Here is a 72089-nt window from a genome sequence, read left to right as displayed (position 1 = left end):
AATTACTTCCCACCCTATTCCCCTATAAACCCACAACCCGCTACAGAAGTAAAACGCAAAATTAAATTAAAAATAATTAATAATTCCTAAAAATTATTATTTAATGTACTATAATTAAATTACTTCCCACCCTAATCCCCTATAAACCCACAACCCGCTACGGAATTATATTACACAAAAATTAAATAACATAAAATTCATTACTTTAAAAATATTCAAACATACATTCCAAAATGTATACATACTTTTAACACATATACTAACACTTAAAACACTATAAAAAAATTCAATATTTTTAACAACTATATTATGACTGTTGATATTACTTACTTCTATATTATTTAAATCGATATTTTATTTCTTACCTGATTTTCGATATTCTTCACCACTATATTTTGGCAATTCGATATTCTGTCCATTCTATATTAAAAACTCGATATTCTGTCCTGTCGATATTTTGAATTCGATATTATGTCTGTTTACCGTCTCTCCACACACCAACGTACCCATCTCCTCCAGGACGATCTATACCTCTTAATAGTCCCTGGGGCCCAAGCCTGCTCGATAAGGAATTCAGCTTCCTGCGAAAGTCTGCCGTCCTACCAGCGTCACCTGAAATCCTCCATGCCATGAGGTGAAGATAGCCTTGGAGAACCAGAGGATGTAGTTGGCCTAGAGGGTCCACCATGACCCGATCGTATGATGGAAGACGTACCGGGGTGTCCCAAGCTAGCTCTAGGAGAGAGGGGGACCACGTCTGTGATCGCCATATCGGAGTGACCAGGATGATCGATGCATTTTGGCGCTGGGCTTGAGCTGCCACCCGCTGGATGAAGAGAAAGGGAGAGAAGGCGTAGGCCAGAATTGTAGACCAATCCTGAAGGAAAGTGTCTACCGCTTCCACCCCTGGGTCCGGCCTCCAGCTGAAGTAACAGGGTAACTGAGCGTTCCATCTGGAGGCAAACAGGTCCACCTGGCAAGGACCCAAAGCGTTGTCATTGCTCGGAAAACTACTGGATCGAGTCTCCAGTGGCTGGCATCCTTGAAATGCCTGGAGTTCCAGTCTGCCACTGAGTTCTGGGCCCCGGGTAGGTACTCTGCTGTCACAGAAATCTGATGGTGGAGACAGTAGTGCCAGAAGTCTTTTGCCAGCTCTGCCAGAGCTCTGGTTCAGGTTCCACCCAGCCAGTTGATATACTGTACCGCTGTCGTGTTGTCCATCCGTAGGAGCACACAGCATGAAACTCTGTCCCCCGTCAGGGACGAATGGCAAAAGAGCCCGCCCGAAGCTCTAGGCAGTTGATATGGAGTGACAGTTCCTCCTCTGTCCATCTGCCTCCCATCGAGGTTGACCCACACCTGGCGCCCCAGCCCAGGTGACTGGCATCTGACCCTATCACTAGGTCCGGCTGTGAGCCAAAAATCACCCAACCGTTCCATTCTCCCATGTGGTCGATCCACCACTGGAGTTCCATTCTGGCTTCCTGTGTCAGAGCCACCACCTCGGAGTAGGTGAGACCCCTCCGGAGAGGGATGCCTTCAGTCTCGCCAATGCTCTGTAGTGCAACGGTCCTGGAAAGATGGCTTGTATTGATGATGATAACAAGCCAACAATCCTGGCCATCTGCCGTAGAGATATCCTGTCCCGGCTGAGGACCTTTCTCAGTTTCTTCTTGATCTTGACGAATTTCTGTTCTGGTAGATTCAGGGTCGCTGCCCTGGAGTCGATCCAGAAGCCTTGGAAAAGCATGCTCTGCTGCGGGACCATGTCTGATTTCTACTGGTTGATGATGAACCCCAAACTCTGAAGCAGAAATATGGTGGTATTCAGATGAGGAATCAGGCGGTTTCAGGACTGATCCATCAAAAGGATATCGTCCAAATAGATAATCAGTCTGATGCCCAGGGTACATAGATGCTCCACCACCAGCTTGTGGAGCTTGCTAAAGCACCAGGGTGCTGATGATAGGCTGAAAGGCTGGGTCCGGAACTCGAAAACCTGCCCCCTCCACACGATTTGGAGAAACCTGCAGTGGGGGAAAGATGGGGACAGATAGGTATGCACCATTGAGGTCGAGACGCGCCAACCAGTCGTCCTTCAGTAACAGATCTTGGAGGAGATGAATATCCTCCATCTTGAAGTGGCAGTAAATCAGCCACTCATTGAAAGACCTGAGATTGATGACTGGGCGGAAGCCCTTTTCCTTCTTCTCCACCAAGAACAGGTTGCTTAAAAAACCCCTGGGGTGCAGCTCTGAAAGGCAAACTGCCCCTTTTGTCAGAAAGTCCTGGACCTCCCGATCTATAAGGGATGTGTCTTGAGAGGAAAAGACCAGTGGACGGGGTTTGACTGTTTGCACCGGAGTTCCGTAAAACTCCACGTGAAACCCTTTTACCATCTCCAGGACCCAAGAGTCTGAGGAGATCTCTGCTAATTTGTGAGAAAACATGCTTATTCTCCCTCCCAAACGAAGAGGGAGTTAACAAACTGGTGCTTAGCATTATATCCGCTGGAGTTGTTGTGGGCCCTCTGCGGCCACAGTTGTTTTTGCCTGTGCCGCCGCGGGAGGGGTAGAATGTTTCTTGCTGGCCGTCCTGCCAGCCATTGTTTCTTCTTGCCTGGGCTCTGTTAGGGCCTTGGTAAGAATGGCGGCCGGAAGAGTGACCCCTGCCTCTTCCGGCCCTGCCAAAAACCTTTCCAGGGTACATTTATTTCATCGACACCTGGTCAAGAGCTGAGGACGTCAACATAAACTTTCCCAGCTCCTTGACGGAGGGATCGCTGAAGAGTGAGCCCTGGGTCACAGGACCTGTCTCTGAGGATGAGAGCGGCAACATTCTACTGAGACGGCCCAGTTTTTGTTGCCCAAAAGGCATATCGCCCTCTGCGCCCACCCCACCACGTCATCTGTGGAAAGGGGTTGACCTGACTCACTGGACCGCCATGAAAAATCTATGATTTTAGTTAGCGCTCCCACCACATCCAGGAGCTTGTCCTGGCAGGCCCTCCATGATCTATCGATCCCCTTCTTGGGATCCCTCATATACTTGCTAAAGAAGGTGCACAGCTTCAGTTCTATCTCTGGAGCAGCTGTGACCTTGTTGGCCAGAGACGGACGGGGACATTCTGACCTGAGGCGGGCCCTCACCTCCTTACTAAGTGGTTGTCTGATCTTATTGTCCACATAGTCAGCCACTTTCTTGTCCAGGACCCACTCTGCAGAGCGAGGCCTGAAAATACCTTCAGGGTCAAAGATGTCAGGAGGGACACCCTCCCCATCATCGTATCGGAGTAGGATGACTGTGGGCGTCAAAACCTGCCCGAATCCTGAGTCCCATCCGAGGAGCCCTCTTCCTCCTCAGAATCACCCTCCCCATTTCGGGGATTCCCTCTTTGTGGTCAAAATCGGTGGCGACCTCGTCGCTGGTACCCTGGGTAGCTCTACCTCCCGGTATGGTGCTTCTTCAAGCGTTTGCGCACTCATATGAAAGACTTCAGTCAGCCGACTGAAGCCTTCAAGGTGCCCCGCGTCACGCTTATTAGCCTTTCGTGGTTGAGACAGTGTCACCCCACTAGGCCCTGTCCCCCGTCTCCCAGAATCCCCGGGCCCTTGAAGACCTGGGTAGACAACTTATCAACGCTGTCCTGCAGGTGAGCCAAAGCCTGGGCAATAGTCTTTGAAAAGCCCTAAACTCCAACCCCCTGAAGTGAGGAAGAAGGCACGAAGGGACTTAACTGATGAGGCAGCAGTGAAGAAGGAGGAAGGACTATGTTATCAACTGTATTATATGGACTATCGTACTCTGATATGATTGGACTGTTGGTGACTGTGAGAAGGTGGCCTGATATATGCTGTCCACTAGTTCCAGTGGGCACCTTGTATCAGTCCAAACAACCCCTTATGGTGAATGGTTAAAGACAACCTTTATTGAAAGCTATCCTAGTGGTAGCGATGGAGAGCAGCCTTCAGGCTAAGTCTTGAAGGAATGTAAAGCAGCTTGTTTTACCAGTCTATAATCTCTTGAATGATCAAATGAAAAGACAACCACACCAAGTATATATTCAAAATATATGTATTTAGGTTAAAACACACCCTTCTAGTCTCTTTATGAGACTGGAGTTCGCAGTACTTTGTTTACAAGTTAGCAATTATCAGTAATAGCACAAATACACGTGTGGGCCCTAGGGGTGTACCAAACCATATACCAAAAAAGTGGTATAAGAACCACGACTTGAATAGACACAAGGCCTAGAGCCTGTAGAATCGCTGGGACCCCAAGGAACCACCCAAGGTAGTGACACAGGGGACCCACGGGGACTGTATGCAGTGTGTAACCACAACCGCGGGTTCCCGTTAGCTTCTGTGGGCAATGTCGCGGTTGGAAATTTAAAGATTAGGGACACTTCTAATCGAGTCAGGACCAAACCCTTTTGGACTTAAGAAGTTCTAGGGCTAGCACCCATGGGAGCACCGGAGTACTCGAGTTACCTCACCCAGGGAAGCCGGGTGCATAGGTGTCTTTTGGTGTCGGGTCACGTCGTCGATTTCAATGGAAGCCTGAAAAGAACTGCTGCTGCCGTGAAGAGGAGAAGTGTCCAAAGAGATCCAAGCCTGGATCTAGGAAGGAAGGAACCTGAAAGCAGAGGGGACAGAGTCTGTTTCACTAGCCAGTGACCAAGGGCAGGATGGACCAATGCCCACAGATGTCGGGTGCTTCAGGTGAGTTGATGGGTGTCTTGACTCTTCAGCCACGAGGTCCAGGAGGCGTCGACGAAGTCCATGAGCCGTATTCGAGCTGTCCCACGAAGTCTGTCGAGTGCTGCGGTCTCAGCAACCAGAATGGACCCAACAAGCCTTGGCAACGGCAAGTCACTGGAATTCAGAGAAAGGACTGCGGTGCAGACCAGCAAGGTATGAGGGACTCACCCAGCAACGGTAAGTCAGGGCACACTAGGAGCAACTAGGTAAACCCAATTAGAAAAGGAGTTACTTTCGTGGGGACCTGCTAGCCAACGGGCTAGTGATCACAAAGGACCCTCGAGCGGTCACACTTGAAGCTGGCCCACGGGTCACTCATAGGGTGGAGGCCAACAATCTTCAGTGCAGGAGGTGCTCAAGGCTGGGGCTACTCGGAGCCCAAAGCACAACTTCGAGGAGGACCACGAAGATAGTGTTGTTGCAAAAGTTCACAGTGTCCAGGGGTCACGGATCCACATCACCCACGATAGCCACGGGCCTCAGCTCTGCTGTGGACTCAGGGTAACCTCGGAGAAGTCTGGAAATCTACCTCTGGTGATGCAAAGACTTCAGCGTCCGGCGGGAGCTTCAGCGATGCAGACCGGACAGTTGCTTCATTGGTGCCTGCCAAGCAGGGGAGTCACTGCTTGACCCCAAGGGAGATTTCTCCAGTCTTCTAGTCAGGATAGTACGTCGAAGGTCCAGGATATATGTTGCAGAGTTTCGTCCAGGGTAATCTAAAGTCCTAGGGACTGGATTCCTATAATTATACTATGTTTAGGGGATGGACTAATTCTAAGGTCCCACCTATGGGAGGACCTGGGGTGGGGGTGGTTACACCCCTTCCCCTTTGTCCAGTTTCGCGCCAGAGCAGAGGCCGAGTGCCCCTGCAACCGGTTTGAACTGGGCTATGCCTGTGTGCCCCAGGCAGTGTCTCAAAAGCATTCTCTGAATGCACCCACCCTGCCCCAATACACATCTGCCTGTCTGGGGAGGTGGTTACACCTCCCTGTGACAGGAAATCTATTGTCCAGGCCTCCCTTGCCGGAGTTTCCCTCAGCAGCAGGAGGCCAGACCCGTGTCTGTGGCAGTGGCATCCATTTTGTGATGCCAGGGCTTTGGAAAGCTTTAATCGGGTAGACCAGTGTGAACATGTCTCTCCCTCTAGAAGGGTGGAATGCTACCCCCGCCGCCAGAATTGGCGGGAGGGGGGGCAGTATTCCAAAGCGTTTGACACCAAACACGACATGTTTTGATGCAGCCATTCCAAAGTTAGCATTTACCGCGAGGTTATAATGCACTTAAGAGTATATGGTATGGCTGTTTCACAGAACAGCCATAAGAAAGTATTTCCGAAAGCTGCAGAGGGGCTCAGCTCATGCTTGGGCACCCTCTCACATAAAACCAAGCACTCTGCCTTCAGGATTGTCAAGGCCTGCCATAGGAGTGGCTTATGGGTTTATATGTGTCTGTATATATATTTGGATATAGGTAGCCTATGCCACTGTAAGGGGTGCAAGCACACCCTTACCCAGGCTACAGTAGCAGACCTGTGGTGCCATTTTGGAGAGCTTCTCAGGGGTGGCATAATACATGCTACAGCCCCAAGTAGGCCTCTGAGGTGCCTATGCCCTAGGTACATAGTATACCATATACTAGGGGCTTATAAGACACTCCAGAATCCAATTAGATATATACCTAATGTACATGGAAACTATAGCAGGATCTCAGTCCAACTAAGTCATAAACCCGAAAAACGCCAGGAAAAAAGTGGGGGCAACCATGTAGTCAGATTCCACTTTCCTACAGTGACTATGGCTACTCCTGGTGGTCATGGGAGTTGTAGTTGGTTCACATATGTTTTTACATTATCTTTGAAAATGCTGTTAATAAAGAGTGAAGAAAGAAATGCATAATCCTTGCCTCTGGTCCTGACATAGAATCTTGACTGAAAGCATAAACATAATACATTCAATCCCACCTGGGAGGGGGTGGGGGCGGTACTAGGACTCGGAGTAATGTAGACTACCGATAAGTAAGCGGGGGAATTCCATATATGGTTGATGCTTTTTTTTTTTTATACCCCCCCCGGTGGTTTGTCTTGTCTTCAAGTTGGTGGCTGCAGGCAGGGGCTTCTGTTCTGCCGCCATGTTTGTTTCATTCATGCACACTCCCTGTAGACTTCCCATCGAACCTTTCGTGGCCCGAGGCAGACCCCAGCCTCCCACACCCCCCCCCTGCACATCTGTCAGAGCTCATGTCCACCTCACATGGACTGCTTTGGGCAGCAGATGAGCACAGCTGTTTTTTAAGTGTCAGCCCAAAGTTAGAACAGAATGACATTGGGGCTGGTGGAGCAGTGGGTGTGTTTAGTCACAAGAGCTCGCCTGCTGCTTTGAGTTACATTGTAAAGGTATTTGAGGCCTGACCTCAAATGCCCGCCCTTCACCTTCACATGGCCAACGCTTCTGTTGTGCTTGATCTGTGTCTGTTCAATTGAAATGGTGAGTTGTAGTTGTGCGGGCCGCGTTAGGGCCTTGTCAAACCCAGGTGTGCAACCGTACTCGCGGTTTGGCTCTGTGCTTTTTACTTTCATACAAAAGGTTCTTTTTAGGTTTTACAGTTTCTGGCGCACAGCACCATTCATTGCAAACATTGCATAGGTCTTTTCCCTGGCAAGCCGAACAGCTGATCCAGGATATTGCCAGGAAAACAAAGCAGTGGTATCATGCATGTGAAAGGGAACATGCATGTAAGAAGGAGAAAGGTGAATCTATCTCAGATGTGCGAACACTCGCAGGGCAGTAGGTCTGTGACAACAGCCTGTGGGCACCAGAGTCTTGTGCCATACGGGTGCCAGCAGAGCCGGGCACCCACTGGTGGAACCCAGTCATCCATGCCCCCAGCTGGAGGAGTACCCTTTGTGCCCACAATGGAACCCGCTACCAGGCACTGCCTCACCCATCTACCTGTAAATCCGTCTTGCCAACTTCTGCTGCCTCAGTTTCTGACCATGCCTCATCCTCTTCTCCTTCTGCCTCAGCTCTCTAGACATGCCTCATCCCTTTCTCCTCCTGCCTCAGTTTCTTCTCCTTCTGCCTTACCTCTCTGACCATGCCTCATCCTCTTCTCCACCTGCCTCAGCTCTCAGACCGTACCTCATCCTGTTCTCCTCCTGCCTCAGCTCACTGGCCTTGCCTCATCCTCTTCTCCTCCTGCCTCAGTTCTCTGACCATGCCTCATCCTCTTCTCCTCGTGCCTCTGCTCTCTTACTGTGCCTCATCCTCTCCCCCTCCTGACTCAGCTCTCTGACTGTGCCTCAACTTCTTCTCCTCCTGCCTCAGCTCTCTGGACATGCCTCATCCTCTTCTTCTCCTGACTCAGCTGTTTGGCCATGCCTCATCCTCTTCTCTCCCTGGCCCATCTCACTGAGCATGCCTCTCTTCTTCTGGATGCCTCATCTGTACTTCTCCGACCCCCACTATCCCTCTGCTGGATGCCTCATCTATACACTCCCACCCCCTCCATCCCTCCGCTGGATGCCTCACCTACGCTCCACCCACCCCCTCCATCTCTCCGTTGGATGCATCATCTACACTCCGCCCGCCCCATCTGACCCTCCGCTGAATGCCTCATCTATACTCACCCCTCCCCCTCTGTCTCTCTTCTGGATGCCTCATCTGTACTCCCCCATCCCCTCCGTCCCTCCGCTGGATGCCTCATCAATACCCCCCCCGTACCCTCCGTCCTTCTGCTGGATGCCTCATCTACACTCTGCCTGCCCCCCTCCATCCCTCTGCTGGATGCCTCATCTGTACTCCCCCCGCCCCCTCCGTCCCATCGCTGGATGCCTCATCTATTCTCCCCCACCCCCTCCGTCCCTCTACTGGGCGTTTCATTGTCTTTAGGTCCCGCCTGTGACCACCCATGTGCTGCCTGCACTCTCACTTGCAAGACGCTATTGTTTACAATAATGGGCTTGGAGCCTGCCCTTTGCTTACCATTCGTTGGCTTGAATATCACTCTTCTTTGCAGCCTCCTAATTGGCCAGCGCAGACTAAGCATCACTTCCGTTTATTTCCGTGGAGCATGGGCCAAGCATAGATTAATTCAATGTAATCACTGCCCATCTGCTCTGCTTGGCATGATTGAGGAACTATTTCTTCTTCCCCCTCCCACTGCCCCATCTCATGTTTGGTACTCTCTCCCCCGCATCTCCGTCGTTTTGTGTTCCCCATATACCCCTCCTCTACTGTCCGTTATTGCTACTCACTTCCCATCACCCATCGTGTTGCTCCCCCCACCTGCACTGTTTTTACACCTTGCACAGCAGCACGTGCTGTTTTGAAAAATGGCTTAAATGTTCAAATGTTCAAATGTCTAAAAACCATTGAACAAGGCAATAGATCTCGCATAAGCAAGACCTATTGGCTTTTCCAGTGCTTGTTAGTTGTGTACCCGAAGCTGTGGTAATGCATGCTGCCTTTATTTATTATTATTGGGGGAAGGGGGGTTAAATAGCAGGGCACGTGTTCTTTAACTAACCCCTCTTTGAGAGGCACACCCAAGGCATTGGCTTGGGGAGCTCATGTCCAGGGCTCCCAAGGACCCAGCGCTTTGAGGCGGGTTAACTCATATCAAAGGAACTACAGAAAGGTTCAGTTGTGATTATGCAGCCCTAACAAAAGGCGACAGATGTGCCACCCCCTCACCACCCCTCGCTGGTGTAAAACAATGCAGAATTGACCTATAGATCGATGCATTTCTCATCTTCAGCTAACACTCCTGTGTTATTTAGGCTTAAATGTGCTTTGCTGAATTATTAGATTTCCCCGAGGCTGGGAGAGTGTCATACTGCCATGAAGTACATCCGACATTACATTAAATAAAGTCTGCAGTCTCCGGAACGCGCCATATTAGGTGTAATCAGCAGAGATTGAAAGGCCTTTCAGCAGCAGCTTCTGAGCAGTAACTGAGGGCTGTGTGCACACTCCAGGACGCAGCCGGGCTCCTTGCTTCCCATCACTGTTGTCAGTCTCACAGTTAATTGCCCTTGTTAGGTTTTCCTTTTGCCAGTGTTTTTTTACTTGTAGAACTGAGAGCGCACTGTGTTAGGTCTAGTCGTGTTGTGCAGGGTTGGGTTGGGTTACATTAGAAATCTTTACAAGATATTATTTAATGGAGTATGGGGCATATTATCAAGCACGGATTTACAATTATCGCCGCTTTAGCGGCAGAAAACTGCCGCTAAAGCGGCGATAATAGGCTTGATAATATGCCGCAGAGAATTTCCATAGAAGCCCATGTCGACACCAGGACATGGCTTCTATGGGAAATCTCTGCGGCATATTATCAAGACCATTATCGCCGCTTTAGCTGCAGTTTTCTGCCGCTAAAGTGGTGATAATTGTAACTCCCTTTCTTGATAATATGCCCCTTAATCTGTTATTTTTTTATTGCAACAACATGGATTCATCCACCGGTGAGACACAACCAGTATCTGTACAACAACATATATTCATCCCCAGGTGTGACACAACAGGATCTTCCCCAGACGAGACATGAGATACAACCGGTATCTGTACAACATGGATTCATCCCCGGACGAGATACACCCGGTATCTGCACGACTACATGGTGTAATCCCTGGATGTCATACAACCAGTATCTGCACAACTACATGGTGTAATCCCTGGATGTCATACAACCAGTATCTGCACAACTACATGGTGTAATCCCTGGATGTCATACAACCAGTATTTGCACAACTACATGGTGCAATCCCTGGATGTCATACAACCAGTATTTGCACAACTACATGGTGTAATCCCTGGATGTCACACAACCAGTATTTGCACAACTACATGGTGCAATCCCTGGATGTCATACAACCAGTATCTGCACAACCTGGATTCATCCCCAGACGAGATATAACTGGTATCTGTACAACATGGATCCATCCCTGAAGAAAATACAATTGGTATCTGTATAGCAACATGGATTCATTCCCAGGCGACATACAATCGGTATCTGTACAACATGGATTCATCCCCAGACGTGATACAACCGGTATCTGTACAACATGGATTCATTCCCAGACGACATACAATTGATATCTATACAACATGGATTCTTTCCCAGGTGACATACAACCGGTATGTGTACAACATCATGGATTCATTCCCAGACGACATGCAACAGGTATCTATACAACATGGATTCATCCCCAGATGCCATACAACCGGTATCTGTACAACATCATGGATTCATCCCTGAACAAAATACAACTAGTATCTGTACAACAACATGGATTACTCACTGGATGTGATACAACCGGTATCTATACCACATGGATCTGTACAACAACCTGGATTCGTCCCTCAATGTCAAACAACCAGTATCTGTACAACCTGGATTCATCCCAGAGGAGATACAACAACATGAATTACTCACTGGATGTGATACAACTGGTATGTATACCACATGGATTCCTCCCCGATGAGATACAACAGGTATCTGTACAACAATATAGATTACTCCCTGGATGTGATACAACCGGTATCTGTACAATAACATGGAGTACTTGATGGAGCAGGTAAAGCAAAATGTTGTATACCTCCTCTATTTTGCATGAAAATACTAATTATATAACCTACTTATATTATAATTTGACTAACGGTTTGCTGTGTTATATTAGTCAACTATTTGCATTTTTTTATTAGACACCAATTACACGTGGGACTTATTGCTATTTGCATGGCAGAATAACTCTAATAACTAAAATATGTACGCATATTAATAGTAGTACATGTGGTAAAAGGATATCGCATGATTTATGTTGCTTTTGTGATGTTTGCGTTCACGTTTTGGATCGTAAGGGTGAGTTGTATTGCTTTAAATGTCGCTAAAAGCTAGGAAAATACTAAAACATAAAGGGATTAGTGAGGGTTTAACATTAGAATCTTCATTTCTTTGTATTAATTGCTCTTTTGTGTTTATTTCGCTAAGTTGGCATTTGGGCCTACCAAATCATGGCGTCCAAAATGGAGTTCAGAAGTGGCCACCGTCTCGTGAGCGTGATGTCTACTGCGCAGACTCGGATGGCTTCGTGGACCTCCAGGCAACCCCAAGGCACAGTGTTCCTGGTCAAGGATAGCAACATGGAGGATTGCCAAACTTCAGTCAGTAAAATCTGGTCTAAATGAACAATTGAGACATACAAGCAAAACTTTTACATTGTTGCATAAGGGCAACATGGACAGAGGAAGTGAACCAGCAAAATCCATTAGAACCTCAAGTGATGTAAAAATCAGACGTTTCCAATTAGCCAATTATCTGCCTTCTTAGCCTAAGAATGTTTCATGTTATCCCGAATTTCATTATAAAAAGGGTAGTAGAATAGGAAGGGAAAAAAGCATCCTGCGGTTTTCGATGACTGCACACCCCTATCGACCCCACAGGCGACGACAGATGCTTGCACGATTTCTAGTCCTTTGGAGATCTTTGGGACTGTAACGTGCTGAGCAAAGAACTTTCGGACTTTGAGCTTTGGCCTGCTTTATTTGGACAATTTAACGGCTTAAAATTCGGTTATGCAGAGCCAAATGAATTAGGAAAAATCCAGATAGCAAGAATAGGTAAATATAAATGTCATGCAATTTGTGCTGATTGAACAAAAATTCTAAACTTTGATTGACTAAAATGCTAATATTAATTGCAAACAATATTTAGATAAACAAATATTTGATTAACAGAAATTACGAGTTTGTGGTTTTTCAATGAAGATAGTAGAGGATTCTGAGTCTTAAATGTGTTTTAGCTGGTTCTAAATCACCATCAACCAGTCCAACTAATTGGTCCATCGACCAAGTGGTGGAGTGCCTTGATGTTTAAGGCTAGGATTCTATAGGTGGTGATGCTAATGTATATTCTGTAAAATAACTTTTCTTCCCTATAGGTAATAAGGTACTCCCCCACATGTCCAGCACTTGATTTTATCATCCCTCCTGGGTGCAGACTCGTGAGTAGAGACGTGCGAGTGTTGGTGTTATGGGCCCCACCAATGAATGCGTGTGTGAATGAGCTAGTGTGACGTCGGGTCTGCGACGCAGGGAGGATATTTGTAAATTTGCCCTTTTCCCACGATTTCGCGCTGGATCATACTCCCTGGATGTGATACAACCAGTATCTATACCACATGGATTAATCCACGTACGAGATACAACCGGTGTCTATACAACAACATAGATTTATTCCCAGATGACATACAACCAGTATCCGTACAAAAACATAGATTCCTCCCCAGACGTGTTGCAACCGGCATGTGTGAAAAAACATGGATTCATCCCCTGACAAGAGACAACTGGTATCTGTACAACATGGGTTCATCCCTAGACAAGATACAACTAGTGCTGGGACGTGATTCAACTGGTATCTGTACAACCACATTGATTAATCCCCAAACATGATACAACCGGTATATGTGCAACAACATGGATGATACAGCTGGTATCTATACCTCATGGATTCATCCCCGGATGAGATACAACTAGTATCTGTACAACAACATGGATTAATCCCGGCACATGATACAACTGGTATCTGTACAACTACATGGACTCAACCCCAGACATGATACAACCGGTATCTGTGCAACAACATGGATTAATCCCTGGATATGATATAACTGGTATCTGCACAACAACATGGTTTAATCCTATAATCAGGCGTTGAAGCATACCCTGGATGCAATCGGCAACCAGGGTGGGAACCCAATGATGAAGCATGTCACCAGCCAGGTGTGTAAGTGGGGGTTCTTTTAAGAACCAGAGGGGCAGATTTACGAGCCTTGTGTGCCACATTTGCGCTGCCGTTGCGTCACTTCTGTGATGCAGCAGCGGCGTAAACCATGCACCACGTTGCACCCTATTTACAACGTGACACATCTAGGGAGATGCGTCACGTTGTAAAGCCCTGCGCCACATGAAACCTGTGTCAGGTTTCATGTGGGCGTTCCGTCGCAGGGGGGGGGGGGGCGTTCCGGCGCAGGAACGCCTCGGAAAAGTGCCTGAGTGAAATCTACAAGATTTCACTCAGTCACCTTTCCGACGCCGCTGCGTCAAAACCTTGCGCCTGCTTGAAGCAGGCGTAAGGCGTGACGCACCATGTTGAGGATAGGCCAGGTTGGAACAGTGCTGGAGTTGTGTCACGCCCGCGACACAACTCCAGCACTGTGCCAACCTTACGCTGGCAGATGCGACATGCATCTGTTTATCCTTGCGTATTGTAAATGTGGCTCATCTGTGGTGGCGCAAGGGTAAACTTGCGTCATGCATCTTTCCTGGTGCATCCCTGCTAATTTACAGCGATGCGCCAGGAAACGTAAATCTGCCCTTTAGTGTTTTGTGCCATGCACAAGGGGTTAGGGGCTGAGGTTATCTGTGGAAAAAATGCCACCCGTTATATGTGAAACAGAAACCTGAGGTCAGGAAAAGCAAACCTGATCACTCAATGACCATTCAGAAGGAAAAACCATGGAGACATATCCCTCGGACTCCAGATTACGGGCAAATGAAATTACAACCTCTTCAGGACAGGTCAGAAAATAAAACGTCTCTGTGTGTATTAGACCAATGGCCTTATTTAGATCACAATGGTGATGGATACCCCATCCACAGAAATATATATCCTATAGGATACAATGGGATTTATATTTTGGTGGACGGTATATCCGTCACCGTCGTGATGGAGTAACCCGTCTGCCGAGATCTAAAAAAGGCCCTAAATACACATCTCCGGGGATAAGGTTGGAGAATGTTCGACAATATCCTCTCGCTCCAATTCCGTCCATGAAGGGCGCTGAAGTAATCAAAAGGAGACACATAGCTTTAACTAAATATGTTAATAAGTAAACAGAATGTTAAAATTGTCTGAGTGTTTATTATGATTAAAGGCAAGCTAGTCAAAACAAAACATGGCACAAATAAAACAAGATATTTATAGCACTGTACTAATAAATGTGCACTCACTAATTACAGCATCCCTGTTAAAAGCACAGCCTAAGGGGGTGAGAATGTACTCCCCACTGACTCACAAATTGCTTGTCACACTGACTTTAAAAAGAAACATGGCTCTGCTGATTATCACAGAGCCTGTTCAATGTGATTTCACTGAAGGGATTCAAGCCCATGTTCCTTAATTATGGTTAAATTCCTTTCTTACATGTAAAAAAGTAGCAAGACATAAGCTATCTGCAGAGTCACCGAGGCCAATGGGGTGGTTTATTACCATAGTTGAAGGACCTACTTCGTGCATGGCACTTATGAATCAGACCCCCCCATTCAACACTGATAATAAATAACGTATGACACATGGTACAGCCGCATGTATTCTACATATACTAATGCATATTTACCTCTGAAATAGGGCTCATGTCATGGCATCATAACAATCAGCAAAACCGGTGTGCATGTTTTGAGCTTGACAGTGATCGGCATGTGAAAGAATGAAGGAACAGGTTCAGGGAACTGAGTACCATAGAGAATCAATGTGCCTGGGAATGGCGTACTCACAGCTCCAGGCGTATGCCTTCACCATACTCCCCTCCCTTACCCACCCACTTCAGAATGCTCACAGCGCAACTTGCACATCATGTGTGAGTCCGGCCCTGCCAGCAGTAACCGTGAGTATGAGAGTCCATGGCTTTGATGGTCTGCATGGCACAAGGGCCACAATACTCTCCTCTCATCCATATTTCATATTTGTGAGTGTTATTTCTCCCTTTTTCCATCCCATCTCCAAATTCACCAGACAGTCAGAACCACTGTCCCTCTGCCACTGCTAAAGATTGCAGGCACATTTTCAGGTCTCAGCTGCAGACAGCTTTAGCTCTCTTTTGGCCAGACATGTTGCTTACCCGGATGAGATACAACTGGTTTCTGTACAACCACGTGGATGCATCTCTGGATGTGATGCAACAGGTATCTGTCCAACAACATAGATTCATCCCTGGCTGTGCACAGCGTGGGTTTGGGTCAGCCCTGTCCTCACGACTGGATGATTTTGCTTTAATCTTGAGGGGCCTCTGACATCATTAGACCTGCTTCGCCCCCAGCTATGCGATTCTTTTCATGGGTTGGTGGAAGGAGCTGATCATCAGTCCCTTCTATCGTGATGTGGTGCAGAGGGCATAGGACCCTGCACACAAACCAGAGGGTGGGGTCAGCCACAGGACACCCCTTCCTGTCAGGGAAGGAGATGAGGCACTTGTAGTACACCAGGGATGGAAGAGGACGTGCCTGCGAGCACAGACGAGAAATAAGAAATAAACAAAGAAGAAGCACTTACCTGTCTCGGTGTGGTCCTGGGGGGCAAGGGCACATCGGGGATACGACAACTGGTGACACAAAGGTTAGATTTACAAATTGTCACGTGCATGCCCGTGGCCTCTGCAACGTTTCAATGGAGCCAGGAGCCCACCCTGGTCCGCCGGCCACAAGAAGAAGAAACACGACATCGGGAGCCCTCCCCGATCGCAGAAAAGAATGGAGCCAGGAGCCCACCCTGGTTCGCATGCAAAGCCACAAGAAGAAAAAATGCGACATCGGGAGACCACCCCGATCGCAAGAAAGAACGGAGCCAGGAGCCCATCCTAGTCCGCATGCAAAGGACTCCAGCGATATCGGGAGCCCACCTCGGCCACATCGATCACAGAGCGCGGTAAGAATACTCCCTGCGACTGTCTAGCAACGAGCGGTGCACCCGACCGTGACGCAGTCGCCCGCTGACTAAGGAGATAGCCCCGAGTCTCCCGCATGGATTTCAAGTCAAAATCTCACGAGAACTCGGCGGCCATCTTTAAGTCAGACAAAGCAGGCCAATCAGAGCTGAAGAAGGCCCAGCAGCCATTTTGAAGTCAGGCAATAACAAAGAATAGGAAATCTCACTCTGGAGAGATCTTGGGAGCCATCTTTAAGTCAGGCGAGGGAGCCAATAAGCATTGAAGAAGGCCCGACAGCAATTTTAAAGTCAGGCAAGCTCATTAAAAAGACTGAAAAAAGGTGTAAATAAAGGGAAACAAAGGCAAACAAAATGAAATAAAGTACATATAAAGAGGAAATTGCAGACAAAAAAAAAGAAAGGCATGCAGAGTTAGGAAAGCAAGACTGCACTACAACAACAATGACAGAGGAAGGCAATGACAACAACAGCACAAATGCAATCTTCCGCAGGCCACTACCTTTTTGCTTGTCAGACCCACAGACGAAAGGCACTCGCTGGGAGAGATGGATTAGGCAATTTGAACGCCGCATGTGTGTCTCTTGCAAGGACTACACAGACCAGCAAAGCATAGACTTGTTCCTCAACTTCGTGGGTGATGAGATTGAGGACCTGTTGATAACATTTTCCCCAGAACAGACCTCAACGTAGAAAGGACTGATGAAGTGCCTCCCAGACGAATTCGACCGACAAAGATATGTGGATTTTGAGAGATACACATTTAACACCACATGCCAACTGGCAGAGGAGTCCCTCGACAACTTCGCAACAAGACTATGCAAACTGGTTACATATTGCGAATTCAACAAATTTGACAATGAGTAGGCCATACGACTACACATTATCGAAGGCAGTCAGTCAGTGGAGTTCCGCACCCGAATACTAAAAGAACCATATTCATTAAAGATACTAACAATGGCCTGGGCGGAGGCTAGAGTGACAGCACATGCCACGCAAATGAAAAATGGGAAAGCAAGAACAATGGAACAAGTCAACCACGTAGCTGGGAACGTCAGAAAACAAGACAAAAGACCGCCGCCTCGGAAGCAGAAACAAGAAAGAACATGCTATCACTGTGGACTTGAATTCCCACATGCTGGCGCCTGCCCAGTGATGGATCACAAATGCCGGAAATACAACAGGGAAAACCACTTTGTGAGTGCCTGAATGAATGGACAATTCAAAAGTGAGCGAGGGAGACCAGCAAGACCATGGACAGCGACAACCAGATACGCACAGCACATCGACACACAAAACTGCAGTCCCTCAACTGAATCAGATGGAGCGAACACGGAAGAGGCAGCAGAACGGCTGTACCTGATGTCAGATGTACAAACGGAAGGTCACACACCAGAGCACATCCAGCTAGTAGACAAACAACAGGTTAAAAAAACAGCTATGGTGAACATTGAAGTAGGAAATCACAGCACAAGCTTTGTACTGGACAGTGGAGCTACATGCAACATCATGTGCATGTCAGAATATGAAATAATGAGACAGAAATAGCTGCTATCACTGTCCACGGTTGATGTCTTCACCTGGGGCTCAAGAAAACCAGTGGTGAACATGGGGAAGTTCATAGAGACACTGACATACAAAGAAAGGTTGATAAAAGAGGAAGTACATGTGCTACGAGGAGACATCCCAGTACCATGTCTACTAAGCAATGTCACCGCGCAGGTGATGGGTCTCTTAGCAATGACATGTCAAATGTCAGAACGACCGAACATTCTGAGGGAACACCCGTCCATACTACAAGGACTGGGTAAACTGAGAGACAGACAAATAACACTGCACATCAACGAAGCAGTCAAGCCTGTGGCTCAGCATCACAGAAGAGTGCCAATACATCTACAACCACAAGTGGAAGAAGAAATACAAAGCCTACCGGTGCAAGACATTATAGAGCCAGCTGATGGACCGACTCCATGGGTATCTCCGATAGTAGCAGTACCAAAGAAGAACACATCAAAGATTCACATCTGCGTTGACATGAGAATACCAAACACAGCAATTGAGAGGAAAAGACACCCAGGGCCTCACTTAAATGGCATGATTAGCTGTCTTACTGGTGCATGCAGATTTTCAAAGTTATACCTATGCAAAGGATACCATCAACTAGAACTTGATCTACAATCATGATACATCACAACAGTCTCCACTCACATGGGTCTCTTTCGCTACAAGCGACTTAGCTTTGGAATATCATCAGCAGAAATATTTCAAGAGCCAGTGAGACAAGTGATCAGGCCTGTAAAGAACAGCTTGAATTAGACCAATGACATCTTGGTATTCGGACGCTCAGATGAGGAGCATGACAAGGCCCTACGAGAGGTCTGCAGCTAATTGGAACAAGCAGGCTTGACCTTAAATGAGGACAAGTGTGAGCTGGGGAAGGGAGCACTAGTATTCTTTGGACACATATTTTCAAAAAAAGGAATGAGGCCAGATCTTAACAAAGTGGAAAAACTGGAAAAAGCAAGACCTCCAACAAAAGTAGCAGAAGTGAGGTCATTTCTGGGGTTAGCGAGCTATTGTGCTCGATGTATAAAGGACTTCGCCACAGTGAGGACCCCACTTTGGAAGCTAACGAAGCAAGGCCAGAAATTTCTCTGGACCAATGAATGTGACAGGGCGCTTGAGATAATAAGCCCCGCCCAGACAAATTGTTGCATATGCGAGCAAGAGCCTATCGGACATTGAAAGGCCATACTAGCAACCAGAGGAGGAAAGCCTAGCAGTAGTATGAGTGTGTGAACACTACCACATGTTCATCTATGGAAAACCTTTCACCATAATAACTGACCTCCAAGCACTAGTCATAATATATGGAAACCCAAACGCAAAAATACCACAGACCATTGAAAAGTGGGGAATAAGACTGATGGACTATGACTTCAAGATAGCGCACAAACTTGGAAAATAACACAACCCAGCTGACTGCATGTCACGGCATCCTCTACAGCAGGCACCAGAGAACACCTCCATGGCAGAAGAGTACCTAAACTTTGTGTTAAGATGGAACACTCCCGCTCCAATAACAATTGAAGTGCTGGAGCGAGAGACAGCAGTGGATGCCACAATGCAAGCAGTCAAATTAACAATACAACAGCAAAGATGGAGACACGTAAACAACAACAGCCCCATGGGAGAAGGAGTAAGTAAGGAAGAAATGCTGGCATTCAAAAACATACAAGAAGAGCTATCAAAAACAGAAAGAGGAATTATACTAAGAGGAATGAGGATTACCACACCAAAAGCACTACGGCGGCAGACTGTGAACTTAGCACATGAGTCCCACCGAGGCATAGTAGCCACAAAGAAGATGCTACGGGAAAGAATATGGTTCCCAGGGTTGGATCGACTGGTGGAAGACACAATAATGAACTGTCACCTATGCCAAATAACGGGAAGGCCCGCAAAGCAAGAACAGCTACAGATGTCCGACCTTCCTGGGGCAGTGTGGACAACATTGGCAGCTGATTTGTATGGGCCACTGGACACTGGCAACTACCTGCTAGTAGTTATTGATGAGTACTCCAGGTTTCCCATACTAGGACAGGTGTCATCAACATCACTCACTGCAACGTTGCCAATATTAGATGGCATATTTGCAACCTGGGGCTCCCCACAAACGATGAAGACAGACAATGGGCCACCGTTCTCGGGAAAGGAGTTTCGCAGATTCATGACTTCCTGGTCATCCACCACCAGAAGTAACACCTCTGTGGCCACAAGCAAACGGCATGGTGGAACGATTCATGGGAACATCAAGAAAGTGATCCAATACACTAAACTGGCACAGATCTCTGTGGGCCAGGCACTCTGTCAAATATTAATAGACTACCGAAACACCCCTCACAGTTCCACAGGACGATGCCCAGCATAACTGGTGCTGGGACGAGCAAGCAAGACAAGATTGCCCCAGCTGGAGGCAAAAGCGCCACCAGAACACAACAGCATTGCAGCAAGAGATCAAAAGGCGAAAAACAAAACGAAACTATATGCAGAAGCCCGGAGACATGCCACATCATCAAAGCTGAAGCAAAAGTACTTGGTGCTGGTGTGTCAACGACAATCAAGGAAGTCAGACAGCATTTTCTCAAGTGAACCGCTAACAATAATAAATATAAAAGGGCCAATGATAACAGCTGCATCAGGCACCTCGCGGGTCGCCAGAAATAGCTCATATTTCAAGGGACTAAAGACATCAGATGAGGATGAAGGAGATGCAGCATCCAAGAGCAACGCAACACATGGCAAAGAGAAAGTCATGGACAGCATGGAAAGGATGTCCCATAACGGCAAGAGACAAGACCTAGTGGAAGGAGTACCAAACGAAGGAACAGAAGGTTCATGCCCAAAGAGAGTGAGCAGAAGGCCAAAAAGACTTATCGAGGAAATACAGTGGTGGGGTCAGCAAACAACACCAACAGCAAAGCAAATAAGGACACCGCCTGTGTGTTCTCTTATCGCTCTCTCTTTCTCTCTCTCTCTCTCTCTCTCTCTCTCTCTCTACCTGCCTCTCTCTCTTTCTCTCTCTCTCTTTTCTTTCCACAAAGGGGGAGATATCGTGACGTGGTGCCGAGGGCACTAGGACCCTGCACACAAACCATGAGCGGGGTCAGCCACCAGACACCACTTCCAGGCAGGGAGGGAGACGGGGCACTCGTAGTATACCAGGGAAGGAAGAGGACGTGCCTGCAAGCACGGGCGAGAAATAAGAAATAAACAAAGAAGAAACACTTACCTGTCTCTGTGTGTTCCTGGGGGGCAAGGGCACATGATGGTCAGGGTGTGGTACATTGACGATCTGTTTGTCATTTGGAAGGGCCCACAGGCCTTGTAAAGGCATCTGTTGAAGAACTGACCCGTAATAATTCCAATCTCCATCTCACGTGTTGAGGTAGAGCTTCTGGATTTGAAAGTTCAAATCATGGGGAACAAACCATTTACCACATTCTTTAAGAAAAAGCATGACTGGGAGCTCTTTACTACATTCCCACAGCGGCCATGCGCCATCTTTTATCCATGGCATTGCCTGCCGCGAACTGCTTCCAGTTAAACACAATTGCAGCACTAAATTCACTTCTGAGAAGGGAGAAACAAACTATGCTCAGCAGATTCTGAGAAGAAGGGTACTCAGAAAAGAACCCTACAGACGGTAGTCACTGGCATAAATACAGTTCAAAGAAAAGACCTCCTCAATCCCGCTAGGACCTTTCGAAAAACACTACCCCTGATGAGTGTATACGCTTCATTACTACATATAATGACGGAGCCAACAACATCAAAGCCATCCTGATGACACACTGGCACATTTTGAAATCTGATAATGAGGTTACTAAATTCATTAGTGAACGCCCTAAGATTACATACAAATGGAGCAAGTCCCTTAAGCAACTGCTGAGTAAGAATTCTTTGAAAGAAAATAAGGCACCTATAAAATAAAATGTACCAGTGGGGTTTTATACTTGCAACAATTGCAAAGCTTCCATAGACAGTGGTGTTATTTTAAGTGAAGTCTTACATGGGCTCTGATGATACATGCCCACGTCAAATAATTCAATTTCTGTCAATCAACCCAATTTTGCCATGTATGCTTTAAGATGCCTCTGTAGCAACCTATATGTGGGTAGTTAGTCAGTCAAAGATTCTTTATTTGGCCAATAAAGGCCATAAAAGCACATGAATTAAAACATATGTACCAAAAGACATATAAATGCATAGGGGCAGATCTATGTTGCAGTTGCGCCACTTTTACGCCGCCGTTGCGTCACCTTTGTAACGCAGCGGCGGCGTAAACCCTGCGCCACGTTGCGCCCTATTTACATTGTGACGCATCTATGGAGATGCGTCACGGTGTAAAGCCCTGCGCCACATGAAACCTGTGTCAGGTTTCATGCGGGCGTTTCCACGCAGGGGGGGCATTCCGTCACAGGAACGCCCCTGAAAAGTGATTCAGGGAAATCTATAAGATTTCACTGAGTCACTTCCCCCAACGCTGATGCGTCAAAACCCTGCGCCTGCTTGAAGAAGGCGTAAGGCGTGACGCACCATGTTAGGGATAGGGCAGGTTGGAACAGTGCTGGAGTTGCGTCGCGCTTGCGACACAACTTCAGCACTGCGGCAACCTTACGCCGGCAGATACGTCACGCATCTGCTTGTCCTTGCGCCACGATGCACCGCATTGTAAATGCGGCGCATCTGCGGTGGAGCAAGGGCAAACTTGCGTGACGCATCTTCCCTGGCGCATCCATGCTGATTTGCAGGGATGCGCCAGGGAACATAAATCTGCCCCATAGAGTTTAAAAGAAACCATGAGTGCATACGCACATCCAGTTAACATTATTTAAATCATCTAAGACCATTTGTGCAAAAGGCAAAAGGGCAGATTGAGACTCAATGGTAAAAAGAGCATTTACAAAGCACAACATCGGGTTTAAAAATTGGGCACATAAAGTGCAAGTGCATCAGTGCATTTACAGGATGGAGAGACACCAAGTTCAGTCCCTAAAGTATACCACCATTGAATAAACACTGATATTGCTCATGAGGTTCAAATCAAACTGAATCTTTCTGTTCCTTGAACAGCTTCTTCCTCAGGCTCAGGGCTCAGGAAAATAAACTTGCAACCCCAAAGCAAACCATGGGGGAGGAAAGCATTTGCAAGTACAATAGTGCATGCCTTACTTGGACAAATTGACCATTTCTTAGCAGCGGAAGGATGATTTTTTTTCTGCAGGGTGCCATAGAATTCAAAGAAAAATGTCAAATACAAAGTGTCCATCTCTGACAAATTGTCACAAGGACCGGGCTTTAGGGCACCTAGCTTTGAAAATCCTTTAGGGAAGGCTAATAACCAGTGTATAAAGTTGAATCTAAATCTGGTTAACAAGAAGCGATGGTGAACATTGTTAACAAGAGACAGATAAGATTGCGCCTGCGAAATTCTGTTCAGTGTTATGTATTTTCTCACCGAGGGCTTAGCAACTTCCATGCCCTCCCTTTACCCAAACCACCTGGCCAGAAACAAGTGTTTGATGTTCCTCAAGTCACTAGGGGGTAATGGCCTGGGGTTTATAAACAAGTCAGGCCAGCCTATCCTCCTCAGCTGCTCCATGACTTATCTTAACCAGGGGATACGCAAGGACCCCTCAAGCGCAGTACAGTCCGCTAAGGCATGTTGATTTAAAGTGGGAGCTGGACTTGACCACATTCTCAGCCAGCGCATAATCTGTGTGGCTGCAATTAGATCTGAGATATAACCCAAGTCAAGCTCCTCATGCGTCATGAAGGCAGGGGTGCAGGAAGGGACTGCAAGAAGTCTGGCAAAAAGTAGCTCTCCACCACCTGCATAACTCTTATGCATCCTTGTACCCCCACACTTTGCATCCATAAGTGGCCTTGGGGATACATGTTTCTCTATAAACCTTTATTAGGGTGGGTACAGGCTTAGCCCCTAGTCTCTTTGCGAAGTCCACAGTTGCCCCTGCTGCCACTGCCTGGATGTTCTTTTTATGTGCTCTATGCACAACTCACGACCCTCTGTAGTCCAACAGCACTCCCAGATAAGGGAAAGTTATAACTTTGGTAAGTTCTATACCCCTGAAGAAGAACTTACGGCCAATATCCTTCTGGGTACTGATTGTCATGGTGTGAGATTTGGAGAAATTGGTTGCACGGTCTAGGGAGTCCAAGAAATCTAGAAAAGTATTTGAAACATTTTGAAGACCTACAGCAGTCCTGGCAAACCACACTGCGTCATCTGCGAAGAGTAATGCAGGAATACGTTTTAAGCTTACCCAAGGGATGTCCTCACTGGATGCTGACAGTGCGTTCCCTAGCTTGTTGATATAGAGGGTGAACAGCAGGGGGGCCAAAATACACTTCTTCCTTACCCCTCTCTTGACCTCTCAAGAGAGTGAGAGGCAGCCATCCTCGTTATACCTCAACGCAGCAGTAATGTTTGAATGAGTGGAGTGTAGGAAAGCCACCAAATCTGCATCCATGCCCAGATCCAAGAGAATAGACCAAAGCTTGGATATGTTAACGCAGTTGAATGCCAAAGTTTGGTCCATGAAAGCCATATGCAGGCAACCCTGCTTGGCTATAGTGTATTTCCCCACGACCATATGCAAGTTGATGCATTGATCTAATGTCCCTCTGCCCTGTCTAAAACCATACTATAAATCTGAATTAACATCAAAATTATCTAACCTGGAAGTAAAATGCTCCAGGACCACCTTTCCTACAATTATTGTGGTGGAATCTAAAAGGGAAGTTGGACGATAACACAATGGATCATCCCTTATATATTTTTAAAAACTAGGTAAAATGATTGCCTTGAACCAAGAAGGGGGGAAGCCACACATACAGGCAGCATTATAGAACCATGTCAATATCTTGGCCCAGATCAAAGTGTCAGTTTTATACAGGTCCAAAGGGACCCCATCTGATCCCGGCGCTTTTCCCCCGGCTGTTACCAAAATAGCTTTATGTACTTCTTCTGCATTGAAGGACAATGGCACAACATCAGGGCCAGGCTCCCTCACCATTTCTAACCACCCCTAGGTCATTGCCATTATACAACCCTTCAAAATGATGGACTCATCTTTTAGCAGCTATAGCGTAGTCCACTCTGGAATTTGCTAAGTCTGAAAAAAGGAACTATTGATCACTTCCGAAAACTTGGTATTGTTGGCCTACACACTCACCTGACCTAAGGCCTCCCACGCCTGCTCCCGAATGACCTTTTTCCTCTGATGGGTTGCAAGTTTATAGGCCCTTCTACAGGACCTGACCCTTTCTTATACCTCGGTTATTTCTTAAGGGCCATCATTAAGTTCCTGTGTGCCTGGGAGCAAGTATTATCAATCCACTTTCTCTCCTTGACTGCATTAGACCTACAGTGAGTAGTTAAATTATCCGCTATCTGCTTAGTAAAGCATCTAATACAGATCTGTCCTGCATTCCCGTCTCCAGGCAAAGTGAGATCTCATCTGCGCATTCCACATACAGAGTGTCTAAAAAAGCCTCCGGGATCACCCTCTCTCATTCTAATCTGCATGCTTGATCTCTTGTGCTAACAGCGCTGTTTGGGATGCTCCTGCCCTTCTCACTTGTTATGTCTAAGGACCGGGCCAGTTCCAGCGTGCTGGGATTATGATCACCATAACTGCTCCAGGAGACAATCAGTTTATGGACTGCAGACGCCAGAGGGAAAGAGAGCATTATAAAATCAATGGTGGTGGAAAAACCACTACCTGAATAAGTGGGAACAGAGATATCCACTCCAGTCTGTTCTAGGCAAAGCAGACTGAGAGGAGATCTTCTAAACAATGAACTGGTTCCGCGTGCCCAAAATGGGCAACCAACAGTATTGTGTCCAATGGCCCTTTGCAAAAGTAGTCAAGCTGACAGAGATATATATTAAAATCATCTAGAATTATAACCTCTCACCATATTGTTCAGGAAACCCCTTTAGTGTGGCAATATGTCCGGTATCAAAATTTCTAAAGAAGTTGTAAAAATGTACTACAGATAGGGGGAGATAGTTTGTAAATGTCAACTCTACTGTTAGCAAATGGGGTGAGTGACAGTCTACCTCTCTGGTGGTACAAGGTATTTTAAGTGAGACCAGAACAAGGAGACCACCCTTAGCCTGTCCCATTGGGGAGGGGATGAACTTTTGAAGAATGTAGCAAAACCATCCAAAAATAAGGACTCACCAGTGTCTCATGTTTCCTGGAGAGAAATTGTAAGGCAACCGTAGAGAGACCTCCGCCACATGGCGTCATCTCTTTTGGACCTCTGGCCCACAATGTTCCAGGTCATAATATTCATACAGAAGGGAACAGGAGTGATAGGGGCTGGCTTGGAGGGTGAAATAGATGCACTAGCCACTGCGCCTATGGGCCTGAAACCCAACAGCTCGGCCCAAGCTGATACTTGTCAATCATTACCATCTAGGCCTATCGGGGGTGCAAACCTAATGGCTAGAGGAAGATCAGACTTAGCATTCATGCCCTGTATGTTCCTTGCCGGCCAGAAGACCGACCGGCCGGGGCAATCAGGAAGAAAGGAGTTAGTGGGATAAAAGTTCTGAAGGGTAACAATCTTAAATGTCGTATTTGTAACTTGCGTGAAATAGGTCTCAACCATCGCTTTGGTATATACAGGATGTCTTACATTAACTACGACACAGTCCCCCACAATATTTTTCTTTAACCTGGAGCCAACGCATCCCACTCTGCTAGCCATTATGACATGCGGGGATAGGAGTTGCCCATTTAATATGTTGCTGTTGCACCAGTGAGTAACCTTGTGCATAAGATCCACCGTGGATTCTTTCAAACCTTACTTGATGGGTGGAACTCCCAACAAGATGGCCACCAGAGGTGCTGACTTTGGGGGAAGAGCTAAAGAGGTCTGTACTCCTACGTGGATCATTGGGGGTCTGTTTGTGTTGGATGTGTTGGATTTACTCATGTTTGGTGGTTGTGCATCTTGTGAATGACCCGCCTGACCAGTGGCGCCAGTGATCTCAATAGCACGGCTGTTCCATAACCCTTGGCATCTTCCCCTGAGTAGAGGGTATGCTGATCTGACCCTCCTGAGTTGTACGACTAATAAATAAATCCGTATTTGTAAAGCGTGAACTACTCACCCTTACGGGTCTCAAGGTGCTGGGGGCCGTCGTGGAAATAAGTGAACTTTTGCTCAGAGTCACATGGTGCTGAGCTGAGCTGCCGCCGGATCCGGGGATCGAACCGTGAACCTTGTGCTCCAAAGTCAGCGGCCCTGGCTGCTGCACCACAGCTTTCCACATGACTAGGCTCATGTGATGTCCTCCCTGTTCTAAAAGTGCCAGCAGATGTGGACCCAGCCACATGACTGGTCCCCACAGCCACGGACTTCCCACTGTTGATTGGAACGCCAGAGAGAAGCGGGGGTAGACAACTGAGCTCGACCTCTATACCTTCAAGCCGTAACAAAATAAGGGATTTCAATGATTTAAACACGGATTCCAGCCTAGGAAATAATTTGTCTGTGATCTTCTCCAAGTCAATATTGACTGATGGGGACACCTTGTTTTATGGTTGGACTGATCTATTTCCCCCAGCCTTGTTTCTTTTAACTGGGGTTCTGCTGGAGTGATGTCGTGATCCGATGATAACTCCTCAGCCTTGTCGTTCATGGCCACAACTGGTGGTATTGCTGTAAACAGGGAGCCGGCAGCTTCCCCTACTACCTCGAGATCATCAAGGGGAAGTGAGTCCTTGGTAAGTCTCTCCGTTTCCAGGGAAAGTCTCCTCTCAGTCAGAGCTATCTCTTCGGAAATTACACTTGCTGCCCTGACTAAAAAAGAGTCTATGGTGGTTACGGTGTCCCCCCCCCGTTGCGCCTGAGGTCATCTTACCTGTGCCCATCTTTATACACATTTAGGGTAGGGGGTCAAGGGGTAAGGAAGTGTGTATTGCACCACACTGCAGGCCTTGTTGCCCTAGAGGAGTTGGTTAACCCACCCCAACGTCTAGTAGTTTAATGCTCTTAAGATGTTCAGGGCAGGCAGGACAGGATAACTCAAATAGGTGGCACAAGCCTCTTTCAGGGCACCAAGGCAACTCAATAAAAAATGTATAGAAAGCAGTACCTTTATCTTGTGGGGGACCAAGAGACGTGGCCCAACCCATTACAGTCGCGGACGGGCATGGACGGCCCGGCTCTAGGCCCGATCAGGGCTGAAGTAGGCACCTCCAGGCATAGGAACCAGCGATGGCGGCTTCTGGCCGCAAGTGACACTGGGGCTCATAGTCTGCCCCACAGACCACGGACCAGAAGCTTCTGGCTCCAGCACTGCGGGAGCCCGTTGTGGCAGAAGTAGGAGCCTCCGGGTGCAGGGACCAGTGATGGCAGTTTCCGGCCACAAGAGACAATGGGGCTTGTAGTCCGCCCCACAGACCATGGACCAGCAGCTTCTGGCTATGTGGGTAGTTCAATCCACCCCACCAAGAAACTGGTGCTGCAACATATGCAGCCTATCCGGTGGCCAGGCACTTCAGTGAAGTGCATAGCTGCAATAGCAATCTTCTGCATTTTTCCGTAATGCATTGCAGCTAATATCGGGGTGGTGATAGAACTTCGATGTTACGTGGGGTAGAGTCAAGGCAGACAGTAGAGTTGGAGACATTTATTCTGGTGGGTCTGAACTCTGATGAGGAGCTAGCAGTCACTTGGGCTAAAGTTTTCATAAGGCTTATTACTGTTTCAAAATACATCTTTTCTGCTGCCTAATTTATGCCTGGTATCTATGTTGGAGTGTATAAATAATTCAAATATTTTTTAATATACTCTTTTACAGATGCATTTAGTCCAGGGAACTGTCTTATATAAATGAAGTGAATAGTAAACCATGAGACCTTATGGACTTCTTCTTACAGGGGATTCTGGGATGCCAATCTACACTATGATTTGTGGTCGTATTTTTGTCTGTTTTTGTATTGAGTTTTTTGATTTTGAGTCTGGCAGTTGGGAGTGGATTTTGAACAAATTGCCGATACATTCAGTAACTTCTGTTGATACTAGATGTGACAGATGCCCACTTGGGCTGTATTTTGCACTAATTATTGAGGTTTATTAATTTTATATACAAAATATGACTATTTTCTATGTTGAAATACACATATGAACAGTATATTGTTTTACAAGGGGGCTTTATTTGGACTGAGTGAGTATCTTAAAGGGACAACAATCTGCCCACACTGATTGTAATATATATATATATATATATGTATATATATATATATATATATATATATATATATATATATATATATATATATATATATATATATATATGTATATATATATGTATATATATATATATATTCACTGAAAAAACCATAGGTTTCACACATGTTATAGTTAGCGGAAATTTTACTGATAAAAACCAATGAAATTCCCCCGTTATAGTTAGTGCAGGCAACTATAACTCACGCGACCGCAATCCTCTGCTGATGCTAATACTGTATTTAGACACTTATTTGCCCATGTCTTCTTCCATAAATTTTTAGCTATACATATATTACAAATATTTTTTTTTCATAAAGACACATATGTCATCAGCAGAAGATTGCGGTCGCGTGAGTTATAGTTGCCTGCACTAACTATAACGGGGGAATTTCATTGGTTTTTTATCAGTAAAATTTCCGCTAACTATAACATGTGTGAAACCTATGGTTTTTTCAGTGAATTTGCAAGGTTTTTTAAATGCTAAGTTACTTTACGCCATTCGTGGCATGCGCGCCCACTTAACGCAGTTCGTTCCGTGCGCGCACCGTGCGCTTCGCGCACCGTGCGCGCACAGTGAGCACGCGGTGCGCTTCGCGCACCGCGCGCCCACTTTACGCAGTTAGTGCCGTGCACGCACGGTGGGCACGCGGTGCGCTACGCGCACCGCGTGCCCACGTTACGCTAGATGGGCCATGTACGCACGATGCGCTTCGCGCACCGTGCGCACATGGAGGACATATGATGCGCTTCGTTTTGAAAGGTAATATTTTAATTTTTCATATATGTCATAAGCCTTCGGGCACCATTTGCACATGGGGTGGGGAGAGTGTGGATAATTTTTTTTTTTAAATATTTTTTTACCGTACGCGTACGGTAAGCGTAATCGGCGAAATTATCGAAAAAATTAAAATTCCGTTTTTGCCCTTGGGGGATCTTTGGGGACTCCCTCAACATGGCTAGGTGCTTTGGAGCTGTCTAAACAGCCCCTTTACATGTTTTTGTCCTTTGTTTTTTAATCCACACTCTGAGTGCGAGAGAGAAAATGGCGGCCGCCGCTTCCTGGTTTCGGCCGATTCGAATGTTTACTAAGATCTAAGAGCCAATCAGAATCGCGCTCGCGCACGTCACCGTACGCGTACGGTAAGCGCACCGTAAGCGCACCGTAAGCTGGCTCAGATATATATATTGATTTAAAGGCTATTTTCTCAGAATCTACTGAACAGATTTACACCAAACCTACAAAAGGCACTTCCTTGACCTGAGGACTACCTCTCTGCCAAATTTCAAGTAATTCTGTTCAGCCGTTCGGGCTGTAGCTGTGTCTAAAGGTCCTATGGAAAAATGCATGGGAAAAACGCGTTTTGGGACCCCCCTTTTATCTCAGCCCCCGCTTGACGAATCCCCCCGAGACTTTCAGGGTAGGAGCGGAGCGTAGCGCCCCACCTATTTTGAAAAATTCGCGAGGATTCGTCGACCGGCGCAAAAGTTATTCAAAATAGAATGTTGCGGATTTCCTATGGAAACGTGGTCCTAACTATAACTACCTACTGGCGACCGCCAGTAGGTAATATATATATATATTACCTACTGGCGGTCGCCAGTAGGTAGTTATAGTTAGGACCTATTTTCCATAGGAAATCCGCAACATTCTATTTCCAACAACTTTGGCGCCGGTCAACGAATCTTCACGAAAATTTCAAAACTTTTGGCCAGCTCTGGTCCGCTCCTATCCTGAAAGTCTCAGGGTGATTCATCAAGCGGGGGCCGAGAAAAAAGGGGGGTCCCAAAACGCATTTTCCCCATGCAATTTTCCATAGGAACCTTTAGTCGCAGCTACAGCCCGAACTGCTTAACGGAATTACACCAAATTTGGCAAAAAGGTAGCCCTTGGTTCAGAGTCGTGCCTTTTGGTTAAATGGTGTAAATCCGTTCAGTAGTTCCTGAGAAAATCAAAAGTAAAATCACATATATATCTATGGGCGCGGTGGATCCGCGCATATATATATAATTATTTTCCCTGAGGCCTTTTCGGTGTTGTGGGACCTAGGCTGGTACCACAGCGCGTTAGACTTTCTCCCAACCAGGTAACAATTAATTATCAACAAATACCAAGAACACCTGTTGGGGTGGGCATGTAATTTAAATCTGTGGACTCTTCTTGGATAAATATACAGGCAAATTTCCTTTCAGGTACAGATGCTGAGTTCGCAGAAATTAAACCGCAACAGGAAGCACTTACAAATGTGAACATAGCAGGTGCCGCAGTTGAAACTCCACTTCTGTAAATGTCAAACGATACAAAATCCTTGTGGTTGAGCTGAGTGTGTTCTCTGTACACCGCCACACAGGAAAAACAAGCTGCAATCCGTGATTGAGGCCAATGAATCATGCTGACTTAATGGAGTTCAACCTCGTCTGTAGTGGTACCTAACGCAAAGAAGGGGGGAGGGGGGAGGGGGGAGGGGCAGTGGCAGCACATGGACAACAGAAGGGTGAGAGGACAGCAGGATGACCACGCAGGATAGGCAGGAGGGGCAGTGACAGCATAATTGACTATGGAGGGCAGGAGGGATGGGACAGGAGCAAACACATTTACAAGGGAGGGCAATGGGCAGGGGGACAGGGAAGCGGCAGAGAGCTGACCATGCTGAGCATGCGGGAATAGCAGTGACAGCACAGCGGACCATGGAGGGCAGTAGAAAGGGGTCAGGGGCCACCCATATACAAGGGAGGACAGGGGGCGGCGTGACAGGGACGGGGCAGAGAGCTGACCATGCTGAGCATGCGGGAATAGCAGTGCAAGCACAGTGGACCATGGAGGGCAGAAGGAAGGGGCAAGGAGCACACGCACGGACAGCGGAGGAAAGGGAGGGCAGAGCCTGCAAGCTGACCATGAAGGCGTGATAGGACGGGTAGTGTTAGCACAGCTGACTATGGAGGGCAGGGGGGAGGGGCAGTCACAGCACAAGGGACTATGGAGGGCAGAAGGAAGGGGCAAGGAGCAGACGGACGGACAGCGGAGGAAAGGGAGGGCGGAGCCTGCAAGCTGACCATGAAGGCCTGATGGGACGCGCAGTGTTAGCACAGCTGACGATGGAGGGCAGGGGGGAGGGGCAGTGACAGCACAAGGGACCATGGAGGACAGGAGAGAGGGGGCAGGGGCACCCACACGGACAATGGAGGGAAGGGGGGCGTAGGCAGGGGCTGCATGCTGACCATGAAGGGCAGATGGGAGGGACAGTTGTAGCACAGCAGACCATGGAGGGCAGGAGGGAGGGGCAGTGGCAGCACAAGGGACAATGAAGGACAGGAAGAGTGGGGTATAGCACACACACAGGGACAGCATAGGGTAGAACAGAGATAAATGGCCACATCTTAGCTACCAGTGAAGTTTTAAGTGCAAGCAGTACTTTGTTTAAACCAGGTAAAGACAGAGCCCAACTAGTGTGAGTTTCACACATGCGTTTCATATAGGTTGTGGCTTAAATTAAAGCCTGTGCTGAAACGTGCGAAACACTAAAGCTTCTCGTTACAATTCATTATTCACCTGTGAATTTTTATGATTTTTTAGCTCTCAGGGCTATCGACAATTTCTGTATAAAATGTAGAATTATAATGTGCAGATGTTTATTTCCAGAAGTTCTGAGTCATTATACATTATTGTAGAATGTATAATGTATGGGTGACTCACCGACGGTTCAAGCTCTAATATGGCTGTGAGCGCTGTTCTAATGGGGTATGCCATTTTACTCATTTTAAGAATATGAATAGGGTACTTTAACAAACTACTGAGGATTGTGCAGGTGGCTCGGTTCTGCATGCCTTATCATTGGCTACTGTTTAGGTGTGAACCTGATGACGTAAAATTCTATATCAGATAATGTATTTAATAGGCTCATTTCGTTCAAGTAAATAATGACCAAAAAATTGGAACGGTATTCCAGGTTTAGTAAATTGCAGATGACATCAACGCGACTGAGCCATTACATTTCTTATGCAGGCGAATACTATTAAAAACGGATCATAAAATGTACTAAATGTGGGTGATTTCACAGATATGCTGCTGTTGCAAATGATTACGCGCATTAGCACTACAGAGATGACAGAACATTGGGTCTAGGTGTAGCTTGCTGAATACCTCCAACAGGACAACAAAGGTAAGCAGGTAAATGGGGCTAGAGGGCTAGTGGCAGCATAAGGAAGTAGGTGGGACGGAGGAGGAGAGAGGGTCCCACTGCCCTTGGGGAAGTGGGGACAAACCAAAAGTAGCAGGGGACAAGGGGGGAGGGTGAAACCTCTGTCCAGAAAGTTAGATGTTGGGGGGAAAATGACTTACAGGAAGGGGAAGCGAAGAACATAGGAGTAGAAGTAAGGTGAAAACAAAGCCAGACACACAAAACGATTTCCCATCTAGAAGGGCGTTGGAGCGGTTAGTTTGGTCAGCCTGGTGAATGCAAGGAAGACTCGTCAGAATATGTTTTGTCAAGATGGCTTTCCTTGAATAGACACTAAACCAAAGATCTTACATCCTGCTATTAATTTAACATTTAGAAACGTTTGCCTCACAGTCACTAGCTACAACAGGTTATGCAGAGCACCATGCATTGGGACATAAGACGCACATCAGGAGCACTTTCAATACCTTTTGTACAGTCTGTTGGGGCTGCTCCACCCAGGTACACACTCCTGGCCCCTATCACATCTTTCAGAGGAAGGACACCCGAAACATTCACCACGCTGTGCGAGCTTTCACTTTCCAAGCAGCCCGGGACAATGGCGGCCGCTTCTTTGAAATGAAATAGGTCTTGTATTTACAAGAGTTTGCGCTATTGGCATTGTAAATGAAAATGCCTTTTATTTATGTGTTAATTATTAAAACAGATAAATAAAAGGCATTGTCATTTACAATAGCTTAAACTCGAGCAAATGCGAGACCTGTTGCATTGCCAATGCTTGTATTAGTAATGCATCCAACCTTTCTCAAAACATCAGCTAGAAAAAGGCACACAAGTTGCTTCAATCCCAGACAGAGAGAAAGCGAGAGAGAGAGAGACAGAGAGAGACATATAGAAAGAGGGCGCGAGTGAGAGGAAGAGAGTGGGAGAGCGAGCGAGAGAGAGTCTGTCTGTTTTCTCAACTCAGACTGCCAGAATCGGCAGGGGGAGGGCAGGAGGCCAGTTTCCTCCATAGCCATCTTCTAGAGACAACCCTTAGCACCTCAGTATGAATTTGATTCAAATGTGCAGGAGAAGGGTGAGACCCAGGAAAGGCAGCAAGTATGCAGCTCTCCTTGCCCTAAGAGAAATGTCCCATGGCCTGCCTCCTTAACCAATAACGTGGAGTTCTTACCATGCAAAACCTTCCATCGGTTTAAGAATGCCCTTCGAGCATTGACAATCCCCAGCTTGAGTGAATGTTCACCTCAGTTCCAGGGAACTTAAAAGAATCCTCAAACATAATATTTGCATCAGGGCAGGGGACACCCACACACAAACACACACACACACACACGCGCACAACCCCCCCACACACACACCTCTCCCCCCCAGATTTCATGGCACCCTAGCCTACTGATGTTACTGATCCAACACACACAGAAAGATGCCAAACTTCCACCTCCTTCACAAAACAACAGCAGACTAAATAGAACAAACCCTGACTCAAGTTATAAGAGTACCCTAAAGATAAACGCCTGTTTTTATTTCTTATTTGTTAGAAGAAAATGAGTGAGCAATCCAAAGCTGAGGTTCCTGTAGTAGCAAGCATTGACAAAGCCAATGCTTTTTCTCTAAAAGGCTGTGCTATTTGGTTTGCCTGTGCTTGTTGCCAACTGCACGCATGCGCGTGCATCAAGGTGCATGCTTGGTTGGCAATTAAGCAATGTGAAAGTATGTGCCACAACGAATGCATATGCATGGGTCATGACGTGTATTATGATGCGTACCTATGCATGTGTTGGGACATCTGGCACCATTTTTAATTTGTATGTATGTATGTACGTATGTAACTCACACAATATATAGGGTAGCAAAGAGGAGAAAAGAAAGAAAGAAGAGAAGGACCCGGGGCACAACAAGGTTGTGGACGAAAACCCTCACTCACCCGAGGGTGACATGCTTCATCATTGGGTTCCTCCAACACACGGGGACCGCAAGGTACCCCGTGTGGGCTACGACTTCACCCAAGAGGGAAGGAGCAGGAGTGCAAAGCACGTGTTGGATCTACCAACTCGAAATGGTAAGGAGGGGTAGAGTGCAAAAATAATGGTAAAACGTGATTTAAAAACTACCTACAAAGGGGCAACAACTTAATTCTTCCTTCCTATGTGGTAGTGGTTAAAAAGCAAGTGAAGAAATAGGGTTAAATATATATACCCTATTATTGATCGGTCAACATGTTTCTGCCTTAGCGACAATTAAGTTCTGGGCATTCATCAGGACCTGTATAATTTAGTCACTCTGCTGTTGAAGTGCATAAATGAAAGTGATAAAAATTATATAAAGGTACTTAGGCCTCTATGCTTGACCAAGAGTTATATATTTTTATCAGTATAGTTGGTCAGAAGGCTCTATACATCACTATGTAAATTCCCACTCAACCGTCTACAGAGTCAATCACCTCTGTGGGTTTCTCTAAAATACCACTCGGGTGCTCCAAGTTGACTCTTGCCAGAGTTTGAGGCCCAACCAACGGACTCACTGTTCGTCCACGGATCCTGTGAGCTCAGGAGGGCACGAGCCGCGGCATCGGTCCACGCTTGGAGGTTTCATAGTGGTAAGGCTCCGCGTCACAGAGCATCTGGTGACGTGTGGCTGAAGTCTTCAACGCTGACCGAAGCGGAGCACAGCGGGTGTCGCTCCGCATTGAAGGAGATCTTATGCCGTTTGATTGCCCCGTCTTTAGATTTTCTGTCAGCTGTGTGGGGACCCAGTGAGGTCATGTCATTTCAAACATTCCAGGCTTCATGGAAGTCGACGCTGGAGTGCGCTACAGGTGAAAGTCTGAAAATTATTTCCAAAGTGCTTTCTGTGCAGTTTAAGACTGTGTGTATTACTGAGGGGGGAGGGGATTTCTACGCATTTATTTTTATTCTGATATGATATTGTCTCCTGTTGCCGGGGATTTTAGAAGAATGTTGGGGGAGGGATTACGCACCAGAGGGAAATAAGAAGGTTTTTGTGACTGTTAATACTTTCCATCCCAAGTTTGCTGATGATCTTGTATTACGTTTATTTTTATTTCTGTGGTCATTCTGTTGCCATGGTTGTTTCATGCGATATGCAGTTTCCGCTTATGTTGATTTGTGAACGTCTGATCGTTTGGTTTGTGGATGTTTAAGGTGGTCTCTGTATGGTGGTGTATGGGGTGTGCCATTCCGCTATTCCTGCTTAAGTAGACGTTAAAAGCGGGTCTGAATTTACTGATGTGCTGAATGCTGGTATTGCATGCTAACAGGGTGTTTCTTGATTCTCTCATGGATTTCCTACCTATGCGTATTATGCCATGCTTGTGTGGGTCCCTGGAGTTTTAGGCCGTGTTTGGAAGGTGTGTGGAATGTGTATTTCTAAATGATTGTAGGTTCATGTACAATCAATGTATGGTATTTTCAGGTGTGCATAATAGTTCAGGGCTGTGTGCCCTGGTACTGGGTTGTAGGGTCATATACCCTAGTGCCGAGTTATAGGGTTGTGTACCCTAGTGCTGAGTTGTAAGATCCTGTACCTTAGAACTGCATTGTAGAGTCTAGTGCCCTAGTAATGTGTTGTAGGGTTGGGTACCCTAGAGCTGAGTTGGAAGGTCATGTACCTTAGTGCTGCACTGTAGAGTCAAGTACCTTAGAGCTGGGTTGTAGGATTGTCTACCTTAATGTTGTGTTGTAGGGTTGTGAATCCTGTTATAGTATGAGGTGTATTGCCTGTGACCCTGGTTCTCGTCATTCGTACAATGCGGGTTGCCTGAGACTCCGCGTCCTTTCAGGTTATGGTTTGTTTGTGTCAATAAGATCCTTAATGAAAAGGGATGGGTGTGATCTTAATATATTTGATGCTTAAGTAATAGCCTACCGACTGTTGGTGATATTAATGTATTCATTGCTTTAGGAATGTTATATCAATTTTGGGTGCTTTTAATGTATGTGATGCTTTAGAAATGTTTTATCTATGTTTCATCCTTAGCCTGTTGAATGTACATTTCAATAGTTCAGCTTGTAATTTCACCTCTTACTTTCATCATTTGGGTTCATATGTATTCTTTATGCTTTTCGTATTGTTTTTGTCAAAAGTTTCCTTAAGGAAAGGATATAAGTGGTGACTTTACTGTTGCCATTTACCTTTCCCTTAGTTCCTCCAGGATGAGTGCTGGAGTGCTTGGTGATGTAGTGGAATGCTGAATGCTTGGCGATGCCACGGAATGCCTGAGTGCCTGTGAGGTGGAGAGTGTCAGTATGAGCATGCAGGCTGAGCAGCAGGGAAGCTGCTCCTGGTGGGGCTATCTTCTATATACTAATCTACTTACTTGAAACTTACCATCTTGATAATCTGTGCAAAATTTAATGGTCCAGCACCCAAGAAGCAACAGATATTAGACATTTGTACATGACATGAATAAATGTCGACAGTTAATCTTTCAAGAAATGGACTTTCAGCAGAGACGATTCTTGTCTTTTTTTGATCCTTTATTCAGAAATTTTCTTTCAACATATTAAAACAGACCATAGCCAACGCGTTTCATCCTCACGGACTTCTTCAGGGCTATAAACAATACATATATATACATAAAATTAATATACATTATTTACACAAAATTTCTCATTTTATATTACACTATGTACAGTTCAGACAATCATTGCTCATGATTAAAAAATTTATAACTATAACAGTTCTTTTAGCATGAAAGAATAAAGCAAAAGTACTCATAAACAGTTATTTCCTTCTGCCCATTTCACAATACATCTCCTATGGGATCCTAATCACTCTGCTGAATTCCAAATTACAAAAGAGGAACAATTATGTCTGTAATATTCCTAAAGTATTTCATTTGTTTAAAATTCATGGACATTTCACATCAACACATAATCTCATATTAGAGCATCTCAACAACCTTGGCTAGAGTAGTGAAAAAGTGCTATCAATTCCCTCAGGCTTACCATAAAATAGTGGCTTTGTTTTTCTGTGGTCTGGGCTCTTTCCTTACGGTTGTAGGTAGTCTATTTGCTGTATACGTTTTATAATATCTAACAAAAAAGATATTATTGTTTGTTTACCATTTTATATAAAAGAATTTCTTTAGATCTTTTTAGACACAAAAGTATATATACACAGGCTTCGTGGTGTTATCCACCAACAGATGATAAAGTTAGGATACGGGGATTTTATATTATATTATAACTAAAAAAAAAAAAAAAAAAGAAAAAAATATAAAATCCCCGTATCCTAACTTTATCATCTGTTGGTGGATAACACCACGAAGCCTGTGTATATATACTTTTGTGTCTAAAAAGATCTAAAGAAATTCTTTTATATAAAATGGTAAACAAACAATAATATCTTTTTTGTTAGATATTATAAAACGTATACAGCAAATAGACTACCTACAACCGTAAGGAAAGAGCCCAGACCACAGAAAAACAAAGCCACTATTTTATGGTAAGCCTGAGGGAATTGATAGCACTTTTTCAATACTCTAGCCAAGGTTGTTGAGATGCTCTAATATGAGATTATGTGTTGATGTGAAATGTCCATGAATTTTAAACAAATGAAATACTTTAGGAATATTACAGACATAATTGTTCCTCTTTTGTAATTTGGAATTCAGCAGAGTGATTAGGATCCCATAGGAGATGTATTGTGAAATGGGCAGAAGGAAATAACTGTTTATGAGTACTTTTGCTTTATTCTTTCATGCTAAAAGAACTGTTATAGTTATACATTTTTTAATCATGAGCAATGATTGTCTGAACTGTACATAGTGTAATATAAAATGAGAAATTTTGTGTAAATAATGTATATTAATTTTATGTATATATATGTATTGTTTATAGCCCTGAAGAAGTCCGTGAGGATGAAACGCGTTGGCTATGGTCTGTTTTAATATGTTGAAAGAAAATTTCTGAATAAAGGATCAAAAAAAGACAAGAATCGTCTCTGCTGAAAGTCCATTTCTTGAAAGATTAACTGTCGACATTTATTCATGTCATGTACAAATGTCTAATATCTGTTGCTTCTTGGGTGCTGGACCATTAAATTTTGCTTTGGTTGTTTGAAGTGTGTAGCTTCAGGAGATTTAGAGGCTTTGGATCTCCGGTCATTAGCACCATTTATTTAAATAATCTCACTAGGGATAGGTGCGGTTGTGCTTTGCCCCAAATCCTCTCCTTTTCTAAACATCTTGATAATCTGTAACTCAATCATAATAAACCATCTTCTACAATCTACTCTATGACTACCTGGACTTGTTTTACTGTCACAACACTTTGAATTAGAGTGTCATGGTCAACCATCTCAAAGGTAGCTGAGAGGTCCAAGAGAAGTAGTGCAGCAACCCTGTTATGGTCAACTGTGTTCTTAAGGGTCATCCCAGATGGCAACAAGGGCAGATTCTGGGCCTCTTCCTTGATGTAATCCTGTTTGGAAGCCTGAAAGTATGGAATTATCTTCAACAAATTGTGACATCTTGGCGAATGCTGCTCTTTCTATAGGTTTGCCCAGGAAAGGTCCATTTGTAATTGGCCTGTAGTTGTCGGGGTTAAGCAGGTCCAGGTTTGTTTTCTTTAGTAATGGGTGTATGTATGACTTTTTGAGATCTTCTGGAAATATTCCAGTAGTTAAGAAATTATTGATGATTTTTCTTGCTGGTGTGGCAGCAGAGGTAGTTAGAAGAATTTTCTTGAAGGTTTGTAGTGGACATAGGTCATAAGGGCTGCTGGCAGGCCTGCTTGTTTTGACCAGGACCATAAATTTACTTGGGAAATTTGTGGGAAGGAACGCAGACACTGGGTTAGTGTACTCTTGGATTATTGTTTTGGAAAAGGATTGGTGCTGGTGGTTTTTCTTTGTTTTAAATAGGAGTCCAACATGTCTGCTTTACTCGTGTAATGATTTGCCAGTTTGTCTGTGGAATGTTGAGTAATGAATAAGCTCCTTCCAGGCAATTTGTTTAAGAAATTCAGTGAGAATTTTATTGAATTCTTTATTTGCACATTTAGCATTTTGAATTCTGTCTGAATAGTATCTTTTTTTAGCTTTTATGATTGGTGACTTGTATAATCTGTTAAGTTTCTGTAGGTGAAGTTTGTCTTGATTGCTGATTGTTTTGAGCCACGTACGTTGTAGCTTTCTAATTTGTTATTTTATCTCTTTTAGTTCTGTATTTTTCCAAGGTTCCTATTTTCTTTTGTTCTGGTGTGTCGTTCTTAGTGGTATTAGGATATCAAAAGCTTCCTGTAGCCACTCATATAGTTTTTGATTGGAATTTATTGTGTGATCTGTACTGCATGTTAGTGGTGTTTCTAAGTGTTCAATACTGAGTTTGTTCCATGGTCGATAGGTCCATGCATGAATGGTGGTTTTAGGTGGGTTGCTTTGTGTTGTCTTATTTTGGAAAGCAAGTAAATGGTGGTCTGACCACATGACTGGAGTTATTGTTTGAAAGGTAGCCAGTTATTTATTTGCAAAAATGACATCTAGAATGCGTCCAGCGATGTGTGTGGGTTTCGGGACACTTTGATATAGGTTCAGTGTGCCTAGGCCAGTGGTGATTGTTTTCGCATTGGGCATGTTGGGTTTGTCAAACCAAATGTTTAGGTTACCCAGAATACATAGGTTGGAGTGTATAAGTGTTATAAGGTTTGAAACTGTGTCTAGATGTGTGTCTGGGAATGTTGAATTGTTAGTTGGAGGTCTGTAAAGGAGTAGGAAGTTACAGGAGGAACATGTTGTAGAGTTACATGTGGTGAAGAGGGTCTCACAACCTTGTATGGAGAGTCAGCATTAGTGATATTTAATGTTTGCTTGAACACAACAGCTGGGCCACCTCCTCTTTTGTCAATACGATTTTGTGTAATAGTTTGATAGCCTAGAGGAACGACTTCATGCAAGACAGGAGCCATATCATCTCCTAACCCTGATTCAGTTGTGAAGAGTAAGTCAGGTTGTGTGTCAGGGAGAAGGTGGTAGATGTGATGCTTGACTTTAGAGAGTGATCAGGCATTTATAAGTAGTCAGTATAGAGAATGTGCTTTGTTGATAGTGAGACTTTGTTTTGTAGAAGAGTGAACAGTATTTTGTGGGCTTGTGGCAGATGTGTCCTTAGTGTTGGTATTAGCTGTATAAGGATAGAAATGGTGTAGTTGTTATGTATCATGTTCCTCGTCCAGCAGGCCAAGAAGGCATTTCGATGGGTTTGCTTGTGTAGGTGGTGGAGATGGTGGTTGAGGGTGATTTGGTGAGCTGTGTTGTTTTTGTAGAGTAGCCTTGTTGTGCAGTAGACATGGAGATGCAAAGTTGTAAAGAGTGGTATGTTGCTTATTTTGTTTTTGTCTATTTAGGGCAGTAGGTATATGAGTTAGGGGTGGTGGTGCAGCATGTGGGTCTTGCTGTAAGGTTCTAAATTGTCCAATGGATGAGAGTCAGTTAAAAGAGAGGTGCTGTGTTGCTGTATATTTTATAGGTGTGGTGGAAGAGAGAAAGCTTGGCGTTGGAGTTGGTTCATGGTTTGTATTATTTGTGTAGTCAGGAAGGTGGAAGTGGGTGCATGTTTCTAGCTTGTGATGGAAAGTATTATGAGGTGTTGTGTGTGAGAGATATTGTTGTACTGTGTGTGAGGAGTAGTGAAAGGAGGGGATGATGTATTTGTTTTCTGACAAGAATTGATATGTAAAGTATTGTTGGTGAGTGGAAGCTGCAAGGTAAAGGGTGGTGATGTGTTTTGGAAAATAATGTATGTGGTGTGTGACAGGGGGTGAACAAGAGTTAAGAGTGTTTATGTTTGATTTGATTTCTAAAAGAGGTAATATGTGTGGTGCATCAGAGTGTAAATGTTGTGTGGTTGTGTTATTGTGGTAAAAAGAAGAGGAGGGTGTGGGTAGATGGAAGGTTGAGCAGAGGCTTGCTGGTGACAAAAAGTGGTCTGTTAGGAGTAATTAGAGCATGGCGTATGTGTCTGGATCGGATATAGTTAGGTATGGATTTGGGTTGTGCACGTGATGAATGGATTGGTTAGTGGTATAGGATAGAGTGGTGTTTTGTGTGTAAGTGAAGTTGCAAATATGTCGTGGTTGGGGTAGAAGGAAATAACAATGTGGTTTGTGGGGTTTTGTAGTGGGTGCTGAGACATTGAAATTTGTGTAGAGTTAGTTAGTAGTAAAAGAGTAGAGTACATTTGATGTGACTGTGTTAATCGGGTTGTGGTTGTGGATGTGGATAGTGTAGGGTTGGTTCTGGTGAATAGGAAATAGGCAGCATCTCTGGCCCTAGGCCTGACCAGTCCCGAACAGGCCCAAACAGGCAGCTGTCCTTGTCCTCCCCACCCTAACCTCAAGGCCCAGGCTAATATGCCCTGAACCTTGACCTTAAATAGCTGTAGTGGTCAGGTGACCCCTTCAGCCAATGGGGACTCTAGCCCTAACCCTAACCAATCAGAACAGTAGCCCTAAGCCCTAGGACCAATAGGAGACCAAAGCCTTACAAACAATTACAGACCTAGACCTAGCAGCCAATCAGAAACCAAAACCTAAGCCCTAGGTCCAATAGAAATCGTAGCCCCAGGAACCAAACCAAAACCCTAGACCTATCCGCCAATCAGACCACTAACCTTAAGCCCTATGTCCACTAACCCAGGGACCAATCAGAAGCCTAGACCTATCAGCCAATCAGAACACTATGTTAGACAATAATTCAAAATGTTAAAAAAGTTTTTTTTTAAATACAAGAAATATGATAAAGGAAGCAAGCTTCCCAGATTGAACATGGGGAGCAGAATGGGAAGCACGACGGGCATCATTGTGGAGGGCAAAGCAAACAGAGCATGTGAATGAGGGGCGGAAAAGAAAGCAAAAGGCCTAGCACATTGTATCGCTCTAGGCCCCATTGTAAAAAAGTGAATATTTGAATAAAATAAAATTTAAAAACATTAACTCAGGCTCGGGGCGAGATATATAGTATTGGGAAGGGAAGGATTCCTTCTGAATGCCTCTATAGGCTTTAGACAGTATGCCAAAACATGTCGGCTTGAGTAAAACAGTAAGACAAATACATCTGCTGGGTAATTTTTCATCATGCACAAGTGCAGTAATAATGATATTTAATAACCATACCAAACATATTTTTATAATAATTAGGGGGCATATTTACAAGGGCTTTATCTCCACTCTTTTGGCTTACAAAGCCAAAAAAGCGGAGATAAAACCAGCGCCCTATTTACAAGAGGGTGCTATCATGCATAATCGCATGTTAGCACCCGTTTTCCTAGCGCCTCCCTTTGCATCTCCAATGAGATGCAAAGTGGGCATTACTGGGCGTACCCCGGATGGACTACCTTGCAAATATCGCTGATGTTTACATTGCGATATTTACAAGGCAGCCCACATGATTTTAGCAGACGTTAGATTTTGGCAAAAACTGCAGTTTTCGCCAAAATCTAACGTCTGCTAAAATCCTGACTTAGCCATCCCTAACATAGGGGGTGGATTATGCTGATACAACCCTGTGGGTCGTATCAGAAAGGTTATCACCGTTTTGCAGGGAACATCGCTGGAAAACCAGCGATGTTCCCTGCAAAAGGGCGATAACATCGCTATTTCTGGAATTTTTATCGCCCTGGAGAAACGCGTTGTTAATAACGCGTTACCAGGCCGATAAATTCAAGAGATAGCCTGAGATAATATTATTATCGCTAAGCACGGCCAGTGATAATTATCGCTGGCCGTTGATAATATGCCCCCTCGTTGTTTAGTTTAGGGTTCAACAAGATTTTGCCAATTTCTAGAGAAGGTTCTGCTAGTTGGGAGTTGGCACAGCAGGGATTACATTATCTTTTAACAAGAACGTTACAACTGAAATACAAACTGGATCATTTCTGACATGATAAAATCAGCCATAAAAACTGTATGTGATCCTATAAAATGAACCTTGTGGCTAAAGTTGATAGTGACATGTTCTTGACACAAATAAACTGCAGTTGTGAGTGCTTGAGATGTATAATCATAGTTAGCATGTTGATGCCCCGCCGTTAGATGATAGCAAATCTTTAAAGGACACAAGAAATTGTGCCCCATCCTTAGGTAGAACCAGGTAGAATGGATCCTGTGGACCAGTATATATGGCAGTACTAATTTGCAGTCTTCGGTACCTATGATAACCACAGGTCTTTTTATGTGTCAGTTTGTTTCTGGGGCTTGCAACCCCATACTGGACGATTCCACAGCTGGTCCTGCTAAACGTCGAGAAATTTGACCTCTTATACGTTAATATGACTGCTCAGTGACCTTTGTTATCCCTGCAGAGTGAGTCATTTACTGGGTCTGAAAAATATCTTCTATTCTGAATTTTAACTAATAAAAGTGGTGAAACATGCAGTATTTGGTTCCAACTTCAAAAAATTCCTAATGTCTCATAATAACTGAAGGTCCCTATCGCACAGGGCTCCGCACTCCTGGAGGAGGACCCGCAGTCATTGAGGGGGGCCGCACTCATGGCGAGACCTCTGCAATGGGAAACTGCAACGTGGAGGTCATGCCACGAGTGCCGCCCCTGCCACAACTGCATGGTCTCTACCATGAGTGCAGCCCCCTTCATAACTGAGGGGCCTCTGACACAAGTGTACCTTCCTTCCCACAACTTCAGGACGTCCTCTACGAGTGCACCTTCCTTGCCACGACTGCAGGGCCTCCAGCACGAGTGCACCCCCGCCAAAACTGAAGGACGTCCTCTACGAGTGCACCTTCCTTGCCACAACTGCAGGGCCTCCAGCACGAGTGCACCCCCGCCAAAACTGCAGGACGTCCTCTACGAGTGCACCTTCCTTGCCACAACTGCAGGGCCTCCAGCAAAGGTGCGCCCCGCCACAACTACAGGATGTCCTCTACAAGTGCACCTCCCTTGCCATGACTGCAGGGCCTCCAGCACGAGTGTGCCCCCGCCACAACTGCAGGACGTCCTCTACGAGCGCACCTTCCTTGCCACAACTGCAAGGCCTCCAGCACAAGTGCGCCCCCGCCACAACTGCAGGATGTCCTCTACAAGTGCACCTCCTTTGCCATGACTGCAGGGCCTCCGGCACGAGTGTGCCCCCGCCACAACTGCAGGACGTTCTCTACGAGCGCACCTTCCTTGCCACAACTGCAAGGCCTCCAGCACAAGTGCGCCCCCGCCACAACTGCAGGATGTCCTCTACAAGTGCACCTCCTTTGCCATGACTGCAGGGCCTCCGGCACGAGTGTGCCCCCGCCACAACTGCAGGACATCCTCTACAAGTGCACCTTCCTTGCCAACACTGCAGGGCCTCCAGCATGAGTGCACCCCTGCCACAACTGCAGGACGTCCTCTATGAGTGCACCTTCCTTGCCACGACTGCAGGGCCTCCAGCATGAGTGCACCCCCGCCAAAACTGCAGGACGTCCTCTACGAGTGCACCTTCCTTGCCACGACTGCAGGGCCTCCAGCATGAGTGCACCCCCGCCAAAACTGCAGGACGTCCTCTACGAGTGCACCTTCCTTGCCACGACTGCAGGGCCTCCAGCACGAGTGCACCCCCGCCAAAACTGCAGGACGTCCTCTACGAGTGCACCTTCCTTGCCACGACTGCAGGGCCTCCAGCATGAGAGCACCCCTGCCACAACTGCAGGGCCTCCGCCTCGAGTGCGGAGGCCCTTTGTGATTTGGGCCCTCTGTATTTTTCCCTGGCAGAGTTCCACAGGTTTAGCCTGCCAAGCACACAGGTGAGAGGGAGGGAGATACGCACGCTCTCACATGGAGTGATTTAAACAAGAGAAAAAGGTGTCGCCTCATGAGAGCCGAGGAGGGACAGAAGGTATTTAATCAAAAGGACGGTAAAGAATCTATGCTGCAGGGTAGGAACAAACAGGAAAAGAGGAAGGAAAGCCATAGAAAAGAAAGCAAACAAAAAGAGAAATTGACAAGATATCTAACCAATAATGTGGCCAGGTATTTGCTGATGGCCCATGAATCCATACTCCTCTCCACCAAATTATCAATGGCAAGGCCTGAAGCATTGGGTTAAGAGTCGTAAGAGCCCCGGACGTATTTGTTTCATACATACACACACGCACACGCACACACACACACACACACACACACACACTCACACACACACACACAACACACACACACACACACACACACACACTCACACGCACACGCACACACACACACACACACACACACACACACACAAAGCTTGGTTAGACATCAAAATTTGCACAGGAACCACATTATTAACATCTTGTTTACAAGTGAGGCTTAGCCTTAGCAGAGACTCTAGTACATGAGAGTCACCTAATCATAACTAGTTTGTTCCTGTGCAACCAACAAACATAACCGTTCAGAGTGAGATCATGACTAATTCTGAGACCCTTCCAATTAAACCCCCCCATCCAGAGGATGGGTCTCTCCTTATGGGAGGACCCCTCCTTCTGTCTCCTGTGCTGGGAGCTCTCCCACCTCAGGGAGCTCTTGTGCAGGGGGTCCGCCTGCCCTCAGGATACCTCCTTTGGGCACCCCCTACACCCCAGTTTCTCGAATTCCAAGGGGCTGTTCTAGCTCATGCCAACTGCACGTGCACGGGTGGTTGACAGGCAAGGACCACGTATCAGCGACCAACCCCCTGCGGCACTGCAACCTCCTTCCTACTTGGTGCCAGCACCCCTTGGAGTGTCCAGTGATGTCAATATTATTTTGGGTTTAAAAGGATGCTGTAAAGGCAACTGAAGTGTCCTGACCTATCATGACTTCAAGCACCACAAGCCAGCATAGTTCACCTTCTTTCTGGCCACCCCCTCGTACCATGCATGTTGGCCTAGCCAGGCCAGCAAGTACTACAGAAACATGACATTACCTTCTTTCGATAAGTGTGCCCCATCCTGCAAGAACAAATTCTCACCCTTGATGCATCCGTGAGGTATAGATGATAAACTAGCTGTGTTCAACAACTTACCCACCTTCCTGTTCAACTGTTTTTTCCAACTCATTGAGGTACCAGCACTTTTGCAGGGGGCCCGGCTGCTCTCAGGATACCTTCCTCGGGCATCCCCTGCAAACCCTACCCCCAAAAACTTGCCACCTCTACAATTCAATGTTAGGACAATGTTGGACCATGCTATTATGGCCTCCGGGAAATCATTTATTCGCACTAGTTACGTCAAATCATTGCCTCTCAAATGCCTGATTACCATCCCTGGAAGTAGAAGCTTCCAAGGCAACATTCTGTCCAATGTAGTTCTCAAGTTGGCCATGCGCAGCCTCCCCTGACCACAGAAAGTCATCTGATATCTAGCCTTTATATCCTGCGTTGTATAGATCTGCAGAGTAAAAACCTTTGCTCACCTCACATAAGAGTGGCCCAGCACATCTTTAACACTTCTTACCCCTGCGTTGACAGGTGGCAATGAAGTCTCCAGCAGCCACATCACCTTATCATGTCCTGTTACATATTTACATGTGTTATATATATTCTTTGTACATATTGCTTTAAGGGTAGTGTTTTTATTCCAATGTGCATTTTCTGGCAGTTTCTTCCTTGTGGGTTCTGGCTCTAGAATTATGGGGAGTAGGGCGTGGTCTGCCTTGGCTATAGACAGGTACTGTACTGTTCTCCTAATAATCCTTTGGAAATGTTACACAGATGATTTTGTCCTGATTGCAACACTGGCGATGAGCTGAAGAGGCTCTTTCTACTTAATTCAGCATTGGAGTAGTGTCATCTTGTTGGACTTTGTGAATCCATTTAAGGATATTATGGTTCATTTCTGAGACTGCTATTTGATGCCTGCTGGCTGACCTGGATTTACTTTCCCCTTGTATAGGCTGCAATTGTTCTATGTATTTCAGGTAGTAAGTACTGTTTATAGTACCTGGCTTTCTTACCACAAATTTTAGACCCACCGCATTTTTCAAATTGAGTGCGCTATTCCACTTGTGCTGTGGCGTGAGGGCTTGTTTTGTTGCTGAGGAGTGGGGTAAACCAGCATTCTTCATGGCACGTTCTTTTTAACCGTCTCTTACAACACCGGCCTGAACTGTGTGAGGAGCGAGGATGTGACTTACTGAAATTAGCATGAGGATGCACAATTCTTCGTACTGACGATGCAGGATACCATCAGCCGTGCCATTTTGGGATCAGGCATGTAATGAATTTTCCTGTATCAGCGTGGATGCACACAGATACATGCTGACGACACAGGATACCATCAGCTGCGCCATTTTGGATCAGGTGCATTGAATTTTCTGTTTCAGTGGCGATGCGCATGGCTACAGTAAAATAGGACCAGTTTTTGTCTTTGGTGCTGATACAAATGGCTGTTAACAAGTATGGTACTGCCAGGTTTTCTGATGCCACGTTGCATAGCTGATGAGATTTTGTTGTACCCAGCACTTCACGCCGATGCACACGACAGGGCAAGTGTGGAGAAGTGTTTCATGGTGTTTGCAACTCTATACCAAGCCAATATACCCCAGTTTTGAATATTGTACAATGTATATGGAGGTTATCATCCACATGATCTGTGACTTTAACATATTATGTCTAGGTGTCGTTCACATTTTGTGTAACTATGCAGTTCGAACCTCCTGCAAAATGATTACAAGGGTGATCCTCCTGTTCCTTGGGCTAGATGGAAGGATGAATTCCTTACATATATGAAAGCTATTGATGGGGATAGGATGGGTGCGGAACATAAAAATAAAAAAGGACTAATATACCCATTAACAAATCAGAAGTCAACATTTACAAAGGACAGCGCCAGCAGCCAATTAAAAAGATGGGGGAAGAGTGGGCAGAGCTTCAAGTCCATACCTGAATACAGCATGTCTTGAAGAGACAGCGCAAGCGCTGCCTAGGCGTGACCTAATAAACCACCTGTCTCTGTATTCGTGATAATTGGCTAAATGTTGCATATGGACTACAAAATCTCATCTAGAACAACATGCAACTAAGCACCAAGAAAAGGATTTACACGTAAGGGAATACCGGTAAAAAATGTTTTGTACCCTGAAAAGAACATAATGTTGTAACTCGCACAACACAGGGCTCGGTGTACCTCACTGCCGCTGCCGTCTATACACCTCCATCATATCATATATGGCAATATAACATGTACAACGTGCACATCGTTTAGCTCGTACCATCCTAATCGCACGGTTGCAACAACAGATAAGGTTAATCCAGTGATCGGAACTTTTGCTATTTACTATGCCTCCAGGCTGTTAATACAAAATGGCGTCCTCTTGTGTCCACTGTGCAGTACTTCAATATAACTATTCATAACTGAGTGTGGACTTGTGGCAGCATCCGCTGCTGGATGAACGAATAATAAGATGCAAAATTGTTATCATAGGAAACACAGGCACTACTATGCAACTTCACAGCTAAATATATGGATTAAACCACAAAACTGACAAAAGCTACTAGGATGAAACAAGCGCAACTGAGCCTTCTTCAGGGGGTGTCCCTGTTTGACAATTACTGCTCACAATCAGAAAACAAATGCTTTCAGCAAACAACCCAGGGAGCTACCAGCAAACATCAAGGAGCTATTTACATGCGATACAAACAAGATGCTGCTAAGCACACTAAAACACATACTTAACTTCAATAAATGCAAGGCACACAGCAAAGAACAAAAAGCGCCCCCCTCCACCCCCAAACGGGTACCATGGGAACAATCAAAACACACCAGAGAATATATATGTATAGACACTAGCAGAGGCTACACTACATTTACTTGTTTCCCCAAAAGAGGATTTTTGAGATAAACACCATTTTTTTAAACCCCAATCTGTGCTGCAAACCACTGGTGGGAGCCCCACATCATCCTGGGCCTTGTACATCAATTTGAAGTAGGAAAAAAATTCTAAATATTGTACTGATTGTTTCCACCTTTATGGAAGCTATCAAAGTACATTAATCTGAAATCTCATGGGGGATTCAGAAATCAGTCGATTAATTCTATTCAGCAGGATATTGTGTCGCTAATTTATCACATCGTCGGGCGCGCCTGGAAAGGTTCTACCGTAAACGATTAAACAGGCACACAAATTAATTGAGCACTACTTGTGTCGCTAAATATGGAGCCAGTCCCCCCTACTGCCCCTCCATCACGCTCTGGAGAATGGATATTGAGACAACCATGGTACATCTAGCCACCTTTTTTCTCTTGATTTAAAGAAATATGTGCAATAAAACAGAACAACAGGCACCAGCACTCTGCCCGGCTCTCTAGGCAGAGATCACGCAATCCAGGAAAAGCAATGCCAGGAAGCCAACAAAAGCAATACTATAGTCTAAGACCACCTACCAGGCAGCTGAGGCCCATTGATTAGGTCTTAGTCACCAATACCTGCCCGGGGACCGACACCGGCCTCCTCCAAGTAGTCAGGAGCAGCTCCAGAAAGCTTGCCCCAGCCGCACAAAGAGTACCACGACTCTTCTCCATCCCGCCAACACCCGATCACACATGCAAAAGGAAGAAAACCAAAAAAAACTGCCCGACCCCTTTCCCAAAAACCTGAGCGCCGCCAGTGCTGCTCCCAGGCAGCGCACCGTGGGGCATATTATCAAGGACGGCGTTAACATTATCGCTGGTTTAGCGGCAGAAAACTGCTGCTAAAGCGGCGATAATGGGCTTGATAATATGCCCTGGAGAATTCCCATAGAAGCCCAGGTCCACACCAGGACATGGACTTCTACGGGAATTCCATAGAGCATATTATCAAGCCCATTATCGCTGGTTTAGCTGCAATTTTCTGCCGATAATTTTCAACGCCGTCCTTGATAATATGCCCCAATGATTGGCTGTTGTGAGTGCCGTGGCCTCATCGCTGCACTCGGTAGTGGTGCAGGGAATGGGCTTCAGGCAATGCTGAAAACGTACTCTCAAGCCCCCTACTTTCAAATAGGCAATGCAGTTAGAATCTGGAACTCGCTTCCACCATTGCTCCGTGCCACCACCTCTACCCGGACTTTCAAAACAGACCTCAAATCTCTTCTCTTCCAAAGACACTTCCAGAATTAATTAATACAGCCCTTTTCATGTCCCTCAAGGCCGCTTGGCATTCACCTGAGCCCAACGTTGTAAATATGTATTCTATACCTGTACTAACCTAATGGGTTTTTTTTGTGTTTGCCACCTCTCATTTTATTTTACTTTTTTATCCATCCTGATTGTATTTGTAACGTTTAAGTATGCAAATCTCCTTATGTAATGTACTTGGTTCTAGTGTAAGGTGCTCAGGCCTGGGGCGAGTGTTGCAGACGTGGAGGTGGCCCTTGGCTTCCTGCCATATCACCCTCTCTCCCGAGTTGGGAGACCCTCTGTCATATGTAATGGAATAAATCAAATCCCAGTCTATGATTTAGTATTTCCAAAATAGCTCTTTTGACAACGGACATAGACGAGACACAAATCTAGAAATGGGTGTAACTCACACAATCTGCTGTAGACTGATTTGGGGAAATTACAGCAAAATTATGTGATGAAGGGGCATATCAGCAACAGATGGCGATAAATATCGCAAAGCGCGCTTAATGCTTTTATATTTATCGCCGTCTATCACTGGAAATTATCGCCCGGTTAGCGCGTTATTAACAACGCATTACTCCAGAGCGATAATATTCCAGCAATATCCAGGGAAATGGGCCAACATCGCTGGAAAACCAGCGATGTTGCACTCAAAACAGCGATAGCCTCGGTGATACGACCCTGTGGCCGTATCACCATAATCCACCTCCCATGTTAGGTATGCCTTAGTCAGGAATTTAACAGACGTTAAATTCCTGCATAGTGAATGCGATGATTATTATTGCTACGGCTCTTTGCTGATATCGCGAGGCTGCGTTAGCCATAATTTCCCATGTAGTGTTCCCAGCCACGCCTACTTTGCATCTCATTAGCGATGTTTATCACTGAGATGCCAGGCGTTGGGAATTCGGCAGCTAGCATGCGCTAATGCATGTTAGCGCCACCTTGTTGGTAGGGCGTTAAAATTATCGCCGCTTTAGCGGCAAAAAGTGCCGCTGACGCGGCGATAATGCCCTTGTATGTGTAACCTGCACTTCGCGTTATTTTCCACGGGCAAAAGGCACCCGTGATCAAAATTGGACCAGAGGATGCATTTTACATTTAAAAAAATAGGACAAAATGCAAGAGAACACGAACAGCAGCAGCCAGCAGCCTCTCGGGCTCTGTTCCTCTGCTCTTGTGGTATCCATTTTCCCCCAAACTCCTCTAAATTACACGAGCAGGTAATTGCATAATTTCCTATACTTTTGCATCATAAGAGTAACACAAAATGACTCCAATTACTCCGGCATAATTAAAACTTTTCCCAAGCCTACCTAAAACAAGTAGCATCATTGGCAAAGCACTTCCAGGAACCAAACTAGTCCAGTACGTAAAAGAATGGTGGCTGTAGTGCTCCCTTGTGAGGAGCTGGGGAAAGCGCCTCGAAGCAGCAGTAGGTAGTCATCTCCTGTGTTTTGAGGCTTCGCGTCTCCAGGACACGGTACCACAGCAGCATCTCTGCTGAAGGCAGCAGAAAAAGTTAGGCCAGGTTTACATTTCGAAGGTACAAAGTGCCCACCTAAGCAGTGATGGGACTCAGAAGACACCCATGAGTGTGCGCTTTTGAGCTCAGGCCTCTAGATCTCAAACTCTTCTCAGAATAATATTGGGCTTCCTAGAAACACCCCTGCTTCCTTGTTATTTTTTCGTTTTATCTCCCACCAATGTTCCTTTATTTGACTAAATTCTCATAATTTCATACAATTAACTATAATCCTCCTCAGCAGGGGCAGTTTGGGGGCGCTTCATTTTAATAAATGTAATTTATCAAAAAGAAAATATAAGAACTGCGCATAATCACCGGAGCATCTTGACAGCTGATTAATTCAGTTTGGTCTAATCTCCCAGAATTATCGACTTCAATGAAATTCAGCCAATTTTCATAAAATTGCTTTTGTTTATGCAGCTGCCTACATCAGAAGCTGAAAACTCTTTACAGTGCAGAGTGTGCGGCTGGTGAGAGAAATGTTTGAAGAACCCTCAGAAAATAAGAGTTGAAGCCAGATACAAGAATATACACCCACTGCCAGCACCCTCCACGCTCTTTGCATTCTGAGCCTGACTTTCACAAACGGTTCTATTTGAGTGAAATTGTGCCTTTTGTAGAGAGCCACCCAGGCTCTCCCAAACAATGTATTGCATATACATGCATCCACGCACCCCTAGGGCGGGCTCGACCCGAGGGGATAAATAAACGGCCAGAAGACCTCTTGTGGTCTTCCAGCCATCACCCAGCTAACTGTGTGGCGCACCCGATTTCCAGCGCTGCTGTGGCCTGTATCCTCGTGGCCCCACTGCACTACATTGGCGACGAGGCCGGTCACGCTGCACGCGTGCACAGCCTTCTGCCTTCCGGCTGTCTGGGAGCTTGCGGAGCCCACCCGCAACGCTCCGTTCCTGCCGAGAGTTGGAGATCCTGCCTGGTGTCTCCGCTCATCACCGCAGCTGCCGCCACTATTGAGGCCCACGTGGACCAGCTCAATCACCCTGCCGCTGTGCCCTGCGCCTGCCCATGCGTCGCCCTGTGCATTGGGAGTGTGTTCAGCCGGCGGCGCTGGCCCCCCTCATTCGGTGAGTGATACGACGCGTCAGGGCCCTCGACGCGGTGGCCGGCTGTGGTACTGCAGCCTCTCACCTCCTTCACCGGCAGCATACCAGGCGGTAACAGTTCCCCACAGGCCTCTGCTCCGGCCCTACTCCCTGTCTGGCGCCGGGCCCCCAGTCCCCATAGCTGTCTGCAGCTTGTATAGAGCAACAAGACGGACAAGTCAGTAGGCTGCAAAGAAAAGGGAAAAGGAAAGAGCACACAGAAGAAGGTGCATCAGTGGGGACAGTCTCACAGGGAGGACAGCACCACATACCTGCTCCCATTGGGGTCCTTCGCCGTCCAGGCTCAGACACCGTCTCACCAGGGACACTCTGGCTACCTCAGCTGATGTGAGAAGCGTAGGCGCCCCACGCACAACCTCGAGGCCCACAGACCAGTCAACGGCATGTGGCCCGTGCCGGCCCACAAGTACATTTGCGATCCCCTAGTGCCAAGACTGAGCCTCCACACCTGCACACAGATGTGCGGACACGATGAGGAACCCAGCCCCAAATGGCGCTGCCAGCCAGCAGGCCGGGGGAAGCAATCCAGACAGGGGTGCCAATGCACCACCCCCAGGGCACAGCCACACGGCCATCACGCCACTGCCACCATTCAGCGAAGCTTCAGACCCTGCCACAGCAGCGCCACGATGGAAAGCGTGGGTCATCCGGCTCAACCATTACTTCAAAGGCCCCAGGGAGACCGATGGCACCGTGAAGAGGTCGCTACTCATCTACTATGGAGGCTCAGAAATCTATGACCTCTTTGAAACGCCCCCCAACACAGGTGATGACGATGACTACGAAGCAGCGGTCGCCGCGCTCAACAGGCACTTGGACCCCCAACTTAACCCCGACTTTGAGAGGTTCAAGTTCAGACGGGCGTCGCAGTCGGACACGGAGTCTGTCGAATTGTTGTGCGCATGGCTGCGCCGGCTGGCCAGCACGTGCACCTTCCCGGATCATAGGGAAGAGATACGGGGCAAGTAATCCTAGGATGCCATTCTAAACTCCTGCGGAAGCGATCCTTCGTCAACCTGGGATCTCAATGGACGAGATACTTCTCTTGGCTCGGTCACACGAACTGTCGGATGTTCGGGCTGAGGAAATGGAGGCTGCCCTACACACACCCGTCACTGCACCACATACGTCCAGGCACGTGTCCATCAAGGAAGAGAAGGTCGAAGCAATCCAACGAAGCCCCAACACAACTCACCAAGCACCGAGAATGCAGCCCAGAGGGCAATGCGGCTACTGTGGTGAGGAGTACCCAGCGACGGCCGTCTGCGGGGCGAGAGGGAAGACGTGGTCCCGCTGCGGCAAGATCAATCACTTTGCCAAGGTGTGCCGTAGCGGTCGGTCTAGGCAGGCCACTTCGAGGCCGCGGGGCATGTCGCAACGCCTTCGCCAGGTCTCCATTGACAACTCGCCATCGACAAGTGAGACCCAGGAGCAGGAACGCTGCCTTGCACTCGAGGACAATGATGACTACAAAGTGTTTGTCGTGTCATATGTCAGCAGGATCGGCAATCGCCGAAGGCCACCACCCACGTGCTCCAACTAGGTGGAAGGGACGGCTGTCCAGGCCCTCATCGACACAAGTGCCTCTGTCATTGTGATGGACTCGGAACAATATGATCGTCTGTCACCATGGCCCCTGCTCACACCCTCAAAGGCTCGGATCTACACGTACGGAGGGACGGATCCACTTCTCCTCCGAGGAGTCATTCCCGCCAAAGTTGTCAGCGGGAAGCACACCATAGAGACCAGATTCCACATCACAGAAGGAAAGAAAGGCACGCTGCTCAGCTGCCATACAGCCGAAGACCTGGGGCTAGTCTTCTTTGCCCACCAGATTCATGACTCCCATGCCAAAGCGATTCTGAAGGAGTTTCCGACACTTCACTGGACTAGGAAAACTCAAGGTAAAGAGGTTCAAACTCCACATCGACCGCACAGTGAGACCGGTCGCCCTAAGGCATAGGAAAGTGCCGTACAATCTCCACCCGCAGGTGGAGGAGGAGCTGAAAAAACTTGAGGACCTCGACCTGATTGAGAGGGTCTCTTGCCCCACCCCGTGGGTGTCCCCGCTGGTCATGGCTCCCAAACCCAAGCAGCCCAGAGCCATCCAGCTCTGTGTGTATATGAGGCTACCTAATGTGGCAGTCAAGAGAGAGCGCCACATTACGCCCACCATGGACGACATAGTGACAGACCTGAACGGAGCCAAGTGGTTCTCGAAACTATATTTAAACGTGGGATACCACCAGCTAGAACTTGAACCCGAGAGTAGATACATCACTACATTCTCAACACATTTTGGCCTCCGGAGGTACAAGAGACTCAGCTTTGGGGTGTCGTCGGCAGCCGCAGTCTTCCAAAAAGCCATCATGGAAGCACTGTCGGGTCTGCAGGGCGTGATTAACATCAGTGACGACATCCTGGTGTTCTCGGACACCCTAGAAGATCACCACACTCACCTCCGGGCCACCCTGAAGAGACTGGAAGACTGCAGGCTAACCCTTCACAAGGCAAAGTGTTTGTTCTACCAGGAATCTGTCGATTTCTTCAGGTACACTTTCACCAGAAGGACTACAAGTGGACCCCAAGAAGGCTGCAGCCATCCGAGCAGCCAGCACCCCGAAAAACCCCACGGAAGTGAGAAGCTTTCTTGGCATGGTTACATACTGTGGAAGATTCATTCCGAACCTCGCTGCCCTGTCAGAACTACTCCATGCTCTCACACGCAATGACCACAAGTGGGAGTGGATCGTGGCTGCCAATGCTGCGTTTCACAACATCAAGGCAGCGCTGCTGGACAAGACGGTAATGGCTTACTTCCATCCGGGGCAGTGCACTGAACTGATCGTTGACGCCAGCCCAGTTGGCCTTGGAGCGGTCCTTCTTCAAGAGCACAGCCCAGATACCTGGAGGCCGGTATCATATGCCAGTAAGGCCCTCACTGTCACGGGAACAAGGTATACCCAAATCAAGAGGGAGGTCCTGGCGATAAAATGGGCGTGTCAACATTTTCACCTATATCTGTGTGGCCAAGAATTCCAAGTTGTAACTGACCACAAGACCCTTCTCCCGCTCTTTGCAGGATCATCCAGGCTAGCACCCCCGAGGATAGAGCCATGGGCGATGCAGCTGCAGTCCTACAATTTCAAGGTCATTTTTCGTCCTGGGGCCCACAAACCGGCAGACTACCTATCACGCCATCCAGAATCCATGCCGCCTCAAGAATCATCAACGGATGCATCCCATTCTGAGGCATTCGTGAAGATGGTCTCGCAAGGAGCGTGCCCCACGGCCATGACACTTGAGGAAATCGGCCGTGCCACTACTGAAGATGAAACACTGTCCCAAGTGAAGACGGCGCTGGTGGGCAACGGCTGGGCGCATTTCATGGATGGAGCCCGAACTCTACAGGCAGAAGTTAGCCACGCTCGACAACAAATCTGGCAAGTACGCCATCAACTCAGCGTAGGAGAGCAGGGAGTCATCCTGAGAGGACATGTGATCATGTTTCCGGAAAGACTACAGAGACGAATACTCCTGTTGGCGCATGTTGGACACCAGGGGATGGCCAAGAGAAAAGCCAGGCTGAGGAACAAAGTCTGGTTTCCGGCAATGGATTCCATGGTGGATGAAATGGTGAGGCAGTGCCATGCCTGCACCATCACAGGGGGAGATCAGGCACCGGCAATCACCGAAGAACCCAGTGACACCCCTCAGGCCAAAGTCAGCCTTGACTTCGGAAGTTTTCCCGATGGACGCAACATGCTGGTAATGGTCGACTCTTTCTCAAAGTTCCCCATTGTCGAAGTAGTGGTGTCGACGGCGTTTACAAATGCTGGTTAACATAAAGAGAGTTTTGGACAAGACATTCGCACTGCCTGAGGAAATCAAATCAGACAATGGGCCCCCATTCCAGGGCCGGGAATTCCAAGAGTACCTAGAAAGTAAAGCGATTCATCACCACAAGATTACCCCGTTGTGGCCTCAAGCCAATGGGGAGGTAGAGCGTCTGATGCGAACGCACAACTGAGCACTGCGCATTGCCGTAGACCAAGGGGAAGATGCAGAAGAGGCACTGGACCAATTCCTTGGCAGCTATCGACAGACACCCCACAGCACCACCAGATGCGCCCCATCCCAGCTACTTCTCAAGCGGCCCCCACAAGACAGCATCCAGTCAGACCCGACGTGGGAGCCCCGGAACGAGACAATGAAGCGGTTCAGGCAAGCAGGGCAATGACCAACCGCAAGGCCAGTGAGGCACGCCGGGTACAAGAGCCACAGCTAAGAGTGGGGGATCCGGTAGTGGTCAAAGACAGGCACCCTGGCTGGAAGTTCAGGACACCCTACGAGCCAGAGGAGTGGACCATAGTTGGTATTGAAGGAACCATGGTCGCTGCCCAGCGAGGGCAGCAGTCTGTCACAAGAAATGTGTCCAGCTTCAAGAAGAATTGCGAGAACGACTCTGGTCACGAAGTGTCGGACTATCTAGAGAACACCCTGAGTCTTCGCCCACCAGTCTCACCAGAAGCGCTGGCGAGGGGAGAGCAAAGAGGCTGCCCCCGAGTTGGTTCAACTAGTCCCGACGAGGCAACCGAGTCACCCCCGAATACTCCATCCAGCGCAGTAGGCAGTTCCAGCTCCCGGAGCCAGACGTATGGTCTCCGGCCGAACCCTGCGCCAAGTCAAAGACTCAAAGACTTTGTGTGCAACTCTCTGTGAGTGTGAATGACTTGGTTGCAAGTCACTAAAAGAAAGGAGGGATGTAGAGAGCCACCCTGTCTCCCCCAAACAATGTACAGCATATACATGCATCCACGCACCCATCGGGCGGGCTCGACCCGAGGGGATAAATAAACGTCCAGAAGACCGCTCGTGGTCTTCCAGCCATCACCCATCTAACTGTGTGGCGTACCTGATTTCCAGCGCTGCTGAGGCCGGTATCCTTGCTTTATTTTTAAGAGCAGCAATCAAGATATATAACAAAACTACAAATCCCATAAGACTTGGGAAACACAGCCAATGGGATAGAGAACGAAGTATACATTAACAGCCAGTGGCAACCTAGAAATAACTATAATACCTAGCTTGACTGCGAACACCCCTCTTTTCCTGCTGCTCTCAGTCAAGATAATTAAGTGCAAATTTATACAAACAATGCATGCTATTACATGCATTGTTTGTATAAATTTGCACTTACTTTATTGCCAGGATTCACGCAGTGAAGCCAATTCATCCATCTAGTAACATGTCTGTTACTAGATGGATGGAGGGGGGATGGGGAACCTATACTCTAACCAACAGTTCCTTACCAGGGAGGAGGCAGAGTCAGCGTTCGGGCTGTGGAGGAGACAATACCTTCAATATGGGAAAATATCAGCGGTAGCCCGCAAGTTATGGCTGATGTTCCCACTGGAACCGCCCATCTCGACTACACTCCAGGCAATTGTGACCTTGACGGGAGGGCGTAGATTAATCTTGCATATCTATCTGGAATTAAGGGATGATATTCCCACTTCCCCCCTTTTGGCTCAAGCCAAGTGGGACACTATTCTGGACATAACCTTAACGGTAGCTGAGTGAAGGAAGGTATATGCAGGGGTCAAGCAAATTAGTTCTAACCCTAGGTTTAAACTCACACAGTACAAGATCGGGCATCAAACCTACATGACTCCACGTGTTTTGCACAAAATATACCTGGATCGTCTGGCACTTTGCCCTAGATGTGGTTTTAAGGACGCCCATTTCCTACATATGCTTTGGGATTGTACTGATCTGGTAGTTTATTGGAGGTCAGTAGTGGATAGTTTACAAGTGATCACAGGCTGGCAGACACCCCACACCGATACTACTGGGACTCCTCCCTAGTCCTAAAGGGTAAAAGCTCACAAGGACATTTTTGCAGCTGGGGCTGGTGCTAGCCAAACGGCAGGTTGCAGTTAGATGAATGAGTCCGAAACCCCCCACGGTGGCGAGCTGGGCCAAAGATCTGCGGGAGTGGGCGGTAGCAGAGTTGATCCAGATGAAAAGGGTCAGGAGTGATGACAAATTGGAAGACAATGCGATGGCTTGGAATGTTATGATAGCAGAGATTCCCGTGGGTGGGGGGTCTCCTCGCAAGGCCCTGAGAGGGCACAGACGGGACACACTAATTCAGGGGAAGCAACAATGCATGGGATTTACCAGGAGCCCGGAACTGTGGGAGAAACATAATATTTGTGAGTCATGGTCTGACCTGGGGATTCTGATATAGGAGGGAATATGTTCAGCGACCTGTGAAGGGGAGGGTTGGGAGGGTAGCTTAAGGGTTATGGTTTGTTTTTTGCTAGAATATTGTTGATCTGTCCAGATCCAGTAATGTAACTCCATATATGATATGGATGAAAATATGTTTTTCTTGAACGGAATGTGTAAGTATTCATGTCATGACTCCTGTGATGTATAACTGTTGCCATACTTTGGTTGTGAATCTGGAGGTCACTAAATACAATAAAAAGAAATAAAAAATAAAAAAAAGTCAGATGTCAGCAATCAGTTCTCGTCCTGGTAGCTCCGTTCTTGCAATCTCGGGTGTGGTTCCCCCTCCTCTTGAAATTGGCGATGGACTTTCCAGTTCTTCTGCCTTCCTTTCCCAATCTCCTTTTGGACCCCTCAGGTCTTCCACACAATCTAGTCGTAGACAACTCCCTCACTCTTTCAGGCTGGAAGATAACAGGATCTCCCTATCTTTCCCTCTCGTTTCGCCAGAGGCTTCAGAGTACATTGATAGATCTATAAAAGCTTACATCAGCTTGGTCTTTATGGGCAAGCTGGTGTATGGAAAAAATATTGATCCTTTTTTAGCAGATATAACTTACATTGTTAACTTCTTGGCAGCAGAGGCTAGCAGCGGTAAAACTTTCCAGACTGTCAACCTGTACAGATCGGCCATATATTCTAATCATCCCTATATCAATGGAAAACCAGTGGGAGAGCCTCTGCTCGTTTATCGACTGTTAAAGGTAGTAAAATGTTGCAAGCCTCCTATTCCTAAATACAGGACCTTGTGGGATATGAATATGGTTTTGAATTTGTTTCCCTCTTGGCCTGATAATGGTCTCCTTTCACTGAAATCATTATCTGCCAAACTTAGCATGTTATTATGTCTGATTTCCATCAAACGTTTGTCTGTTGTTTAAGCACTAGATAGTCCCTCTTGTCAATTCACACCCACAGTTGTTTTGTTCACAGGTCGTAAATGCACTAAAACAAATTTTATGTCTGTGTTCTATCCCTACTTTCCTAATCAACCCAAATTATGTGTTGGACAATGTCTCAAAATATATGCGCAGAAGACAATTAATCTCAGAACGTCCTCGAACACCCCACTCCTTATTTCCTTCAGAAAACCCCAGAATCCAGTCTCTTCCCCTTCCCTTGCTCGGTGGGTGAAGTGGATTATATCTTTGGTGGATATTGATACTTGCATTTTTGGAGGCCCCTCCTTCCAGGGGAGCCACGGCTTCCAAAGCTTTTTGGGATGGATCTTGTCTCGATGACATTCTGAGATCAGCTGATTGGTCTAATGATGATGTGTTCAGAATGTTATCTTGCAAACCTGCACATACGGCTTCTCCTGTTGTTGTGAACATGCTTTAATCAAGCATAATAGGAGCCTCCAATCTTGCAATAAACTGGAAATGTTCCTAGTAAATCATGATGGGAAGTCTTAACTTTATGAAAGTCACCGAGGCAAGTATTATCCCGCCTCAACAATTATTAATTTCATGTTTCTTTCCCTCCCTGTCAGTGGCTCCAGCACCTTCGCCTGCCCCCTCTTAAGGATCTCACATCTCATCCGGGTTCTTCTCAACAGTCTTCAATTGTGGACCCCCCCATGGTGATGCTGTGACTCCTGCAATGCCCTCTGTTTTCCTGGGGCCGACTTCAATGAGCTTTTGCCAAGAACGTTTTTCTCTGGCTATGGCAATGGCTATTGTGTTTTCTCTTTTTCCGTTACTCAATACTTATTAGAACACTGGAATGTTGGGAGGTTCATTGAAAACAATGGAGTGCTCTGGGCTACTAATCAGAGCCTCAAGGATTTCGCGATTCACAAAAAAATCCAGAAATTGGCAGTTTTGCAAAAAGGCAGCACTTTTTACAACACTGCCCACGAAATGTGGAGCATGCGATATGAAAGTTTGAAAGGTTATAAGGGACATGCTTTTCATGCCGCAGCTTCTTCCGAGAGAGGGAGGCCTCAGGGAGGACAGAGATATGGAGGAGTGTGGGGCCTCAGGGTCTCACCCTCTTTCAGGAGGCACAGCTTATATCTGGCGCACCTTATGCTGGGCACACTTTATGCCTGCCGCAGTTTATGCCTGGCACACGTTCTGGTGGGCACACTTTAAGCCTGCCACACTACATTGTGCATGGCACACATTATCTCTCTTTAAGCGTGGCACACTTTCTGCTTGTCACGCATTATGTTTGACACTATGTCTGGTGCACTTTAAGCCTGGCCCACCTTTTGCCTGGCACACGTTATGTCTGGCGCACTATAAGGATAGCACGCTTTGTGCCTGGCATGCGCTATTTCTGACACTCTTTCAACCAGGCGCACTCTCTGCCTGGTATGTTATGTCTGCCGCTCTTTAAGCCTGACACACTTTATGCCTGCTAAAGGAACTAATGATGGACGGAATACTGAACAATGACAAACGCTTACCCCCAGTACGAAGAGGTCAGGAAGAGGACCGAGCTCAGACATCACTCGATATTTTGTTCTCCACCGGAAGAATTGACAGATTCTATGAACTTAAACTCAGAGTTTGCCTCTCAACCAAGCACCAAGGAGTAAGTAGTGAGTTAGCAGAATCTACTGATAAGTTGATATTGCAGCTTTTTCAGATATACCACTGTGTTCTCCTCTGCACATAGTTCACTACATGTCAGTTCCACTGCTAAAAGTTTCTCGAAGGTTTGAAAACACCTACCAGTTCTTGAACACCACTCCTAAGAGTTGAGTTTGATGCAAATGAACATAACCTCTTTGAAGTATCGTGAATTTATCCTGCTTTCAGCAGTCTTTGTCAGAGCTAGAATGGTTGGTGGATGAGACTAGTTTGGCTCTTCATCAGCCGGGGGACATAGTTTAAACCGGTGCCACTTTGCCAGAGTCTGCTTTATATTCTGTTTGCCTATTTCACCCAAGGCCACCACTTAAGGAGAAGTGGCTGGAATCTGCTTAGCAGCCCCCTTCCGGCTTCATGAGGGAAATACAGATTCGAGAGTGGACCTCCAAGGGTAAAATGTTGTGGGTGTAAGGTAGTGGAAAAGAACGATTTAAAAAAATTGCAGGTAGGTGTTAAAATGATGCACTGAAATACTCACCACACCGACTGAAAATTCTCGAGAGAAGCAAGATGGCGCCTGACTGACGGCCGTGGTGATCGTCCCTTGCTGCCAGATTACCTTTAGGCTGGACAACGAATGCCGAACAGCTTAATCCACCGCAATAAAGGATCGGACACTCCCCCTATGACTTACCGATTGGCTTGCAGCAGCACAGCGCACTAAACATATCAAAGCTGGAAAGATGCCCCCGAAGACTAACCGAGGAGCCTGTGGTAAAGCTCCGGATGTGCAGGCAAACACAGAAGCCCGGGATAACGTGGGGGCAATGGTACCTAAAGGAGGCAGAGCAACGGGCCCTGCCAGTACAAAAGGTTCGGTCTCCCAGGTCTCCCAAGACTGCTCGAGAAAAGGTGAGAGTGGTGACGCCTGTAAAAAGAGGGAAATAAGTGGCAGTGGCATGGGGGCTAAAGGGATAAGAAACGGGCTTAAGGACTTGGGAAGGCGAAACAGTATAGTAGATTTTTTCTCCGCTACTCCGCCAGCTCTTAGAAATGGCACCCCCATAACGGGAGAAAATGGGTAAATTGAGGCAAAGGAGATAAATTAGATAAATAATGATAAGCAAGATCAGCTGCAGTTTTGTCAGACTGATTCTATTCTGGACATACTCCCTGCAAATACTTCAGTGAATGTGATCCAAGCTGACTTCGCGGTTGAGATCAGCCAAATTAGCGGAAGCAGTAGCCTGCCAGAAAATCCTGATCTGGGTCATGCTCAGCTAATTGAGAAAACAAAAATCATCAAGGATAAGTTGAATATGAGCAAACTAATAGAAGGGATCATAGTAAGTCGTGACCCAGAAGACATGTTAGTTTTTCTCGGTGACTGATGGTTCTGAACTCAGCCCTTCGGAAGCAGAGGAGAGTAGAAACACTCATCTTTCCAGCTCTACTACCAGCTCCGGCACGCCACAGAGAGATACAGTGGTCAGAAAAAAGAAACTCATGAAGAAACAGAGAGAAGGCCAAGCTTTGGAGAAAAGCAGGGAGTGCTACTGTAGAGAAAGTAGAGGAAGTATGGACCCCACTCTGAAATGGGACTATTCTGCCACCAGGAGTATCTATCCAGATCATACAGGACAGGGGGGCGATGAAGATGACGAGTCTGCCCCCTCTTTAAAAAAGATTTTTGACTCAATTAAACAACTGCAGGAGGAGACCCGTAAGGACGTAAAGAAAAATAGGTTGACAACAAAGAAGCTTCAAGGCGCAGTAAGAAAAATGGATAAAGCTTGTACAGATACAAATGTAAGGCTGACCCATGTAGAAGAACGCACAAGCACACTAGAGAATAATATGGAGAAAGCTCAGGTACACGCTGAGTCATATGATAAGCAGTTTATAGATCTCCAATGGAAAATGGAGGACTTTGAGAATAGGCAAAGACGCAATAACCTCCGCATTCTTGGTATTGAAGAAGGCGTTGAAGGTGATGACATGAGGGCTGATATTTTGAGGCTGATGAAGGGTGTCTTTCCAGAACTTCACCATTGGAATTGGGAGGTCGAGATTCAGCGCGTTCACCGCTTTCCCATGATGATTAAGAAAACTTCACATCCAAGCAGAGATAGAACCGCAATGCCAAGAGCAATCTTAATTTATTGGAAACTTTTTGCTTCGCGAAGATATCTACGCTAAAGCGCGCCCAAATGCCAAACGGGTTTTTGAGAACCAGTCTTTCTTCATGAAGCCAGATTACTGCCACGTTACCGCGGAAAGACGCTGGCGATTAAGAGAGCTGATTCAGCCATGTCAAGCTATGGGAGCGCATGCATACTTGATGAACCCTGTGAGGCTAAAAATTATCTATAAGAACATATCCAGAGTTTTTACAGGGAGGGCAGGGCGATATCAAGAGGGGGGTTTTGGGAGGGTAAAACTGGGGAAAAAATTCACCATCTAGTAAGGAAAGCAACTTCGGAATCCAGATAATCAAAAAAATGGGAACAGGGACGATACACCAAGCGTTAGGCAATAGGCAGTATGATAAATTATACATAATATGCGAATAGTAACTATTAATGTATGTGGGTTAAATGATGCCGCTAAAAGAAGGATGGTAGGAGAACATCTCAAGACCCTTTGGGTTGATATTGTTTTTCTACAGGAGACGCATATTGAGGGGTCGCGAAAAATTCTTTTAGATCAGCTGGGATTTCACCTAATAACATGTACCTCGCAAGGGACACGGACTCGGGGGGTTGCAATACTCGCTAAAAGAAGGGGGATAACGGTTAAAAAATGTCTATCTGATAAGTATGGCTGATGGGTAATTGTGGAGTGTCAAATGCGAGGACTTATTTTTACACTCTGTTCAGTCTACGGACCCACGGTGGATGATCCTGAAATGTTTAATCATGTTAATATGCAATTGGCTAACTGGCCGCTCCCGATTATTGTATGTGGGGATTTTAATATTAATAGCTTAAATGGGTTGTGGAAAGGGAACCCAGCTAAATTTGCAGGCCGCAAAAAGAAAGGCCATAGAGCCGTAATCCAATTGAAGGAGGACAACGGGCTTACGGATGTCTAGGAGCAGTCAAACCCCTTGGGGATGGGCAGCACGTACTATTCAGCACCTCATAGGGCCATGGCTCATCTAGATTATTTCTTAGTTTCTTCTTCTCTTCTCTCCCTTTATAAAATCAAAAAATTACCAAGAGTGGTATCTGATCACAACCCCTTGGTTTTAGAGATTCAAAATTCTGCAGTGATTACACAAGTAGCAAGCTGGACGTTTGAGCGAGCCTTACTGCAGGATGTAAAATACATTGAACATATGAATAAATGGCTTAAAGAATTTCTTGAGGTTAACAGGGGGAGCGCCGAGCTTGGGGTAGTTTGGGACGCTCTCAAGGCAGGCATTAGGGGGGAAACTATGAGTTATTCTTTGAACCGGAACAAGATGGAAAAAGTGGAGAGGGAGGCCATACAAAGACTAATTGCGGACTTAGAGGAAGAATTGGTTAGTGCAATTGGCTCCAGCCTTAACATCGATGAGATTGTACAGAAACTGGCACTAGCAAAGGCTACTGCAGGGGATATTATGGCCGCTAAAGCTGCTGGTAAATTCTTGGCTTGGAAACAAACCCACCATGAATTTAGTGAGCAAGTTGGGCACATTCTAGCAGTAAGGATATTTGCAAAGCATTTCATGGGTTTTATCAAAATCTATATAGCGAGGACATTATTAGGGATCCCAAAGATGTAAGGGATTATCTAGAGTTAGCCCCTTTCGAGGTATTTTCTACAGAAGATTCTACAGCCATGGAGGTTAGTTTTACAGATGAGCAAATCCAGGGAGCCATTAAAGATTTACCATCGGTCAAGGCGGTAGGCCCTGATCTTATTCTGTTAGAATTCTATAAAACATTTTTTTCATTGTTGAGGGAAGTTTTATGTTGTATAATGCGCCAGGTACAGAATGGACAAACACCTCCGCAATCATGGGGAGAAGCCCGTATGATTATTTTCTTAAAGAAAGCTAATCCCCCTAATGAGCCGGGATCTTATAGGGCCAATCAGCCTAATGAATAGTGATGCAAAGATTTATTCAAAAATCTTAGCCAATCGTCTTAGCACAATAATAGGGTAGGTGATCTCGACCCGCAAGCATGGTTTCATCCCTGGCAGGGGAACTGAGGAACATATCAGGAGAGTCTGCACCCTGTTTGACTGCACCTCAGTCACACAAGACTCTATGGCGCTTATACTGCTTGACGCGGAGAAGGCGTTTGATAGGATCTCGTGTTGTTTCCTCTGGTCGGTTCTGGAGAACGTAAATATTGGTAAGGGGTGCATAAGAGCCATACAGGCTCTGTATAGGAATCCTAAGATTCGACTCCGTGTTATGGGAGGACAGAGCGACCCAATAGATCTTAAGCGAGGAACTAGGCAGGGGTGTCCGTGTTCACCCCTCCTCTTTGCTTTTTACATTGATTCCTTTCTCTGGAGAATAGAGTTAAACAGAGGCATTTCCCCAATACGGCTTAATGGATTTGAAACAAAGATCTTGGGGTATGCAGACGACCTGGCAATCACGGCCGCTAACCCCACTGTAGCGCTAGGCGAAATAGAACATGAGGCAGAGCGCTTTGGGGCAGTTTCTGGTTACAGACTCAACCGGGGAAAGATGCAAATTGTTGTTAACGTGAAGACCAACTTGCTAGATCCACGAGTGACCGAGTCGGCCACCTACTTAGGGGTCGTCGTTACATCGGACTTAACTAAGGTCGTCGAACTGTATCTTGCACCAGTGATCCAGAAATCAAGGAGGGATCTTGATAGGTTGAATAATTTACACTTTTCGATTGTGGGAAGATGTAACATTATTAAAATGATATTCCTCCCAAAAGTTTTATATTTGTTTAGAACGATACCGTTGAAGTTTGATAACGGTTGGTTTAAAGAAATGGAAAGAATGATAAATAGGTTTATTTGGGCACAAGGGAAGACGAGAAGGGCACTTAAATTTATGACCCTCCCCAGGTAGAAAGGGGGCTGGGCAGTGCCTGATTTAAAAGCATATTACTGGGCCGCAGTATTGCAATAGATGCGTGGGCTGCTGGGAGCATTGTTACTGATAGGTGGAGGGATGACGAGGCTGTACCTGATGTATACGATCTACTTTTAGATGGTGAAGCGCGTAATTGGCTTCTGAAATTTAGTGAGGCCAGCTATTATAAAAAAGTTACATTTAAGACCTTGGGTGCAGCAATATCAGTTTGGTCTTCTGTCAGGAAAAAGCTGGGACTGGGCCGACTGAACCGTTATACTCCTCTATTTGGGAATCCAACCTTACCCGAGGTCTTTCATGATAGCGTAATGAGGCGGTGGGACAGGTTGGGTGTTAAAATAGTTGGCGACATTATAGATTCTGATGGTATAACTACATTTGAAAGAGCCCAAACCCGGTTTAACTTGGAGCGCAGGGAATTGTTTTTTATTTTTACAGATCCGGTCAGCTCTTGTAAGGAAAAGTGGGGGAGCAAGAGCATTTAACAGAGACACAGTTATGGAAAGGGTGCAAAATCCCAAAGGGTGCTCTATCACCCAGATTTATAGTGAGTTTAACCAATATCAAAACGATGATCTGGAAATATATTCTGAGAAATGGCAGGGGAAGCTCGGCATTGAAGGGAGTGAGTTTATAGCCTCGCTTAAGTTAGGATGCACGGTATTGAAGGTAGCTAACCTTTTAAAAATTAAAAAAAGAAATACTCACCACACCACCATCTCATCACCAAGGCTGTGGACTGTTTTTTATTGAATAAAGCCAACTGCAGATGTTAAATGATTTACTGAGAACTCTGGAGACTTCTCAATAAGTCACTACCTCTGATAGGATGGTAAGATTGAGGCAGAGGCGCCTGTGAAAATATCCAGCTCAGCTACCTCAGTCATACAGGCTATAAGAGGCGCAAACATTTACCCACTTTCATAGTTTTCAGTCCATCTCAGTAATCCAGGAAGCCTCAGTAGACGCTCCTTCAGACCTTGATTCACTGCAGACTCAGTTCTGCAAGAGATCAATCGTGCTTTTGAAGGAGTAACAATCTGGATGTTTCAGACTCAGCTGTTCCTCCCAGAATCCAAATTCCATGGTTCTGGACCATATGTTTTGACCCATGACCCAGTTCTGGTCCGAATAAGTTACTTGGTCCTACCAATGACCCTCACGCCTGATCCAGATATGCTAGGTGTCCTCACTGACGGCCACTGGCTGGACTGCCACCACCCTAATCATCACACAAAACAAATAGGACGCAAGTGGCTTTGTCGCCGTGACTGTGGGCATTGTTCACATGTTCATATTCCTAAAAAATTAAAAATTACTAAATATTTAATGCCCCAGGGGACCCGGAAAGCAACCCAGTAGGCCACCATGAGGTGCGGCAAGACTCCCAATCAGCAGACATTTCTCAGCTACTTTACTGAAAATAAATATATATTTGGATACGTGAGAGTTTCCTTTCAGGGATATCATTATGCGTTCCTTTGTGATGACTGGGGCAGACTTGTGATTTCTGGTCAGACCATCGCTAAGTAATATTTGTATAAGATTTACCCAATGCCAATGTGACTATGGAAAACATACTCCACTACCACGAATTTCTCCACCCACTGAGATCCTACGCCCTCGGGTGCCTGAGGAAGAGGTTTCATGCCTCATGGATGCGGGAGGCTGCTGTGTCCCGGCAGGGGTGCATACATGGGCGCTAGAAAATCCCAGGAAGAAATGAGGCCCCCTTCCACGAAGATAAGATTGGAGCTGTGCTTCCATAAAGCTGCAGAAACTTTAAATATGCCTATTTCAAAGTGGAATACTCTGCTAAAACAGGTCCATTGATTTAAGGCTGAAAATGAATGATTATGAGTAAAATAAAGTGCCGCAATAATCCGGCTAAATTTTCATTTTCGTGCTGCTGAATTTCATTTTTTGTGCTGCAAAATTTGCAGATCTATGCCGCAATATCCTGGGGGTCTGACTAATGGCCAGTAGAAGCCCGGAGCATCAACATTCCAATGTTTGTTCACAGCAAGAGCAGTGAACAAAGGCCTCACGGAGCCCAGGGGGAATTCAACCCCCTCGGTCTCCGTGGGGTCTTTGTTTTACAAATTAGAACATTCTGCCCTCTAGGGGTGTTGCGGGGATTCTGCACACACACAGAACTATACGCAGGAAAAGAGGACCTCGGTGTGTAGGGGCTAAGCCTTCCTACCGCCTCAGTACCCAAAATCCCAGAACCGACTAGCTGTAGTGTCTCATTCGTTCTCCTACATAATCATGAAGCTACCAATGATTAGACAACCCAGGACACAACACTCCTGACTCTCTCAGGAATCGCGGTACCAGAACACACCCTTTCGCTCACTCACTCGTACTTGTCACAATAAGAATCGACAGAGTCACTGTTATGGTTCAAAATGTTTATTTTTAACTATTGTGCTCTATAATGCAGTATACGAGCCACCACCAGCAGCAAAACGCATACACCTGAAACAGTGAGCATTGTAGCAAGGCCTTAGACTATGAACGGGATGTCATCGTATACAGACAGTGGATAAAGGACTAAAAGGCCTAACCACCCTCCCTTGGAAAGAAGAAGTTTTATTATATAAAGGAAGATCTCTGGGCTTTGTCAGCAGTCCCCATACCTTAGTGTCTAGATGGTAGTTTTACATCATAGGAACAGCATGGCTCTTCTCCCTGGAAAGATCCCTCTCCAAGTGTGTGTCAAACCAACATGCATCACCCTAATATCAAAGCACGAGTTTCCAGCAGCCGCAGCTGTGTAGCATGTTTTGTCTAAGTGCTAGGGACTGACCAGAACAGAATAACAAGTGGTATTCTATATATCGACCTTGCACTTCGTGTTCAGACTAAACTCCAGGAACAGGCAGAGAACGCAGAAAGCAGATGGTTCTCAAGTGAAAGGCACAGACAGAGTCTTGCAAAATAAAGCCATGTAGTAACATGTGTAAAAGCAGCATCATGGCAGCAGAGCTCATGCTAACTTAGCAATGTCGGCAATGACCCCAACGGCCATATGACAGGCGTGGCATGTTCTAATAGCCTTAGAGCCCTCCGTAGCGAGCTCTACCGGCCAGTAAAGGCCCACTCCCTTGTTAAAGACCCTCACCTCCGGCTTTGGCCTTTAATGCTGGAGCAGGCCTTTAATGGCTGGTAGATCTCGCTATGGCAGGCTCTAAGGCAATATTAACTTCTCGCACAAGAAAAGATGGCTGTTCGCAGTCAAGCTAGGTATTATAGGTGTTGCTCGGTTGTCATTGGCTTTTTATGTGTAGTACGTTCTCTATCCCATTGGCGGTGTTTCCTAAGTCTTATGGGATGTGTAATTTTGTTATGTATCTTGACTGTTGCTCTTAAAAATAAAGCAAGAATTGAAAGCATAATAGCAGCCTCCATGTCTTTAATAAAATTAATACTTTCCTTCATAATTTACTAGGACAATCTACATTTCCGGGAGCTGCCACGGTAATACCAAGAGCGGTCCCTGAAATATTACCCGCCCCCTGTTAATTATTGCAATAGCGGCTGGTGTGGGGGCGGAGTAGCGGGGCATGGGTGTGGGGGGGCAGGAGGGGAGGAAAAAAGACAATAAACATTTTAAAAAACAAAGAACTTACCTGCCGCCCGACGCTCGTATCTGTGTCCTCTCTGGATGCGCTCTCCTTGGCTGACTCAGGCGGAAAGGGAAGGACTTCCATCCTAGGACAATGTGAAACCAGACATCCTGGAGCTGCACTGCCGCTCCAGGATTGGCTGGAGCAGGCTAACCCAACGCTCATTTTGAGCCTGGGGGCCAGCGGCTGCAATTCCTAAACTGTTTCTCAGCCTTGGGATTGCAGGCTTTGAGGTACGTATGTGAGATTGGTCGGCTGTAGGCAGCCGGCCAATCTGACCTGCGCGCTGACAGGGGGGGCTGCATTACCAGTGCAACCGCACTGATTAGC

This window comes from Triturus cristatus, chromosome 4_2, assembly GCF_964204655.1.
Source record: "Triturus cristatus chromosome 4_2, aTriCri1.1, whole genome shotgun sequence".
NCBI lineage: Eukaryota > Metazoa > Chordata > Amphibia > Caudata > Salamandridae > Triturus > Triturus cristatus.
Note: the sequence above shows the minus strand (reverse complement) of the source record.